Source organism: Mirounga leonina, unplaced genomic scaffold (assembly GCF_011800145.1).
Source record: "Mirounga leonina isolate KUSES-001 unplaced genomic scaffold, KU_Mleo_1.0 Mir_94, whole genome shotgun sequence".
Taxonomy (NCBI): domain Eukaryota; kingdom Metazoa; phylum Chordata; class Mammalia; order Carnivora; family Phocidae; genus Mirounga; species Mirounga leonina.
The window spans coordinates 53,173,115-53,231,442 of NW_023270855.1; the positions used below are offsets into that span (position 1 = coordinate 53,173,115).

General features: G+C 55.3%; 2 protein-coding genes across 6 annotated transcripts; one reads left to right on the forward strand and one right to left on the reverse strand.

Annotated features, from left to right (window-relative positions):
- The first annotated feature begins 19,488 nt into the window (after positions 1-19,488).
- On the forward strand, positions 19,489-48,289 carry EVI5L (ecotropic viral integration site 5 like). Of its 5 annotated transcripts, none has more exons than XM_034996693.1 (20): positions 19,489-19,605; positions 31,269-31,452; positions 32,669-32,858; positions 33,265-33,489; positions 33,599-33,673; positions 34,269-34,394; positions 35,722-35,865; positions 36,036-36,125; positions 37,220-37,317; positions 37,400-37,460; positions 40,420-40,473; positions 41,422-41,454; positions 42,535-42,687; positions 43,972-44,100; positions 45,637-45,777; positions 45,861-46,016; positions 46,104-46,250; positions 46,330-46,425; positions 46,506-46,601; positions 46,785-48,289. In XM_034996693.1, exons 2-20 carry the CDS (start codon positions 31,316-31,318, stop codon positions 47,061-47,063), a joined length of 2,430 nt encoding a protein of 809 aa, XP_034852584.1. In that variant the 5' UTR covers positions 19,489-19,605; positions 31,269-31,315; the 3' UTR covers positions 47,064-48,289. The 5 variants fall into 5 exon arrangements, with proteins under 5 accessions (XP_034852584.1, XP_034852586.1, XP_034852585.1 ...); XM_034996695.1 differs by having other exon boundaries at positions 42,535-42,675; XM_034996694.1 differs by having other exon boundaries at positions 31,273-31,452.
- A 1,358-nt stretch (positions 48,290-49,647) lies between these two features.
- On the reverse strand, positions 49,648-55,366 carry PRR36 (proline rich 36). Its single transcript, XM_034997576.1, has 5 exons — positions 54,971-55,366; positions 54,755-54,854; positions 54,429-54,541; positions 52,145-54,334; positions 49,648-51,946 (listed from the first exon to the last, which is right to left on the reverse strand). The coding sequence occupies exons 1-5, from the start codon at positions 55,236-55,238 to the stop codon at positions 51,432-51,434; spliced, it is 3,186 nt and encodes a 1,061-aa protein (XP_034853467.1). The 5' UTR covers positions 55,239-55,366; the 3' UTR covers positions 49,648-51,431.
- Positions 55,367-58,328: the final 2,962 nt, after the last annotated feature.

Genomic DNA, 58,328 nt, shown 5'->3' on the forward strand with positions numbered 1-58,328 from the left:
GTGTTCCTGCTCTCACTAACTCTCTCTCTGTCAAATAAATAAATAAAATCTTTAAAAAAATAAAAATAATAAACTGTGCAATTCAGGGGCGCCTGGGTGGCTCAGTTGGTTAAGCATCTGCCTTCGGCTCAGGTCATGATCCCAAGGTCCTGGGATCACACCCCACGTCGGGCTCTCTGCTTGGCGGAGAGCCTGCTTTTCCCTCTCCCTCTGCCCTTCCCTCTGCTTATGCTCTCTCTCTCTCTGTCAAATAAATAAATAAAATCTTTTTAAAAAATAAACTGTACAATTCAGTAGCAATTAGTGCTTTCACAGTGTCATGGATGCTGTGCCACCATCACCCCAAAACAAAACCCCATAGTCACCAAGTAGTCACTCCCATTTCCACTTTACTCACACACACCCCAAAACCACTAATTCACTTTCTGTCTCTATGGATTTACCTATGATGCATATTTTGTACAAATGGAATCATACAAAATGTGAGTTTTGTGTCTGGCTTCTTTCACTTAGTATAAGGTTTTCAAGGTCCATCCATGTTGAAGCAGGGATCAGTACTTTTTCTCTACGGCTGAATGATCGTAGTTTTGTTGGATATATAATTCTTGGCTGGCAGGGTTTTCCCCCCTTTTCTTCAGCATTTAGAATATGTCTTCTCACTGCCTTCTAGCCTCCGTGGTTTCTGATGAGAAATAAGCTATTAATCTTACTAAGGACCAATTATACATAATGAGACATTTATCTCTCTCTTTTTTTTTAAAGATTTTATTTATTTATTTGACAGAGAGAGACACAGCGAGAGAGGGAACACAAGCAGGGGGGAGTGGGAGAGGGAGAAGCAGGCTCCCCGCCGAGCAGGGAGCCCGATGCGGGACTCGATCCAGGGACTCCAGGATCATGACCTGAGCCGAAGGCAGTCGCTTAACCAACTGAGCCACCCAGGCGCCCGAGACATTTATCTCTTGCTGCGTTCAAGATTCTTTCTTATCTTTGTCTTTAGACAGTTTGATTAATATGTGTCTAAGTGTGGATCTCTTTGTTTAGCCTACTTGGAGAATGTTGAAGGGTAGCCTAACACTTTCATCAAATTTTGGAAGCTTTCAGCTATTTCTTCAAATATTTCCTGCCCCTTTCCATCTTTCTTCTCCTTTTGACATTCCTATTATGCATATGTTGGTATGTTTGATGGTGTCCCTCAAGTCTCTGAGGCTCTGTTAAATTTTTTTTAAGATTTTATTTATTTATCTATCTATCTATTTATTTATTTAAGAGAGAGAGAGACAGAGATATCGACAGAAAGCACAAGCAGGGAGGAAAGGGAGAAGCAGGCTCCCCACTGAGCAGGGAGCCCGACCCAGGGCCAGATCCCAGGACCCTGGGATCATGACCAGAGCCAAAAGGCAGACGCTTAACAGACTGAGCCACCCAGGTGCCCTAGGTCTGTTAATTTTTCTTCATCCTTTTTTTAAAGATTTTATTTATTTATTTGACAGAGCGAGAGAGGGAACACAAGCAGGGGGAGCGGAAGAGGGAGAAGCAGGCTTCCCGCTGAGCAGGGAGCCTTATGCGGGACTTGATCCCAAGACCCTGGGACCATGACCTGAGCTGAAGGCAGACGCTTAACAACTGAGCCACCCAGGCACCCCTCTTCATCCTCTTTTTCCCCCCTGTTGCTCTGACTGGATAATCTCAATAGATCTATCTTCAGTTTTTTCTGATTCTTTCTTCTGCCTGTTCAAATCTGCTATTGAACCTACTAGTGAAATTCTCATTTCAGTTATTGTACTTTTCAACTTCAGAATTTCTATATGGTTCCTTTTTAGAATTTCTCTTTATTGATATTCTCTATTTGGTGACATATTGTTCTCATACTTTTCTCTTTTTTTAAGATTTTATTTTTAAGTAATCTCTACACCCAATGTGGGGCTTAAGTTCAAAACCCTGAGATCAAGAGTCACAAGCTCCACCAGATGAGCCAGCCAGGCGCCCCTGTTCTCATACTTTTCTTTAGTTCCTTACATATGATATCCTTTAGCTCTTTGAACATATTAAAACAGCTGATTTAGAATATTTGTCTAGTTATAGTTTGTTACTAGAATATTTGTCTAGTAACTCCAACATGTGGGCTTTCTCAGGAAGAATTTTTATTCACTGTTTTTTCCCCGTGTATGGGTAATACCTCCTTGTTTCTTTGTATGTCTCATAATATTTTTGTTGAAAAATGGACACTTCGAATATTATGACAACTACGGAAATCAGATTTTCCCTCCTCCTAAAGATTTGCTGTTCCTGCTGTTTGTTATAGTTGTTGTTTTTTGTTTATTTAATTACTTTTCTGCACTAATTCTGCAAAGACTATATTCTCTGCCATGTATGCCCATTAAAATCTCTAGTCAGTTAGCTTAGAAGTTAGGTGATAGTTGGACAGGCATTTCCCTGAACGCCTCTAAAAGTCTCCCAGTCTCTGCTGAGGGTCTTTGTATGTTCACACACAACTTCAACGTGCAGCCAGAAAGTTTGAAGCTCTGCCTTAGCCTTCACTTCCTGCTTTCATAGAGCCTCAAAGTCAGCCAGAAGTGAGAGCTTAGGGCTTTCTCAGGTCTTTCCTGAGCACGCACAAAGCTGTGCACACAGGTGACCTTTCAGATCCCAAGATATATCAGAACTTTTCAAAGCCCCTAAGGACATTTCATTCCTTAAATTTTCCTTATGAGACTTGTGATTAGGTTATTATTTGCCCCTTCACCCCATGCACCTGTCATGTTAAAATATTTGACAAATGTCCACTGAGGAGAGGCTTTTAGCACTGGGCAAGTTCAAACAAGGTCAACTAAAGACTAACCTTTCAAGTGTGGTCTTCTGGGGAACCAGAAGACAGATCAAATAATGACTTTTGTTTGGCAATGAGGATTTTCAAGAGCTCCAGCTATGTTCTTCTCCCTCCAGTACCAGCAATATGGGCTGTTATTTTTCAAGTCTACTTCTGAGTTGGAGAGTGGGGAATAGAACTAGAGTGAGTTAAAATTTCACTGAGCTCACTGTTGTTTAGTGAGATCCAGCTGTTCTTCTTTTCTAAAGAAACTCAGGGAGTATTTCTAAATACTCCCTGAATTGTTGTAAGATTTTGACTGATTTCCAGAGTTCTAAAAATGCTGATTCTGACAAAGTTTGCAGTTTATTACATTGCTTTTATAGAAGGGCAAAATTTACTCTGCCATTTTTGCTGATGTTATTTTCCTCCCTCCCCGCATATTTTTGATGCTTAAATTGTCTTTGATTTGGCCAGTGGAAGCCTATCATACTGACTTCTGTCCTTTTGACATCTGCCTATCCATTTTTTGCTAATCAGTTTTCCTTCCTGTTGGTTTGCAACCTCAGGAATTTCCCTGGGTGAAATCTGAAACTGGTCCCCATATACATAGGGCAGGGAGAAAAAGAAGAAAGAAGCAGGCCACTCCAGAATGGTAGGTGGCAGTTTTAATAAGCAAAGGAATTACATATGAGGCTTGTCTTGGGTGTTTGCAAGACAAGTAGATCTCCACACATGCCTACCAGAATCTTAAAAGTTCATACAGAGGCCTTAACAGGATTCATTCACATATATCATTCAGATGGCCTCATTGCCACATCACTATCTCAAGGCTATGTCCTTGCCGCATCCTTTGGGAATGGGAAAGGCAAGTGGAACCCACATTCCAAGGACTGGGGAGGGAGTGAGGAGCCTCTGAATGCCCAGGTCCAGCTCACAGGTCAACCATTGAACTTCTCCAACCAGTGACCTTCTCCAACACTTCCTTTCTGGTCTAACTAGATGTTTCAGGCTTTCCCTGTCCCAACTCTGGAATCAGCCATTTTTCCAAAGAGCCCTGGTTGCTTTTAAGTGGAGAATGGCATTCAGAAACCAAGACCTGGGTGTGCTCACTGTTATTGAAGTATCACTAGTTCTAGGACCTCCCAGTAGACAAATGGGAACACACCACACACGCACACACACACACACACTTCTCCAAATATTTTGAAAACCATGATTTCACACCACTACCTCCAATTAAATACAATAGGGTTCATTCTAGTTTTCTTTCCACTCAACTTTGTAATACCCTTCTCTGATGTTGGGAAATCTGGTTCCCATCATCCTGAATTAATTAATTAATTAATTAATTAAATCAATTCCCCCATATATAATCAATCTCCCTTTTCCACCACCATCCTCTACTCTGTATGGATGTCTCCCTTACTGTGCTTGGACACTGACTTCTTGCACCAGGCAGACAAACTGTCGTGTGGTTCTTCTTACCTCACTTGGGCTCCGACACCACATACCAGTTCATCCCTCTGCACAGATGCCCTCCTCACAAGGTTTGGACTCCAACACTCTAGTGGCCACCACTTTGAACATTTGCTCTTTTCATCTAAAAACTGGCTGATTTCCTCTGTCTCCCAAACATCTCTCTGTGCCTGCAAGCCCTCCCATACCCAGAGCTGGTGTCTGCCTGCCCCCTGGTATGGAAGCTGCCACTGCTCTTGACTCACCTATGAAGGGCTCATTTTTTTTTTAAAGATTTTATTTATTTATTTGAGAGAGAGAGAATGAGAGACAGAGAGCACGAGAGGGAAGAGGGCAGAGGGAGAAGCAGACTCCCCGCTGAGCAGGGAGCCCGATGTGGGACTCGATCCCGGGACTCCAGGATCATGACCTGAGCGGAAGGCAGTCGCTTAACCAACTGAGCCGTCCAGGCACCCTGAAGGGCTCATTTTATCCCTGAAAACCAGCTCATCAAAACCTCTTTGCAATCACCACCCTTAACTAGCTCTATTGAAAAGAATGGGTTTTTATCTGGGTTTTTTTCTAGTTGTCACCACAAAAGTGAGGGTCTTTTGGGTCCTTCTACATTTTAACCAGAAGTAAAAATCTGACCAGCATTCCCTGAGCACTCATTTTGTGCTAAATGCTTTTTGGACATGATCTCAGTTAATTCCCATAACCCAGGTAGTATTTTTCCACTTTACCTAAGAGCAAAAAGAGGTTCGGAGATTATGTCCCCTGCCCGTGAATGCTGGAGCTGGGGGACAGAGCAAGAAAGCACATCAACTTCATTTATCTCTGTGCCTCAAACTCCAACCAGCTCAAAAAATGGGAAGGGGGATTGATAATGCAGTCTCTCAGATTTAGATTTAGGGAGTCCAAGGGAGGGAGGAGGGGGGCCAGGCTCAGGCTCAAAATTTGTTTCTCTGTCCACTATCTGTCTCCCCCAGAATGTCACTTTCTAGACCAAGAGTTGGCAAACATGTTCAAAAAAAGGGCCACACAGCAAATATTTTTTGGCTTTGTAAGTCATACGGTCTCTGTCACAATGACTCAACTCCGCCACCATAATGTGAAGGCACTACAGACAGTATGTCAGCGAATGGAGGGGGGCTGGCTGTGCAGAGGGAGGAGACTGAGTCTGTCTCCTTCACCGCTGTATCCCCAATATCAAGCACTGGCGCTCCATCAGTGTTTGCTAAATGAATGAACTAATGAATGAAATAAATGAATACCTAAATGGGTTATCATTGCTTGTATGTTCTTGGTGGAGATGTGGTGACACCCATTTCACCCATGGGGACCACTGAGGCTTGGAGAATTGAGGAGACCTGCCCATGGCTGCACAGCACGAGGCAGAGCTGGGGTCCAAGGCCAATTCTGCCCCATCCGTGCCCAGCTGGGTCTCCTGAGGAGGTGGTGGTTTTCCTATCTGCAGACACATCAGCAGAGCTGTAACATCAGCCCCTCGGGACACCAAACAAGATACTCTCTCCGGTATGGGCTATTCCTACCACATTCGTTATTAACCGTTTCACCTGGGGTTGAGCACCGTGTGATTGATCCCAGACCAGCCATCCAGTTTTCCCTGCTGGGGCTAGGGAGTCCTGCTGAAAGACTTTCAGTTCCTCTGGGAAGTCACATTCTGTCTCACTTCCTGATCCTTGCATGTGCGAATCGCTCCAATGGGCGACACTCCTTTTCTCACCACCCTATTCCATCTCTACTCAAACAATTCATCCTTCAGAATGTAACCTTTCCCCCAGAGTGTAATCTCCTTCTGGAAGCTCTTGGAGTGTTTTCCACCATCACCAAACTGTTTTGCAACTTTTGGCCAACACCAACTGGATGTCCTACAAATTTAACTCAGTGTTGATATTATCAACTTGGAGATAGCATCAGATCTGTTAAAAAAAAAAAACAAAGTTCAACTGAATAAGTGTTAAAGATCTTACTGCCTTTATTCAATTATTCATGAATCGAGCAACATCCAATCTAGCCGATAGAAAAGAGTTTTGAGGAGCTGGACAAGGCAAGAGACTTTACAGACAGAAGGAAGCAAGAACAAAGAAATTGTGCTAGGCAAAAAAGTGGGTTGGTTACTGCAAGCTTCCTTGCCTTGCCCCATAGGGGAGGGCAGTGGTCCACAAGGCAGGTCACCTAACTAGTGCTGATCAGGTGATTCCTGACTGGCTGGTTAAGAGTCCACTTCTGAGAGAGCCAAACTGTGATTAAGTTAAACTTCGGTTTCATGACATGGGGTTTAGTGTGTTTGGGGCCTTGTTTTTACAGATCCCACAGGTTAAGAGCTCAGTCCCACCGGACTGTCCTCAACTTCAGACACCAATCACAAGTCCAAGCCACCCATACCTCTCACTGACTGGCTATAAATCAGGGGTTCCCACGACAACCTCCTCAGGTCCCTTCAGATAATTTGTTAGAACTACTCATAAAACTTAGGGGGAACATTTACATACATTTCCTGGTTTCTTTCTTTTTTTCTTTTTTTTTTTTTAAAGATTTTATTTATTTGAGACAGAGAGAATGAGAGAGAGAGCACATGAAAGGGGGGAGAGTCAGAGGGAGAAGCAGGCTCCCTGCCGAGCAGGGAGCCGGATGTGGGACTCGATCCAGGGATTCCAGGATCATGACCTGAGCCGAAGGCAGTCGCTCAACCAACTGAGCCACCCAGGTGCCCCATTTCCTGGTTTCTTATAAAGGATACAGATGAGCAGCCAAATGAGGAGGTGCACAGAATGAGTCCAGAGGGTCCTGCATGCAGGTGGCTCTGTCCCCACAAAACTGGGCTGCATAGGCCTCCCACATGTGGACGCCTCACCGACCAGGAAGCCAACCAAGTCTTGTTGTTGAAGAATTTCTGTAGAGTTTAACCTCCAGCCCCCAGAAGTTGCAACCTTCTAATCATTTGGCCTTCTTGGTGACCAGACCCCCCTGAGGCTGTGGAGGGGCCCTATGCCAAGTCATCTCGTTAACATAAACTCAGGTATGATCCAAAGAGGCTCCTTATAAATAACAAATGACACTCTTATCACTCAGAAAATTACAAGGGTCTTAGAACCTTCGTGCCAGGAACCAGGCACAAAGACCATCAGAGAAGCCATCCTAGATCTCCCCCACCCACCCACCCAGGCTAGGCCAGGTGCCTCCTCCAGGCTCTTCCTGGATCTGTCTTTCAGATCAGTCTCCCCACTGTCGACCAAGTTCCACATACAGAAACCAGCTCAAAATAGGTGTTCAGGAAATGTCTAGGGAACAAATGGAATGAGCAAATGTTGGCTCACTCCACTGCCCAGTTCAACATCAGCACCACACATAGACACACATGGCTACCCAGTCCTACATCCCAACTCATATTCTCCCCTCTCTTCCACTGACAAATCTCATCATCTTTTAACACCACCTCTTCCGAGAAGTCTTTCTTCCCTACCCACTTGTAGCCCGTTCCCAAACTAACTGGGCTCATAGACTCTGCCACACCCTGTAAGCTTTGACCTGATAGGAGGTTTTCCCTATAGGAGGTCAGAACCCACTTAACCTCCCATGGCTCAGACAAGTGACACCAGCAGCTTTAGGGATGTCATTCTCCCCCTTCTTTGAAATGTTGGCCAGGCTCGGCTGGCCTCTCAGAAACTCAACAGAATTCCAGAACCTCGGCTAACATCCACAGACCAGGAGGAGAACACCGAGCGCTGTGGTCAGGAATCAAGGAATGGGCAGCCTGCTGGGTTTCTCGCCAGGCTGGACAGCGCCACCCAGTGCTCAAGGTGGCTTCGACACTAGTTTAGAGAACAGAGACCACGCGTTCCTACCTCCTTGCCTTTGCACTGGCTGGGACCTCTGCCTAGCCTGCCACATCCTTCCTCCATCTCGCCAACATTTTGCATGGTCTTGAGAGTGACCCCACAATCCTCCGGGTTTGCTCATTTTCCTCACCTTGAGCGTTAGCCCTTCCTGGAAGGAAGGGCATGCCCTACCACAGAGTTCTGCCCTGCAGCGAAGTCAGCTCCTGGGTCTGCTCTTGCTTCAGCCCTGGAAGCTCAGTTCCTGGGGATGCAGATGATCTATGCCTCACGTCTTGGAACAGGAAGTCTTCCAGGAACATAGGCATGCTTCTCACATCTTCGGAAGAAAAGAAAAAAAAAAAAACAACTCCTCAGTCCTCTAGGTGTCACCAAACTTCTTGGAAAAGTGTTTTCCTCACTGCTGCCTCCCACCACTCCATGAAAATGACCAAGAGCAGGAACTACCTTCCCCTTGAGAAAACCAACAGACCCATTTTTGTCTTGATCCTACCCATAAGAAGGGTGACTACTCCCTCCTTCCTGCTGGAAACCCCATTCTTCCAGAACTTCCCTCCCTGATGGCCTCATCTCTGGGTTCTCATTAACTCCCCAGGGGCTTTTCCATCCCCTTCCTAGGCCCCTCTTCTGCCTGACCTTGAAATGAGCCTATCACTCATGAAGCTTTGCTATCCAAATCCCCTTCCACTGCTGGGAGGTTGAGGATGAAAGGCAGCTGGGGATAGACTGCTCATCCAATTTCTTCAGGACTGAAGCCAGCCTGGGGCAGCAAAATCAGAAGGAGGCACCAAGGCCAGAACTGCAGGAGAAACCATCCAAGATCCAATAGGGCAAACATGAAAATCCAAACTGGTCATGGGAATGGGGAGACCAGGGTGAGGCTATAGAATCATCTTGGCCTTGTGCTGTTTTAGGTACTAGATCTTTAATTACTTTCCTTTCCAGTGTTTCCTGTAATATTTAGTCTGTTTATGTTTCCAACTTCTTGGATCCTTTGGATAGATTGTATCACTCTGTCATTTATTTCTGAATTGTTCATTTATTTGTTCATTCCAACTCTCTCACATAGAAGCTATCCATTACTGCGTAATAGATTGTTACTAACCGAGTGGATTAAAGCAACACACATTTATTATCCCAGGTTTTTGTGGGTCAGGAATCTAGGCATGACTTAGGAGATCCTCTGCTTAGGTTGTTTCATGAGGCTGCAGTCAAGGGGATGGCCAGGATTAGGATTTTATCTGAAGGCTCAACTGGGGTATGACTTATTTCCAAGCTCACTCACATGGTTTTTAGTTGCATTCATTTCCTGTTGGACTAAGAGCCTCAGTTCCTAGCTGGCTGCTGGTCAAAGGATATCTTCAGGTTTTTGCCACATGAATTATTGCAACACAGCAACTTGCTTCATCAAAGCCAGCAGGGAGAAAGTGTGCCAGAGAAATGGAAGTTAGAATCTTTTGTAACCTAATTACACAAATGACATTTTTTCAGTGATGAGGCATTATATCAGTTAGAAGCAAATTACTCCTTGGAAGAAGATTACACAAGGTCATGAATATCAGGAAGTGGGGACCACTGGGAAGTATTTTAGAAATTTCTTACCATATCCCACCAGAATATAAATTCCATTACAGCAGGAACACTTTTGTTCATGTTAACTATCACTTCTCCAGTGTTTTGAAGAGTGAATGGCATGTAGAACGTGTTCAATTAATATTTGTAAAATGAAAGACTGAATGGAGTAATCTGTATGGTCTAAGAGTAGAATAGCTGGAGATTGTTCAATTCAACATTTCTTTTATTATGTTCAGGGGTTCTATTCACAGGTTGTTGAAACTAATCAAGGAGCAGTGGGATGGGTGGAATTGTCATAGCAGATAAAACCAGGGGTGGCAGACTGTAGGGTGAACACAGACAGGGAGGAGTCACCGGACTATAGAAGTCATGGTCTGCTCACTTGCATCACCTTGTAGGGCTCCAGGAAGTGATTAGGTGATATTATGCTTGGTGAGTGCTACATACCTGCCAAATATATCAATCAGCTATTGCTGCATAACAAACTGCCCCCCCCCCTCAAATTAATGGTTCAAAATAAAATCTATTTAGTTCACAATTGTGTGGTTCAGAAATTTGGGTCAGGCTCAGATGGAAAGCTCTGCTGAGCACAGCTGGGCTTATTCATACATCTGTGGTCAGCTGGCAGGCTAGCTAAGTTTGGTTACTTAGCCAGTGCAGTTTTAAAACATGACTGAAAATGCTTTTTAAAAAAAGATTTATTTACTTATTTTAGAGAGAGACAGAGAGAAAGAGCACAAGCGGGAGGGCCATAGGGAGAGAGAGAGAGAATCTGAAGCGGACTCTGCACTGAGTGCACAGCCCAACACAGGGCTCGATCTCAAGACCCTGCGATCACAACCTGAGCCAAAACCAAGAGTCGGAGGCTTAAGTGACTGCGCCACCCAGGTGTCCCATAAATGAAAACACTTAGACAATGAAAACACTTAGACAATCAAGAGATGAGGTCACCTTGAATCTGGGTGTGCCTAACTGCTTCAACCAATAGAGTATAGCAGAAGCAATATTATATGACCTTCAGTGTTATATCATTAAAGACCATGCAAGCTTCCAACTTGCTTGCTGGAAGACTCACTTCCAGAGTCTTGAGACACCATGTAAGAAGTCCAACTACCCTGAGGCTGCCATGCTGTAGATGTCATGTGGGGGACCACATGGAAATTCCTGAGACTATAGAGAGAGAGAGATCCCCACAATGAGACCCCAACCATTTGAGCATTCCCAGCCCAGGAACCAGACATGTGAGGAAAGATGTCCTCCACATAATTCCAGCCCCCAACCACTAGGCACCCCAGCCCTTCTAGTCTTCCCAGCTTAAGAACTAGATGCCATAGAGCAAAACAAACCATCCCCTCTGTGTCTTGTTCACAGAATCCATGAACATATTAAAAAATGGCTGCTGTTTTATGCCACTGAGTTCTGGGGTGGTGTGTTACCCAGGAATAAGAAATTGGAATAGATGGCCTCACTCATAGCTGGAGGTTGATTGGTTGGTGGTTGAGGCCATAGAGGTGATGAAGTCATATATTTCTCATCACCTGGACTAGCTTGGGCTAAATCAGAGTACACAGCTTTCATCAACCCCCAACAGAAACATCAAAAAACAAAAACAAAAAACCAGCAGAAACTGCCATAACTAAGTTTTCAGAACTCTGGAAAAGAGTCAAAGGTTTATAGCAACCAAGGAAACACTGGTTAATAAAAAAGGCAACTTCAGAATGGTAAAAGTCTTTGCAGCATTTTTATTTGCTCTGTCCCACCTTCTTCCTGGTGTGGCAGTGTCATATAAAGGGAAGTCCATGTTCTCAGCATGAGACCCTGGTCCCTGGATCTGAAGGGATCCCAGCAGACTTGATTCAAAAAATTATAATGTATGTATGCTCTAACCTGTCTGGAAACTACCTGAAAGACTGACACAAAGTACATATCTCTTTTTTGCTTACCTGGCATTCAAGCTAGAGAAGGCCTAGATGCTGCTCAAAAACCCTGCAAGCTGACTTAACAATCCATAGACATCTCGGGCAAAGATTATGGTCGAAACATACAATATACTGCCTGAGACTCAGGATCAAAAGCTGGGGAGAGTGTTTTTGGAAAATTAGGACATTCAGAAATACCTGCGTAGTAATGGGGATGTAGAAAGTCTGGTGCCCAGGTATTTGCCCAGGGCAAAATACATGCTCAGAAAAGACCTGAGAAGACCCCAAGGTTTACTCTAGGCTGATTCTAGGCCCAGTGCAAGCCTGGCTAAGTGTTGAAGGAGTGCTCTGGCACAGAAGTGATTTGCAAAGACAGAAAGGTGGGATTTATGTTTTATTTTATTTGTTTGCTTTCTAAGCTCTTGGATGTTCAAGCAAATCTCTGTAAAAACACCAGCTGAACCACAAACTAAGGAACAGAGACTTCAGTGACCACACACATGAAGGAATACAGTATTTGCAAGAATTGTTTGAGAAAATCACTAATCAAATGCACTACTAGTGCTTTCAGCAATCAAAAACCAAAAACGATAACATCAAACATCAAACTCTGGTGCAAGGGGAGAATCTGATATCCAAAGTTACCACATTATGAATATTCAAATTTCCAGTTTTCAACAAGAAAAATCAGACATACAAAGAAACACAAAAATATGGCCTGTTTAAAGGAAAAAGCAAATTGACAGAAACTATCCCTGAAAAAGTCCAAATATTAGACATACTAGAAAAAGATTTCTAAGCAACTGTCTTAAATATATTTAACAATCTCTCATTCTTTCTCTCTCTGTCAAATAAATAAATAAAAATCTTTAAAAAAAAAAAAAAGGCACCTGGGTGGCTCAGTTGGTTAAGCGACTGCCTTCAGCTCAGGTCATGATCCTGGAGTCCCGGGATTGAGTCCCACATCGGGCTCCCTGCTCAGTGGGGAGTCTGCTTCTCCCTCTGACCCTACCCCCTCTCATGCTCTCTCTCTCTCTCATTCTCTCTCTCTCTCTCTCTCAAATAAATAAATAAAAATCTTTAAATAAAAAAATATATTTAACAAGCTAAAAGAAAATATGGACAAAGATTTGAAAGAAACTAGGAAAACAATGTATGAATAAAATGACAACATCAATAAAAAGATAAGAATTATTAAAAAGGAACCAAACAGAAATCATTGAATTGAAACGTACAAAACTGAAATTCGAAATCACTAGCAGTGTTCAATAGCATATTTGAGCAGGCAAAAGAAAGAATCAGAAAGCTTGAAGACAGGACCATTGAGATTATTGAACCCGAGGAGCAGAAAGAGAAAAAGAATGAAGAAGAATAAACAGAGCCTAAGGGACCTTTGGGATACAATCAAGTGGACCAATATACACATTATGGGATTCCCAGGAGGAGAAGAGAGAGTGGCAGAAAGACCATTTGAAAAAAAAAAAATGGTTGAAAACGACCCACATTTGGTGAAATACATGAATCTACAAATCCAAGAAATTCAGTGAGCTCCAAATAAGATAAACCCAGAGACTAAGATACACTAATATCAAACCATCAAAAGACAAAGTGAAAATCTTGAGAGCAACAAAAGAAGTGATTCATCATTTCCAAGGGATCCTCAATAATATTAATAGCTGACTTCTCATCAAAAACCATGGAGGCTAGAAGAGATGGTGGTGACGTATTTAAAGTGCTGAAAGAAAAAAAAAACTGTCAATCACGAATTCTGTATCTGGCAAAATTGTCCTTCAAAGATAAGAAAGAAATGAAAATATTCTCAGACAAACAAAAGCTGAGAGAGTTCATGACCACTAGACTTGCCCTGCAAGAAATAATAAAGGAAGTCCCTAGGGACTGAATCTACCAGCACTTTGATCTTGGACTTTCCAGCCCAGAACAAAAGAGAAATACATTTCTGTTATTTATAAACCACCCATTCTATATAGCATTTTGTTATAAAAGCCCAAACGGACTAAGACAATACTCAATGGTGTGAGACTGAAAGCTTTCCCCTAAGATCAAGAAAAAGGAAAATACCCACTTTTGCCATTGCTATTTAACATTGTACTGGAAGTTCTTCTTTTTTTTTTTTAAAGATTTTTTTTATTTATTTATTTGAGAGAGAATGAGAGACAGAGAGCATGAGAGGGGGGAGGGTCAGAGGGAGAAGCAGACTCCCTGCCTAGCAGGAAGCCAGATGCGGAACTCGATCCCGGGACTCCAGGATCATGACCTGAGCTGAAGGCAGTCGCTTAACCAACTGAGCCACCCAGGCACCCTGTACTGGAAGCTCTAACCAGAGCAATTAGACAAGAAAAAGAAATAAATGGCATCAAAACTGGAAAGGAAAAAGTAAAACTACCTCTGTTCACCAGTGGGTGACATAATCCTATATTTAGAAAATCCTTAAAAATCCACAAGAAAGCTACTAAAACTAATAAACTAATTCAACAAAATTGCAGGATACAAAATCAATACAACAAATTCAACTGCACTTCTATATACCTGCAATAAGCAGTCAAAAAAGATAAGTAAAGCAATTCCACTTACAGTAGCATCTAAAAGTAAAATACCTGGAAATAAATTAAACCATGGAGGTGGAATGCTTGTATATTGAAAACTATAAAATGTTGTTGAAAGAAATTAAAGAATATATAATAGGTAGAAAGATACCCTGTGTTCATGGATAGGCAAACTTAATATTCCTAAGATGTCAATACTTCCAAAACTATCAATGGATTCAGTACAATCCCTGCCAAAATTCCAACAGTCTTTTTAGCAGACGTGGAGATGCCAGTCCTCAAATTCATATGAAATTGCAAGGGGCCCCAAAAAGCCAAAACAATTTCAAAAATGAAAATCAAAGTCAGGGACGCGTGGGTGGCTCACTCGGTTAAGCAGCTGCCTTCAGTTCAGGTCATGATCCCAGAGTCCTGGGATCGAGTCCTGCATGGGGCTCCCTGCTCAGCGGGGAGCCTGCTTCTCCCTCTCCCTCTGCTGCTCCCCCTGCTTGTGCTCTTTCTGTCAAATAAATAAAATCTTAAAAAAAAGAAAGAAAGAAAATCAAAGTCAGAGGACTCACACTTTCAGATTTTAAAACTTAATACAAAGCTATCCTGACATAAGGATAGACATATAACCAATGGAACAGAATTAGGAGTCCAGAAATAAACGCATACATCTATAGCCAGTTAATTTGTTACAATGGTACCAAGTCTATTCAATAGGGAAAACAATAGTGTCCTCAACAAGGGTGTGGGACAACTGGATCTCCACATGCAAAAGAATGAAATTGGACCCCTACTTCACCCCAGATATAAAAATTAACTGAAAATAGGGGCGCCTGGGTTGCTCAGTTGGTTAAGCGACTGCCTGCCTTCGGCTCAGGTCATGATCCTGGAGTCCCGGGATCGAGTCCCGCATCGGGCTCCCTGCTCAGCGGGGAGCCTGTTTCTCCCTCTGTCTGCTGCTCCCCCTGCCTGTGATCTCTCTCTCTCTGTTGAATCAATAAATAAAATCTTAAAAAAAAAAAAAGTTAAAATCTTCATGGGGCGCCTGGGTGGCTCAGTCGGTTATGCGACTGACTCTTGATTTCGGGTCAGGTCATGATCTCAGGGTCCTGGGATCGAGCCCCAAGTCAGGCTCCGCACTCAGTGTGGAGTCAGCTTGGTATTCTCTTGCTTCCTCTACCCCTCCCCCACTCGTGCACATGCACCTTCTCTCTCTCTCTCTTACTCTCAAATAAATAAATAAAATCTTTTTTTAAAAGATTTTATTTATTTATTTATTTGTGAGAGAGAATGAGAGAGAGAGAGTCAGAGGGAGAAGCAGACTCCCCGCTGAGCGGGGAGCCCGATGCGGGACTCAATCCCCGGACTCCAGGATCATGACCTGAGCTGAAAGCAGTCGCTTAACCAACTGAGCCACCCAGGCGCCCAATAAAATCTTTTAAAAACCAAATAGTTATAATTTTTTAAATGAAAAATAACAAGTACTGGCAAGGACGTGGAGAAACAGGAACCCTCATGCATTGCTGGTGGGAATGTAATCTGATGCAGCCACTGTGGAAAACTCTTCTGGGTCCTCAAAGAGCCAAACACAGAATTACTCTATGGTCCGGCAATTCTTACTCCTAGGTAGATAGCAAAAGAATTGAAAGCAGGAACTCAACTAGATATCAGCACATCCACATTCGTAGAAAAATTATTCACAAAAACCTGAAGATAGGAACCACCTGAATGTCCATCAACAGAGGAGTGAATAAACAACATGTGGTTCACACATCCAATGGAATATTATTCAGCCGTAAAAAGGAATAAAGTTCTACATGATAGGTGAACCTAAGTTCATCATGCTAAGTGAAAGAAGCCAGACACAAAAGGACTGATATTGTATGATTCCACTTATATGAGGTCCCTAGAATAGGCAAACTCATAGAGACAGGAAGTAGAATAGAGGGGTGGGGGACAAGGGGACTGGGGAGTTAGTGTTTAATGGGGACAGTTTCTGTTTGGGATGATGAAAACTTTTTGGAAATAGATAGCAGTGCTGATTGCACAACACTGTGAATGCACTTAATGCCACTGAATTTTAGTCTTAAAAACGGCAAGAGTTATATGTATTTTATCACAATTAAAATTTTTCCAGAAAAGAGGGACTCCTGGCTGGCTCAGTCGGTAGAGCATGTGACTCTCGATCTCAGGGTCAAGAATTTGAGCCCCATGTTGGGCATGGAGGCTACTTAAAAAAAAAAAAAAATAGATTTTTTTTTTTTTTCAAAAAAGAGAAAGAAGTCACAATGCCTCCTAGGATCTAGGCTTAAAACTAGCCCAGCATCACTTCTGATGTAGTCTGTTGGTTAGAACAGGTGACAAGACAGCTCAGATTCAAGTGACAAGAAAACAGACTCCACTTCCTCATATAAAGAGCTACAGATACTGTGGCTTTTCTCTCTCTCTCTCTCTCTTTCTCTCTCTATGAGACAAATGAGGTCTAGGCTCACCCTAGTCAATATTCATAACAAATGAATTTCGAGTCCAAAGTTTAACCCAGAAAAAATTTTTGATTGTGCTAAAATTTGTTATCAGCAAAATACTGAGAGAAGAGTCTTTTAATAAATTCAAATGTGCAAAATTCGACTCTGGAGAAATGACAACCACATACCAAAAAAATCACAGTGGTAGAATTAGCAGTTGGTAAAAATTGGACAAAATGAGCCTGATTAATGAATCGAATGTTTCAAAAAATCACATGGAAAAAAATGTTCCCGATAAAGATGATTTCAATCAAGTAAAACTGAGCATAGAAGAAAAAGTTGGGAATGGTTTAGCTGCACCAAACAGAAAAGTGATCCAGGAATCTAATTGGCTAAATGCAGTTTGTGATTCAAAAGTATTTTCCAACAGAAATGTGTTGGATTTTTTTTCCACTGTGCTTATAAAAATGGAATCAAAGTGTCCCCAGAATAAAACCATCCTTTGTGTGAAAATGGCAACGTGAAGACAAGAGGGTCAAATGTCCTGTGCATCTTTTCTTGTGTTTGATTTTATTCACCAGACACCAGATGCTGCTAATCTCCCAGGCAAGGCCCCAGAAATGAACTGGTCATGACCCTTTTCTGGGGTGCCCTGGACCCCACCCAGACATGTGCTTCTATAGACCCCTTTGTCTCTCACATCCCTGCTGCCAGTCTGGGTTTTTCTGTTCCTTGGAAGGTGTGACTCACACCAAACTGTTCTTTCCTGAGGGGAACACTAGTGGGGAAAACCTCTGGAAACCCAGGTAAACCCCAAGACTTTGGCCCTTATGATGGCTACTCAGTCCCCCACACTGAGGGATCACGGGCAGCCAACATAAAGATTGTCCCTTGCTGGTCACCGGATCCTTACCATGTCCTGGCATTATTCTTACCCTCCTGACTTAACGCCCACCCTGCATCGCATTTCTAACCACGTCCATGCAGGTCTACGGAACCCCCTCAAGCCCACCCAGAAATTGAGGGACAATGTCAATGAGATTCATTTCAGCTTCATACTCTGCAAATCCAAAGTCACATTATAACTTTGTCAGGACTATGAAATGCCCAGCGGAGAAGCTGACTTTAAAAGAAGTGAGGTAAAGATGTTCTTTAAAAAAAAAAAAAAAAAAAAAGGGAGAGGGTATACAGGCATGTGGGGAGAAGGAATGCATTACATTTATTTTTACCACCCGAGTTTTTAGAAATATGTTTTGGGGCTTTTCTTACAGTTCCAGAATTTTAATAGATGCAATGTAGATAGTAAAAGATAGAGAGGCAAAGAGGGTGTGGACAGTATTCAGAGAGTTAGGCAGGGGCAGAGAGGATACAGACAGAAGCAAAATGCAGATGGGACAGAGTGTAGACAGAGGCAAAGAGAACGGCCAGGGGCAGGCAGCGAACAGATGTCAGTCATTGCTCCCAAAACCAGATAGAAGCCCCTAGTATTTAGAAGGTTGAGATCTCAGACCTTAGAAGGCCCTGACAGCCCCACTCTCTATCCCAGCCCTCGCACACCCATTTCTGCCTCCCCATTTTCAGCCCCCATCCTGAACTTACACTGTTACCTTCTCTTCTGTGTCCTTCCCTGCCGCATCCCCTCCAGGGCCCATCCCTTGGGATGGAATCGTGTCCTTTTTGCTAAATCTTGCTTGCTGTCAATGACTGTCCCTACATGCTCCTCCCCAGCCTGAGTGACACTCCCCCACCCTTTTCTTCCCTGTTGAGTCTTGGGCCTACCATTCATTTATTCATTCATTCATCAAGCATTTATACTTGGTTCCCACGAGCCTGGCCCCTGCTCAGCAACGCTGGGGACGCGGGGGAGACCTGACCTAGGCCCTGCATCACCCACCCGCCCCCACCCTCCAGGTGGGGGATGGGAGGGCCGTGTAAGCAGTGATGACACAGCCTGATCAGAGTTTTGATGGGGGAACTTAAGGCACTGTGAGCCCCAGGGAAGATACTTAACCAAGCCTAGACTAGGTTAGGGGACGGGCCTGGGCCTTGGACGAGACCCCACCCTCAGCAGCCCCGCCCCCAGCACAGAGCTGGGCGCAAAAATGCGGTCCCATCACCGCCCCCTCAGCCTGCCAACGCCCCTGCTCAGACCCAACCCGTTAGCCTCTCCCTTACTTGCCCCGCCCCATTATTGGTCTAGGTCACGCCCCCCTCAGCCCCTCCCCCATTTCATTCAATCCGGCCTCAAGCCCCACCGCCAGGGAGGCTAACCCCAAACCAATCTCACGACCCCATTGGCCAGGCAGTGTTACTGCACCGCCTTCCTTCAGTGTTATTGGGTCCTCAGGTGTCAATCTTCTTTATAGAGTCCCAGCAGTTGCCATGGCCGAGATTTGAGGGGCAGATAATAATGGACGGCTCAGGACGGCTCGTTATTGGGCAGAGAGCCCGGCTCTGGGCGGGGCTTAGGGCCAAACGCTTGGCTGCCTCCGTCTGGGGTTCTTCAGGGCCGCAGCCTTCCCTCAGAGACACACCCCTCTCTCCTTGTCATTGGTGCCCCCAGGTGTTGCTCAACAGGATGCCACATTTCGATAGGCAAAACCACCCGTCCTTCACTGCTTTCCTAATTTCAATTTGCTTCTCTCCTTAGAGGCGGCAACCTTCTGGCCGTAGCCAGGGCCCCCCTCACGGAATGGCTACGGATTGGCCCGGCAACCCGTCACTCCTGGATGGTGGGCGGAGCCAGGGTGCCTGGGGGCGGTGAATTGGCTGACTGGGCCTCGGGGGCGGGGCAGCCGCTCCTGTCAGCGGGTGAAATGGCAGCGGCAGAACCGGCGGCGGCCGCGGTCCCGGGGGGCGGCTGAGGGGGCCGGGCCGGGGCTGCGGGGCGAGCAGCGCAGCGGGGATCCAGCGGCGCGGCCCGGGACAGTGAGGCTTGGCACGGCGATGGCAGCGCGTTCGGCGCAGGTAGGCAGGCGGCGCGGGCCGGGCCTCCCGGGCGCCTTCTCAGGCCGGCGGCTCCGCGCTGCGGCCCGCTGGGGCCCGGCAAGACCGGGACTCGGGCTGCCTCGCCACGGAACCCGCGCTGGGAGCCCTCGGCACTCCCGGAACGGACCCTAGCCGTCAGCCTTGGGCCGAGGCCCCCGCCCACCCTCGTCCCGGATGCCTCCGGACCCCTCGGGGCCCCTCCCCCGACCCTTCCGGGCGCCCCCCTCCCCCATCCCGCCCCCTCGGCAGGGGCCTCCCCCCACTCCCCGGCCGTGACCCCCGCCCACGCTTTCCATAGACCCTCAGGACTCCTCCCGGACCCTTCAGGTCTCCCCCAACCCCCACCCCGCAGACCCGCCCCCCAAGGCGCCCCCCCCTCAGGGCCAGGACCCCCGCCTCCCGCTATCCGGATCCCTCAGGACCCCTCCCATCTGCAGACCCCTTGCCACCCCATCCCTCCCCTCACTTCGCATCCTATCTCTGGGCCCAGACCTGCCCCCAGCCCCAAGGCTAGGAGCCTCAGAGCCCTATCCCTCCCTTTCAACCCACAGGACCCTTCCCCTAGCCTCTGTAAATCAGGATTCCTACCACAGGCCTCCGCTCAGCCTGCTGGCCCATCTCCCACCCCCAGCAACCCCATGCCCAAGGGCACCGGGAAAAATCACTCCTCAGGCTCCTCCCAGGACACTCCAGCAGCTGCACACACACCCCTGAGCCTGACTCGTCCTGAAAATCCACCCTCACCTCCTGCTCAGGACCTCCCAACAGATAGTCTGAACCTCCCTCAGGTTCAGAGGCACACATCTTTCTGAAAGCCCCACGCTCACCCGTGCGTGCCCCCCGCCCCCACATACACATCTGGGAGCCAACAGTTCTCACAGAGATGACCATGAACCCTCGACAACTCATACTGACAGACACCCTGGCCCCTAACACACAAACAGCCAGGAGCCCCCTGATCTGCAGGTGGGCGTACACACACACACACACACACACACAGAGCTGGACACTTGGATCCCTAGCATGCACAGAGGAACGCAGACCTCCAACATAGACCCAGACAACTGGGCCCTCCCCACACACACACAACACAAACACACACTCTCACACGCAGGACTCCTTTGCACTTTCACACACCATGGATCCCACCTGCCCAGGTCCTCCTGTGGTGCCCAGAGCTCCCAGCTCAGGCCAACTTGGAGACCTGAGCTGCCTACCCTGCCCCAGGCAGCCAGCCTGCCCAGCCACACCAGCCTTCCTGACCTGGTGAGGGTGGCAGGGTGACCCAGAATCTCCCAGCACCCCTGTGGACACCTGCCCCAGGCCTCTTCCCCTTTATCCATCTCCGCCTGCTTTGCCCTTCTTCAAAGGGAAGGGCACTCACTCTCCCTCCTACACTGAAGTCTTCCAAAAGGAAGCACTGCCTGCCCCCTGATTTATGCCACCCCCTGGTGGGGAGGGGTTCAGGCTGCTCCTGGCCTAGTCCTGAAGTCTGACCAGACTGGGAGGACCAGCCTCCTGACCCCATCTCGCCTGCTGGCCTCAAATGGCAGGGCCAGCACTGTTGCCAGGGGCAGCCCCTGATAGCCCGCGTGAGTTCCTTCACCCACGACCAGTGTATCATGCCAAAATGAAACGGCTTCCTTCTCTCCTGGCATTTGGGACCCAGTGGGGCTGGGTTTGGGCCTGCCAGAAGCAGACAGCTCTTTGTTAAGGAATATTTTCAGAAGGGAAGAATGTGCTGAAGAGGCTCGGGTGGAATACGAGTGAGTAGTCAGCTTGGTTTTCCCCTTGGCCAGGCTTTGATCAAGCCAGAGGACCATGTCCACCCATCTTTCCCGGTTGTGTTGGTTCTCTCCTTTCGTCCTGCCACCCACAGCTCTCACCCTCAGGTCCAACCTGTGGGTTTCCCTGGGCTTTTGTGGTTGGCTGCGGGAGGTTTGGAAGGAGCTGCAGGTGGCTTGGCCCTGGCAAAGGGATGAGGAAAGAAGATCACAGAACTGGCGAGATGGTGTGGCCAGGACTGCAGGGAGTGAGGAGGAGCCTGGGTCCTGCCCGTGCAGAATCCAGATCAGTCCAGCCCCAGCACTGCCTGTCTGGGCTCCTTTGAGCCACATGAGCATGCCTGGAAAGCCCCAGAGATGCAGGCCCAGGCTTCTTTGCAGATATTCACCAGTGGATTTTGGACGGCCCTGGGAAGAAGCACCTATTGGCTCAGGGCCTCAACTTCTCCATCTGGAAAATGGGGGGATAAATCCTTAGACCCTTGCTTTGTACTGCAGGGGAGCCAGTGAGGTTAGGATGTGGTCCTGAATGTCCCCTGGGCACCGTGTGGGAGGGGTCAGTGGGGTCCAGCAGGGCAGTCACCTATCTATGGGTGATAGCAGAATCATTGGCTGCCCTGGTCCCCTGGTTGTCATTAGTTGACGCCTCACTGGATAATGGCCATCTCTCTGTGGCCAAACTGCATCTCAGGAAGCCGGCTCAGTTGGGGGTTGAGAGATGTTCTGTTGTGGGATTCGTGGCCGCACAGAAGCCTCCTGTGGGGACGGAGGGTAGGAGGGGGCCTACTTGCTGGCAATGCCCTCGCCTCGCGTACACCTCTGACGCACAGACCCGGGTAGGGAGAGGCTCATTCTGCCCACTTGCTGAAGGGAGGAGTGGATGAAGACTCCTGAAGGTCACGAGGCACACAGGAAACAGTCTCCACAGCCTCCCCAGGGTGGGCCCTTGTGCAGATGCAGTGGGGCCAGAAGGCTCTTCAGAATAGACTATGAACTCCTTAGGAAAACACGAGAAAGCTTCCAGGGAGGGCTTGTGAACAGTATCATGCACTTTCACCCGAGGCTGGGGGTACAGGCCTGTGTCTTTGGATATGCGCTTTGATGGGTGCGGGGGGCGGGGGGGCGGCGAGGCGGAGAGTGATCTCAGTTTCTTCTGGCAGAATACAGATGCTGATTGTTCCAGGTGAATCCCCACCACGTGCTAGGAACTGAGTCAGGTGCTGGGGTATGAAGGAAGGTCACACGTGGTCCCTGCCCTGCCTCTAAAGACCCTCTTGGCGCACCCTGATCGGGCCCATCCCACATGCCAGGCCTGGTGCCAAGCACCATTTATGTATTATCTCATTTAATCCTCCAAACCATGGGGAGGAACCAAGATTCCAGTGTGCACCCTCACCATCACGTCCTGCTGCTTGTCATGTGGAAGCATGAGACAGAATTATGCCCAGCATGCTGTGGGAGTACAGAAAAGGGTCCAGTGCATCCCTGAGCCGTCAGGGAAGGCGGAACAGGGATGACATGTAGGCCCAGAGAGGAGCTCTCTGGGCAGGCGTGGTAGGGAAGGGCATTCCAGGCAGGCAGAGTGTTTGGACAGAGGCTCACAAAGCAGGAGCAAGTGTGGTGCATTCAGGGAGCCATGCCTTGTTCGGTGGGCCTCATCCTGTACTCCCGGTATCCCAGATGCAATCCACAGGGCACATACTGCGCACCCCTCCCTGGGAAAAGGGACCCGTAGTTGGAAGAACTCAAGAGAGGGAGCAAGCCCCACCCTGCCCAGCAGGAGTCTGTAGCACACCTGTTCCAGAAGTCAAACGGGAGTGACAACGGACTCACCGGAACCAGGGGAGAGATTTATCTTCGAAGGCCCTGTCCGCACAGCTCACTTGTACTTTTCTTGCCTCACTCAGTGTGCTGTGCTGTGTTGTGAGATGGTTTCATTGAGGTGCGTCTCCCACACCGGCCCACTAGTCCCACAAGGGCAGGGAGCCTGTCCATTTGTTCACGGCTGAATCTCAGACAAGTGTAGGACACATAGCAGATGCTTAGTAAATACTTGCTTCGTTTTAGGATCTGACGGTCTTCCCTACCACCCACTTAGGGAAGACGGCCTGGATCTCTTCCACAGAAAGAGGTTGACCCATCTGCCTCGGAGAGCTCCCAAAGGCAGGGTGTACCCACCTCGCCTCCTGCCCCCTGGCCCTGCAAGACTTTGCCACTGACACAGGCAGCAGGAAAGATACCATCTTGGCTTTGAAGAGCCAAGAGCCTTTGCAGGATGCCCCTTCTCTTATTCACCTGTCCCTGGAAGGCTTATAAGGGCTTTTAATTTTCTCCCTTGTCATTCTCAAGGACCTAAAATATAGAGAAATGAGGGATTTGCCAGGAATGAGCCTGTTTCCATGGCAGAAAGGAAGTTGGTGATGATATAGGGTAGTAAACATTTTTTTTTTTTTAGGCCAGAAGGGATTCCACAGGTCATAATGGTCCACCTCTCAGATTTTAGTCTGAAGGTATTTGCCGCAGCTGTTACTTCCAATAATGATAATTATAGTTTCACTGCTTTAATTTAATTTAATAATTATGCTTTCTCTTTAAAGGGGGTCTGCTGCAGAGGAGAGGTTTGTTTTTTCATTCCACGAATATTGGATGCCTGATGGTGTGCTAGACTCTGGGGATCCAGTGGTGGCTAGATAGCCCCTGTCCACATGGAACGTTCCATCTAGCAGGGAATACCACGGACCAGCTCCTGTCCTAAGCACTTGACGAGTTTAGCTCAGGTATTCCTCCCAACGAAACCTGGGAGGCAGGTACTATCATTAGCCCTGTTTTCAGATGAAGAAACTGAGGCAAAGTGTATCACAAAGATATACAATGGTATAGGAGGGATTTGAACCCAGGTTACTGGTTCTGGAGTTCTCACAGAAGGCCAAGAGATCTAAGAGCAGTTCTACACACACACAGCCATGTGAAGAAGGGACACGGCTATGGAAACATCCACAGCATAGAGGAGCAGCTAGAACTGGGGAAAAGAGGAGGGCAGACAGTAAGCCCTGAATTCCAGTTGCTGTCCTTGTTATTCAAGCTTACCCATTGGCTGCCCATCCCTCGGCAAGGAAAAGGACCCAGACACGAGGCCATTTCCCTAGGAGTTGGAGCCAGCCAGGACCATGGTGGTCTGCTGGCCCACACTGACAGTCCTGGCAGGCTGGGCATATGGGGTCACGTGGCATCTCCCGAGGCATCCGGTTCAGAAATGAGTCTGTGTCCCCCGTAATCATTAGAGGTGGAGGATCAGAAGCTGGGCGGGGCGGAGGTAGGGAGCCAAACTGAAAGGAAACCTGGGGTCTTTATTCCTTCCTCTGAAATTGCCAAGCTCTCTGCAAGATGGCGTGCACACGCATACTCACTCCCTCTCCCAGTTGAAAAGTAATGATTGTGCTTTACTGAGTGCCCAGTAAATTGGGCATTCGTGCTTTAATGTATATTGTTTCTAAAGTAAAAGAATGCAGAGAGCGGCAACGCAGAGGATCAATTTAGGGCAGAGGCTCTGGAGTCAGAAATCCAAGTGCAAATCCTTCCTCCCCTGCGGCCTAGTCAAGGGTGTCCCCTTGACTGTGAGTGTCCCACTTGCTATGGGACATGCATTACAGCTGGCCTTTACTTTTCTGTCTACACTGATACAGAATCTTTGTTTTAAATTATTTTTAAAATAGAGTTTATTTTTTAGAACAGTTTCAGATTTGCAGAAAAATTGAGAAGACAGTAGAGGGTGCCTGCAGACCCCACACCCAGTTTCCCTGATTAGGAACATCTTCAGTAGGTCTGGTGCATTTGTTATAATTAACAATGTTGATACATTAACTACAGTCCACACTTTATTCAGATTTCCTTAGTTTTGCCCTAATTTCATTCTTCTCTTCCAGGAGCCCATCCTGGATCCCACATGACATTTTGTCATCAAGCCTTCTTAGGCTTTCATGGCTGGGGCAGTCTCTTAGACTTTCCCTATTTCTGATGAGCTTGACAGAGGAGGAGGACTGGTCAGGCATTTTCTAGAATGTCCCCTGATCTGGATTTGTCACATGTTTTTCTTGTAGTTAAACTGGGATGATGTGTTCTGGGGAGAAAGATACAGAGGTGACTGCCCTTGTTAGCTCATCATGGGCCCATGCTCTCAATGTGACTTATCACTGTTGATGTTGACCTTGATCACTTGGCTGAGCAGCACAGACATTTTTGTCTTCATTCATTCAGGAAATGTTTATTGAGCTCCTACTAAATTCCAGATGTGTTAGGAGCTAGGAGTAGAAAATTAAGAAGATAGGCCCTTGCCCTCAATGTTCATGACCGGGGTGCCTGGGTGGCTCAGTTGGTTGGGCGTCTGCCTTTGGCTTGGGTCATGATCCCAGGACCCTGGGATCGAGCCCCACGTCAGGCTCCCTGCTCAGCGGGGAGCCTGCTTCTCTCTCCCTCTGCCTGCCTCTCTGCCTACCTGTGCTCTCTATCTCTCTGTCAAAGAAATAAATAAAAAATCTTTTAGGAAAATTATAAAAAAATTTAAAAATAAGAAAAAAGAATGTCCGTGACCCAGTAGGGCAGGCAGGCGTATATAAAAGTAATTGCCATGGACTGTGACTTGGGCTGAGGTGTAAGGGGCAAGTATTTTCAGAGAGAGAAGTGAGCCAGCATGCTGGAGGTCGGGGTTGACAGGAACGATTTCACCAAAAAAGATATTCAAACCAGGTGTTGGAAGATGCCTTTCCAGCAAGAGGGAACAGCATATGCAAAGACACAGGCATGAAGAAGCGGTGGTCCTGGAGGGCTGAGCATCGTGGGGCTAGGATGAGGGAGGAAGCAAGGCTGGCAGGGCTGTGTGCACCAAGCAGAAACATCTGGACTCCATCTCCAAGTAGGGAGTGGCTGAAGGGTTTGGGCAAGCAGCAGGAGGGTAGTGCCAGGCTTGGCCTGAGCAGGTGGGTGGAGGGCAGCGCCATGGACCCAGCTAGTCCCGCTTGCAGCAGGAGGAGGCACTGGCTTTAGTCAGGAGAGTGTTGAGTTTGAGGAGCATCTATCTCCACACCAGGGACCAGGAGGGTCTCAATAAAATGCAAGCCCAGCCAGGCTCCTGCCTGAGCCCACTTGGCCCTGTGGGGGCCTGGCCCCTGCAGAACTCTCTAGTCTTTTCTGGAGTGGCATGCCTCCCTCCTGCTTCTGCACCACCCTTCCTCTGCCAGACCAGCCCATCCCTTATCTTTTTCTCTCAGCTATCATTCACATAACATAAAATTCACCCCTTTAAAGCGAACAGATCAGTGGGTTTCAATATATTCACAACGTGGTACAACTGTCATCACTGTCTAGTCCCAGAACATCTCATCACTCCAAAAAAGAAATCCTGGATGCAGGTCCCCCATTCCCCCCACCGCCCAGGCCCCAGCCCCTGGCAACCACCAGCCAACTTCCTGTCCCTATAGATGTACCTATTCTGGACATTTCCTATCAGTGCAGTCATGTCACTTGTGATCATTTGTGTCTGGCTTCATTCACTGAGCATAATGTCTTTAAGGTTCATCTGTACGGCAGTGTATGTCAGAGCTTCCTTCCTTTTTTATGGCTGAATCATATTCCAGTGCATGGATGGACCACACTGTGTTTATCCGGTCATCCATCAGTGGACATTGGATTGTTTCCACTGTTGGGTATGAATGACGCTGCTGTGAGGAGTCACATATAAGTTTTCATGTGGATGTATGTTTCTCATTCTTTTGGGTAGATAGCTAGGAGCAGAATTGCTGGGTCATATGGGAACTCCATATTTAACTCTTTAAGGAGCTGCCAGATGGTGTTCCACTCTATCTGTTCTTTGAAGCGTGTCTCTCAATCTGTAAGAGAAAGCTTGGATGATGGTTTCTTACTCTCGATGCCCCGTGTGCTCAGGAGGGCAGCGGCTCCGTCAGTCTTTGCTTGGTGCATTGCCCACAAACATCGGTGGGTGGGCAGGTGGGTGCAGTTCCTCAGATATTTCTCAAGTCCTATGTTGTAGGCCCAGTGCAGGGCACTGCAGTAGTGGGGACCCAGACAGGGGTGGTTCTTGCCCTGGTGGGGGATCTGATGGAGATGTTCGGGAGCCAGTTGGCAATCTTAGATGGTGCTCAGGAGAAAGGACAAGCTGGGAAAAGGAGGCATATATGTGGTCATTTAAGCCTCGAGAGGGAGACTGCCAAGGGCATGAAGGGACAGGGGCCAAGGCAGGGCCCGTGAGGGAGGGGGTGCCATGCAGGAGACTGAGAGGCCCTAGCAGAAAAGTAGGAGAGCAGCCAGGAGCCCAGCCTCTCTGAAGCTAGCTGGAAAAGGATTGCAAGAAGGAGGAAGCATGACTGGCAGTGTGCAAACACCCCTGAGAAGGAAAGAGAAAGGGTGGTGGAGAACACCCAGCAGCTGAGCCTTTCTGCCCCTGTGCGCCCGGCCCCAGCTCACTGGCAGTCTCTTCCCACCCCTCTGCGTTGGTTCAGCCTCATAAGCCATGGGCCACCCTACGGGGGGCAGGGGTGTGTGTGTGGAGGGTGGTAGTGCCGGCAGACACAGGGGTAGGTGGCCCACTGCCCACTCTGCAGGACCCAGGACCCCCTTTAAGTGGCTGAGATGGAGCAGAGGCAAAGGGGACTGACGTTGAGGATGCTGAGAGGCTGGGACCTCAGACTTAGTGGGCCTGTGCATGGATCCCAAAGGCCTGTGGCCCCTCCGCACTCAAGGGCACCTGCCTTGTCTCTGGGTCTCTGTACCCATCCAGCAAGGACGGGATGGCTGTGGGGGCGGTGTCTCATCTGCCTCTTTCTCCTCCATATCGCTGGGCCTACAACAGTGCCTGGGCTTCAGATGGCCCTCAGGGAGCATCAGGGAAGGAACAGTTGAGCCAGTAAGAGTTGTAGTGCTCTGGAAGGGAGGCCAGGCCACCCACAGAGCTAGGAGGGCAGCAAGCCAGTGTCCATCCCAATCTACTCAGTCCCAAGGGTGGCAAGATCTGGTCAGTGCAGGAAGTGTGCGTGTGTGCGTGTGCGCGTGTGTGTGCATGCGAGAATGTGGGTGTGAATGAGATGGTGTGGATGTGTATGAGTGTGCGTGTATTTGAGTGTGTCTGTGTGTGTATCCATGTGTGTAGGTGCGAGATTGTGTGTGTCCGTGTGTGCGTGCACACACAAGGGAGTGGGTAGAAGAGTGCATGAGTGTGTGGGGTGTGAAATAGTGTGTGAGTGTAGGTAAGTATGTGTGGGTGTCAATTACATGAGTGTGTTAGTGTGTACAAGGTGTGAGTGTGTGTCTGTGTGTCTGTGTGCATCAGGAGGATGGCTTCCAGGGCCAGGCCGTGTTTAGTCTGGCGATGAGTCAAGAGAAAGTTCCTGAGGGATCAGAAGATTCTGCCTCTCAGACTGCAAATTTCAGCCTTATGTATTGAATCAATTTTATTTCCTGTATGAAATTCACATTAATATGTGATAAATAGCTGAACAAACTGCGCTAGTGGCTGGCCCCGGTTGTGTTTTTAAATCGGAAACCCGGAGTTGAACCATTCCCTTGGGCCCTTTGGGGGCAGCACTGGGGGTGCTAATACACTCCCAGGCTTGGATCTCCTGGGCTCAGCAAGGAGACAGTGGGCCCTGACCACTACACTGGCCACATGTAGTCTCTTTCTCTAGAGCCCCCATTGCTCCCCCAACCCAGCCATGCTTAGGAGGCTGCAGTCCTCACCTCCAACACGTCTTCCCCACCTCCCAAATCTGACGTTGGGAAACCCACACTGCCTTCCCAGCCCCTTCCTGCCCAGAGAGATCCTTCTAGTTCAGCACTTCTTGTCCACAGCCCATCTCTGCCCTGGCTGGTCACAGACTTTGACCCTGTGGTAAACCCCAGAATGGCCCCCCCGTCCCTCTCTCAGGAGAGATTAACTCCTGGCTAGACGGTGCACAGTGGCTTGGTCTTTGGGCCAGTCATCCCCGGCCAGCTAGGCGATGGGAAGAAAAAGTCTTCCAGTTCCACCAGCATGTGCCACCTAGAGTTTGTACCGCCCTCAGCACCCAACAGAACTGGAGAGCCTTTGGGAGCCAGAGGCAGAACCAGTGGCCCCGAGGAGACACAGAGACCAGGGAAGGGAGGGTTCTGGGCCCCCTACAAGGTGGAAGAAGAATGATGCCCACCTCTCCCATCCCCCATGACAGGGCAGCACAAGGGAAGGAAGCTAGAATCAAGTGCATGGTCAGGGTCAAGCCCAGGGTCAACCCCAGGGGACCTCAGGTGCTGGTTGGGGTCTGAGTTTGGATTGTGAATAGGTGTCCAGTGACCTGATGGCAGGTATGAAATGGTCTACTGTTATCCTGTCATCGTCCTTCTGCTGCCCAGGGTACCGGATGCCCCCTCTCCACGGACTAGACAAGGACCCCTCTGTGGGCTGAGCTGTCAGAGCCAGGTCAAGTGGGGTCCAAGGGCAATAGTGGATTCCTGGTTCAGAGTATGTGGGGGAGTAGGTGGGCATGAAGGAGCCATCCAAAGTGACAGTGAGGGGAGCAGCATTTCCTTCCTGCCTCCATGGCCCTGGAGATCCCCATCTTCTTCGACCCCTGATGCTAGCCTGGGCTTACCAGAAGCATGACTGAGTAGAAGGAACACCACCCCCGGCCCCTGCCTCCGCTCCCCTAGCCATTCCAACCCCTAAACCCTCCCACCAGGGTGCTGCCTGCTTCTGCCCACAGCCCCCACACCTGGCGTAGCAGAACCCTGGAGCCCAGCTAGACCGTGGCCTTGGCCCTTGCCCTGGAATGAATAAGAATGGCCAGCAGCGAGGGAGGGAGCAGTCATTAAGTATCAGGCACTGTTGTCCCATGTTACATGCAGTGGCTTGCTCAGTTCTCACGGCCGCCCTCTGAAGTTGGTCCCATGTGATCCTCAGTCTTTGGAGACTCAGAGAAGCCAAGTGACTGGCCCAAGGCCACACAGCTGGTTGAGGGAGAGCAGCGGTTCAGACCCAGGTTCGTTGGAGTCCAGAGCCTTGGCTTTCGGCCTGCTGCTGGGCTGCCTCTCCTGAAGCCGGCAGAAAGCAAGAGGCTGGTGTTCTTGAAGGCCCCGGGAGGGTGGGGCCGGACCATCCCCAAGAAGAACGGGACAGATGGGCCTGGCGCGCACCCGGCACGCAGCAGCAGGCCGCGGTCAGGGTACTGATGAGAGCCTGTGGCTCTCGCTCTGCAGCCACTGGGGCGGCTCCCCAGCACTTTGACGCATCCATCCCTGGCTTTCCAGCCCAAGGCGAGTGGACTCTTCCGGCTGTTGGCAGCAACGGACAATTAACAGTAGAGAATAATTGCTTCTGGCTGTGCCAGCAACCCACTTTGGTGGATGAGACGGGGAAGGTCAGATGCTGAGGCAGGGCTTCCAGGACCGGCCACAGCCAGAGACAGGGACCGAGGCTGTCAGGAAGGGCCACTGAAGCGGGGGCTTCTGCACCCCCAAGGTCTGAGTGACAGGGACCCTTGCCCCTGGCCCTGCTGAAGACTCAGGAGGGTCAAGCTGAGACTTGGCCTTCATGCCCAGGGACAGCAGGACAGCTCGGGCCCTGGCTGTGGTCCTTCTGTCTCTGTCCACGCATCTGGACACAGGCAGGGCTCCTGGTAGCTAGCATCTGGAGTAGAAGGAGCCAGCACGGCCATCCACTAGGCTGGAGTGCGTGGGGATGAGGGGTGCACCAAGTGGACAGACCAGCCCTGGGTGAGGAAACGTACCCAGGTGAGCAGCAGGCTCAGCTGCCCAGAGCCTGCAGGACAGGGTAAGGCACCCCACCCGGTGCTGACCACACGTGTCTCCGGTCCCCAGACAGAGCTGTGACCTGGCCCTGCTCGCAGCTGTTGAGCCTGCCCACCATGGCGAGCCCCACTCTGAGCCCTGACTCCTCATCCCAGGAGGCCCTGTCGGCCCCCACCTGCTCCCCCACCTCTGACTCCGAGAACCTCAGCCCTGATGAGCTGGAGCTGCTGGCCAAGCTTGAAGAGCAGAACCGGTGAGTTGGGGCCTGGGGGATGGGGAGCGGCCTCGCGGGGGTGGGTGCAGCCTGGGCCCCAAACAGAAGTTCCTGGTGGCCCTCTCACACTCAGAGCTGGGCCTGGCCCTGGGCAAAGGAACAGCTCCCACCAGAGACTTGACAGGGGCTGTGTCCTTGTTGTTCTCTCATCCCTGGATGAACAGACAGTTTCCCCATTCAGATGAAACCTAGGTTTCAAGAGGCCGTGTGAACCTGGCCTTCACCGACTGAGCCTCTGTTGGAGGGAAGAGCAAAGCCTCTGACTCAGCCAGGCCTTCCCACCTTTCTCCTCTGGCCCTCCCCCTGTTTTAAAATGTAGGTGTTGTTATTATAAATCAGATATGGCGAGGACAACAGGTCCAGAGTTTGTTACTCACGGTCCCTAAGAGGTGGCGGGGAGAGGGGCGCCACACCATGTGGGGCTAAACAAGAAAGCACCAGGTCAGTCAGGGGGCAGAGGGAGTGAGGGAAAATGTGAGCAAGAGCCTTTGTTGTGGTTTCTGCGAGGACCAGCAAGGACCAGCAAGGACCATCAAGGCCGTGTGAGCAGGGATAAAACTGGCTCATTTAAATAATCTCAGCGGGCTCTGGGGTGGGGGCTAGCCCTAGTTGTCTGGCACCTGGCCCTGGGGGGGATCGGAGAAGGGGAGGTAGTTGGTTTGTGGGTTCTAGATTGGCTGGTTTGCATAGGAAAGGGGCACTGGCAGGCAGGTCCTTAACTATCTCTAGGAATCTGCTAGGCCTGCGTGGGCAGTCCCTCCAAGGTCAGCGAGGCCCCAGATGCCAGAGCTGCAGAAACGCGTGGTAATAGAGCCGCTTGCCAGCTGGCTGCCCCCCGGCCAGTGGCTCGCCCTGTCTACACCTGGCCTGTAAAGCACAGATCTTAACGAAACCTGCCCTGCTGGCTTGATACAAGACTAAGTCAGCTCCTATACATGCTTCTCAGCCTAGTGCTAGACACAGAATGGAACACTCGGAAGGCAGACTCTCCAGGGGCCCAGGAATAAGGACGCCGCTTAGAGAGTTTAGGGCACCGGCCAAGGTCACTGGCAAGAACAATTTAGACCCAATCCCTGGCTGCCTCCGGGCCCCCTGAGAGGAGCAGCCGGGCTCCCCAGGGCGTCTCTAGAGACCAGGGGCTGGGCCAGGAGGTGCCCACAGGCTGGGCCCGCCTCCACCAGCCCTCCCTGCCCAGGCTCCTGGAAGCCGACTCCAAGTCCATGCGCTCCATGAACGGCTCCCGGCGGAACAGCGGCTCCTCGCTGGTGTCCAGTTCCTCGGCCTCCTCCAACCTGAGCCACCTGGAGGAGGACACGTGGATCCTGTGGGGCCGCATCGCCAACGAGTGGGAGGAGTGGCGGCGCAGGAAAGAGAAGCTGCTGAAGGTGGGCGGGGCCTGTGGGGCTGGGCGGGGCCGGCCGGGCCACTGGGCCTCCCGCCCCGGCACCGGGGTCTTCCAGGGCCTGAGGGTAGAGGGCAGAAGTGGAGATGAGCCTTGCCGGGACACGGGAGGGGCGAGGAGCCGGGTGGGGATGGCGAGGCAAGTAGCTGTCACCTGGCGTCTCAGGTGCCCGTCTGTCTCCTGCCCTGCTCTGTCCCGTGACGGACGGGGGACAGCGCGTTAAGCAGAGCGCATTCTGTTTGCCGCACGGTGGCTCAGCCAGCTCTGGGCTGCGGGCGAGGCAGAGGCCAGCGCCGTCCCGGGGGCTGGCCTGGGTGGCTGTGGGGGAGGCTGCCCTGGGACAGGGTCCAGCCCAGCCTCCTGCTCCCCCTGCCCCACCCCGCTGTCAGGAGCTGATCCGCAAGGGCATCCCACACCACTTCCGGGCCATCGTGTGGCAGCTCCTGTGCAGTGCCACAGACATGCCAGTCAAGAACCAGTACTCGGAGCTCCTCAAGATGTCCTCGCCGTGTGAGAAGCTGATCCGCAGGGACATTGCCCGCACCTACCCAGAGCACGAGTTCTTCAAGGGCCAGGACAGCCTGGGCCAGGAGGTCCTCTTCAACGTCATGAAGGTGAGGCCCGGGGCCTTTGGGGCCTCCCCTACCCGGGCCCCTGCCGGGGTTGGCCTGCTGGGGTGGGGGGTGGGGGGCGCTGCTGTGACGCACGTGTGTTCCCTTGCAGGCTTACTCCCTGGTGGACAGGGAGGTGGGCTACTGCCAGGGGAGCGCCTTCATCGTGGGCCTGCTCCTCATGCAGGTAGGTGGCTGGGGCCAGCCAGCCTTGGGTTCTGCCCCCAGGAGGTGGGCAAAAGCAGTGTTCCCTCCATCCACGGTCCTCCTAGGGCCGGAGCTTCTCTCTCCATCCGCCTACGACTTCTGCCAGTCTCCAGGCCAAGCCCCCAGGGGGTGGGCACAGGGGGGCTGGCCACCGGCACTGTCCAGGGGCCAGAACTCAGGCAGGGGGCTTAGGTCAGCCAGTATTAGTTGCGTTGAGGATTTCTTCCAGAGAACCCAGCAGACTCAGGAGGCGAGAATGGAGACAGCTGGGGGCGGGGGGACCAGAGGGTGTCTCACCTTGAGCTCTGGAGGTGGGCAGACCTGGATGGCAAGTCCCAGCGCCACTGTTTTCTACCGGGCGGCCTGTGGCAGGTGACCTCAGCCTCAGGAGGTTTCCCATCAGTAAAACCCAGGTGACGCTACTGACCAGAGGCTTGTTATGAGGGTCCAGGCCGCCCACACAGTCCATGTCCCGTAAATCTAAATGGAACAGAAGCAGGCGAAGCCCTGCACACCAGGGCCATAAGAAGAGCAGCGAGCACCCCCTCCCACCCTGCCTGCCCCCCCCACCGCAGATGCCTGAGGAGGAAGCCTTCTGTGTATTCGTGCGGCTGATGCAGGAGTACCGACTGAGGGAGCTCTTCAAGCCCAGCATGGCGGAGCTGGGGCTCTGCATCTACCAGTTCGAGTACATGCTACAGGTGAGCGGCAGCCAGGGGTGGTCTGCACCCACCCACTCCTGTCAGCCTACACCCATGGGCGCTAACCTAGGGCATCCCCATTTCTGTCTCTTTGAGAATCCGGGGGCCAAGAAGTCGCATGCATGTTCCAGCTAAGAAAGGGGTCCTGTGCTGGCGAGGCTGGGGGTACTGTCCCGAAGGGTGCCTCCAAGGACAGGGCGAGGACCAGCCATTGATGGTGGGGGCTCCTGAGAGCATGGGGCTCCCAGAGCTGCTAGGACAAGAGTGGTCAGGCTGGCTCTTCTCAGATACACCATCGGCCCCCTCCCTGTCTGCTCCCCAGTGGCAGAAGGAGGGAAAGTGTTGTCTGCCTGCGTTTGCTGATACCGGAGAGCAGCCGACTCTGTTTATAAATAGCAGCCCCTACAGGGCCTGCCCCTGGCTGGCAGACGGAGACTGGGCGTGCGTGCGTGCGTGCACACAGGGCCTGCTTCAGAAGCTGTCGCAGGTGGGGCTGTGTAGCTCGACGTAGCAGCGGGCAGGGAGGTACTGTCGCTTGAGGGGACCTGGTAGTGTTGACAAGCAAGTGGCCCAGGCCACAGAGAAGAAGCCACCTGCCCCAGGCCGGGTAGGCAAGGCCATCCACAGCAGAGTACGGGGACAGGACCAGAGAACTCCTGGCTGTGGGATGAAGCCCCAGGGCAGGTGGGGAGACAGCCCCAGAGTCCACTCTCTCTTGGTGAAGGACATCCAGGGGCTCCTGACACCTTGTCCAGCCCCAGTTTCCCCAATTTCTGTCCCTTTTCAGCAGTCTGAAGTTCAGGCCCATCAGACAGGCATCCTCTGAGAACTGCTGGGAGCCAAGCATGATGGGGCGGGGGAGGGGGGCGCTGTGGGTGGACACAGCAACTGGCAGGTCACAAAATATGAGGTGAGCTGCAGTGGGCTCACTACCCCACCCCCCCGCTCGCTCTCTGGGTGAACTTGGGGAGTTACATAACCACATAACCATCCTCCCCACCACCACCCCGAGCCCTGGAAGCTCCCCCTTGAGGCAGTGGTGAGGATCCCATAAGCGTTATGCTAGTGCCTGCCAGTATACCCGGCCCCCCCCAGCTGCAGCTACTCCTGCCACCCCTGCCTATGTCCCCACCTCGTGCCACTCAGAACTCTCGGGTGCTTCAGCCTCACCCAAACACAGTGCCAAGGGCACATAGAGGAAGGGAGCCACAGGCTGCCCAGGGCGGGCCAGGAAGTCTCCCTGGAAGCCGGGGCACCGAGGCCCCGCACTTGTGCCCAGCAGTCTCTTCATGGTGCCTGGCCTCCTCCTCCCACCCCCTCACTCCAGGAGCAGCTCCCGGATCTGAACACCCACTTCCGCTCCCAGAGCTTCCACACGTCCATGTACGCCTCGTCCTGGTTTCTCACGCTCTTCCTGACCACTTTCCCGCTACCTGTTGCCACCCGTGTCTTCGACATCTTCATGTACGAGGTGAGGACCCCAAACACCCCTTTGTCTCCCAGATACCTGACATGGGAAACAAATCCCAGTCAGGCCCAGGCTAAGGAAGGGCCAGGGCTTGGAGGGATGGGGGGTGTCAGACAGCCCCCCCGCCCCGGGAGAGCAGGATTGGAGACTCACTGCCATCATCCCCTTTGCAGGGCCTGGAGATTGTGTTCCGGGTGGGCCTCGCCCTGCTGCAGGTGAACCAGACAGAGCTGATGCAGCTGGACATGGAGGGGATGTCCCAGGTGGGCCAGGAGGCCGGGGTGGGTGGGATTCCCTTACACCAGCCGCACCCCCCCCAGCCCAGGCAGGTGAAGTCCTCCTGAGAGATGAGGAAGGGCCTGGCTGCAAGGGCAGAAGGTGCTCCTGAGCATCCTGCTCCTTTCCCATGCTTCCCTGAGGCCTTCCTGGAGGACAAGGCAGGCTCTGAGGAGCAGCCTGGCTACTTGGGGGTCGGGGGGGAAATGGTGGAAGGCCTAGGCTTAGGCCAAGCCCTAGGAGGTCCCACCCCCCTCTCCTGCTCCCAGCTCTGGGTCCTCCAGTCTAATGGGGCAAATAGTGATAGCAGCCGAACCACCAGGCCTTGGCTGTGGTTTGGGCCCCGGCAGCTGGGCCAGGCGAGGGCACGGGCGGGAGTGAGGGGGCTGGGGCAGCTGCAGAGGAGGCAGCCGGCTTTCCCGCCACGTCCGCGTCATGCAGGCCCCTCCCCCTGCCAGCATCTTCCAGCTGGTGCTTCGGGGAAGAATGCACAAAGGCCACGGCTGTGTCCATGAACACGGGCATCCATTGTGTGCCCCTGCCAGAGGGGGCCAGCTGGGCTGAGGAGGGAGAGCCAGCCTGGCCCCGAACCGCCGCAAGCTGTGTCCTCCGTTGGGGCCGGTGCTTATTAACCCTTTGCCGGGGCTCCTGGGGCCACAGGCGTGCAGGCTGACCACCAAGGGGTCTTCCCTCCAGGCTGCTCCCACTGCCCTGACTCCTCACACTCTTGAGCCTCTCACTGCCCTAGGGCAGTGACACGCCTCCCCCCCCATCCCTGCGCTCAGATCCCACCACCACCCGGCCTCTGCCCGCGGGAGCTGCCGAAGCCCTGCTTTTCCCCTGCAGATGGCAGTCCTGGCTGCAGGTGCTGCTTCCCCTCAACGCACGCCCAGCCCCGCTTCTCGCACTTACTCGCTCCACACGCACTGACAGAGCGCCCATGGCAGGCTGGGCCCTGAGCTGGGACGTGGTGACGCCCCTGGCAGACCAGCTCCTCCTGCAGGGAAGCGGGGTACAGCAGGGCTCTGGCGGCCCCCCGAGTCAGGGCCTGTGTGTCAGGGACGGCCTGTGCCCCCCACAGTACTTCCAGAGGGTGATCCCCCACCAGTTTGACAGCTGCCCGGACAAGCTGATCCTCAAGGCTTACCAGGTCAAGTACAACCCCAAGAAGATGAAGAGGTCAGTACCAGGCGGCCGGGGTGCTGGCAGAAAGGGGTCCCCTAGAGTGGGACGGCGACCACATCGGCTTTCCCCTCTGCAGGCTGGAGAAGGAGTATGCAGCCATGAAGAGCAAGGAGATGGAGGAGCAGATTGAGATCAAAGTGAGTCCCCAGGGAGGTGTGGGGGACAGGGACGGGATGCCCTTGGGAGTGCAGCCTGGCCCAAGCCACGTACCAGCCTGTCCTCAGAATTGGAGGCGTCGTCCCTCCACCCACCTGCCCCTTCGTTCACCAGCCGGCCGGCGTGTGAGCAAGGGCCTACCCCAGGGCTGGAGACCCGTCCCAGTGCTGGAGTGGCAAATAAGGTGGATAGGTCCCTGCCCTCATGGGACCCCCCAGTTATAGTGGGGAGATGGTTGGGGAACCCATAGATACAGAGTATGGACTCCAGAAAGTATTCTGGATAAAAACGTGCAGGAGAGAGGTGGAGCTGACCCCGGGGAAGATTGCTCCAGGCCCACGGAGCCCGTGCAAAAGGCTATGCAGCAACAGGCCTGATGGACTAAAGGAACATCAGGACTAGAGGAGTAGCAGGAAGGCTGCCTCAGTGGGTACAACCCGGAGGTCAGGGCCAGGCAGGAGCCAGGCATGTCGGACAGAGTCCCAGACTCTCCTTCCTCTCCTTCTTTCTGCTTTCATCCTTCCGCACGTGATTTTAGTTAGTCACGCAATAAGCATTTATTGAGCACCTACTGTGTGCCAGAGTCACAGCAGAGACTGAGCCCCCCCCCCCCCCAATCCAGCGAGAGGGACAGACACAAACACATACCCCTGGCTTTGTCCTCTTCAGGGACAGAGTTCCACAGACCAGGATTCAAATCCCAGCTCTACCATGGACCAGCCATGTGACCCAGGAAGATTCACCTTTTTGAGCTTCAGTGTCCCCTTCTGCAAAATGGGGATAACATTTGCTCTGCTGTTCAAATTATTATAATTTATTAATTTTTATTTTTACTACCATCACCACTATCAACATCTCCACCTCCTTTAGAAAGGCAGAGGCAGAATCTAGATTAGAATCCGGGTAACCTGCCACCCATACCTGAAAGGGAAAGAGGACATCAGCGTCCTGACCCTGTTTGTAGGTTTTCCAGAAGTAGTTTTGTGTCCTGAGTTTGCAAGCGTCCCCCTTTCTCAGGAATGGTAACTTGACTGATGCACCAGTCCAAACGTGGGTACCTGTCTTGCTCATGCACAGTCATGGGCCTGCCCCCATTGGTGACCATGAGGGCCCAGCAGTAGGTAGGGACACAGCAGACACTGAGACAACACGCCCCCCCTGGAAACTTCCCCTCAGAGGAGCCTGAGAGCCCATAGGCCTTAAAGGATCCAGGCAGATGCCTTCACCCATGGCCCTGCCCTTTGCTCTTTCCCTTTTAGCCTGTTTCAAAACGTACCTGGAATTTGCTTTAATCAGGTGTGGTATGGTGACAGACACGGAGACAACACACAGACTGCCTTTGAAAGAAGGGTTTATTACTCACAGTTCCGGAAAGGAGGGGGCACGCCCCACCGTGCTTGGCCACATGGGGAAGCACGGGAAGCAGAGGGCAAGAGGGGCAAAGCATGGGCCAGTGCCTTTACTGTGGTCTCCACAGGAAGGAACGGGCAAGGCAGGGCAGTCAAGTTGGGGTCGAGGGTTGGTTCCTTTGAATAATTTCAGGAAGCTGCGGGCTACAGTGGGGTCCCGCGTTGTCCTGGGGCAATTTAGGGCAGGGAGAACATTGGGCTTGGTGTGTGAGTGAGACAGGCAAGGTGGGTGGGTGTGGGCTCTGGGTTGGCTGGTTTGCATCTGAAAGGCGCACTAGCCTGCAGGTGGTTTGCTGTCTCTAGGAATTAGCTAGTCCTGGGCAGGGCAGTCTCTCCAAGACTGGCCAGGTAGCTGGATATCAAAGCATCAAAAATACAGGAAAAAAAAAAAAAGCCTGATGTATACCTAGACCCCGGAGTTCTTGCTCACTCCTTGTCTCGTTTTCCCTTTGGAGTAAGCAGGAGAGAGGAGAGTTGTTGCTTGGGCACATCAAACTCCTCAAGGATCTCTGCGGTTATGCAGTGGTGGGCCAAGGCCAGAGATGGGGCAGAGTGATCCAAGGGTCAGGGGTGAGGATCTGGACTCCACATTCCGGATGTGGGGCAGAGACCTGTGCCTGAAACAGCTCTAATCCAGGCAAGCTGGGGGGCTCAGACAAGACAATGCCCCCCTCTGGTTCAGTTTCCCCATGCATGACATCACTGAATGACTATCAATCACGTCTGCGATTTTCTCTGACTGCAGATGCTTCCCAGGAGTGTTCTGGGTGTTTCCATCACCTTCTTCCCGGAGAAAAACCAGAAAATGTTCTTTGTAATCCACAGGGAGGCAGGGCCCTCATTAATAATGGATGAATGTGGGGTCTCAGGGCTTCAGGAAGATGCCGGATCTGGTTGGTGCTCATTCAGCACACACTTAGGATCCAACTATCTGTACCTGCTCCTTAAAGGGTACATAGGTAGAGACTAAGATGCAAGGCGTATATAAACCTCACTTTGCTTAAAACCAAATCCATCAGTGTAGGGGAGAAGGTGAAAAGCAAAGCAAGCTGCTTCCAGAACCCCAGTCGGGGGCTGACTTTTGGTGGGTCACAGAAACATAGCCATCCAGCTGAAGGAGGGCTGTGTGTTCCGCAAGACCCCCTCCCCTGGACCCTAACTCTGAGAACAGTTCATTCTGGTGCTGGAAGTGAAGCAGTGAGGGGAGGGAACGGAGAGGCGTAGAGGAAGGCCTGCCCTTGTGGGAGGTACCACACGTCTCCCCAGGAGACTCCCCAGGAAGGCGAGGGTGCTGACTACTGACCCCTGATACACAGTGCATACCCATGAAAGCAATCACTTTATGAACTAAGGTTTGTTTAAAAAAAAAAAAAATCTAATGGGCCATGCTGTATGGGAATTGGCCCTGTTTCCTGGGATCACTGACCCAGAGCATCTGATGATGGCTCTATCTGGCCTGGAGGCAGCCTGGCCCTTCAGGTATGGCAGTGGGAGTGCGGTTCTGACACACTTCCCCCCTCTCCCCACATAGAGGCTTCGGACGGAGAACCGGCTCCTAAAACAACGGATTGAGACCCTGGAGAAGGTGAGGAGCGTGGCCACCAGCCTATGGCTCCAACCCCTCCAGGCCCCAAGCAGGACCCAGCAGCCAGAGGGCCGGCCAGCCCCCTGCCCGGGCCTGGGCCCCACCTTGAACCAGCGGCCCCGAGGAGCATGGTGCACATCCCATGGCCCCCCGCCCCACAAGCCCCACTGAGATTTGGGCTGCCATAGAACCAGGGGGCATAGGGCAGCTTTGCCTGGGATTGGGTGTGAAGTTATAACCCAGTTAACTGCAAACACGGGTCCCTCCTGGGCTGTCTGCGTGGGGGGAAGGAGGCAGACTGCTGCTTTGACTGAGGTGCCCTGAATTAGGCCACAGGCTCCCAACCCTGTAATTTGGAGGCCTCACCCTCGAAAGAAAGGACGTAGAGTAGAGGAGGGGCGGCCTTACCACAGGCGCCGTGGTGGGGTGCCACAACCTTGACCCTGGCCCCCAACCTGTTTTTAAAGATGGGAGTAAAGGCGGGGGGGGGGCCCTCTCCAACTCTCACTTGGCCCCCGCTGCCCACAGGGAGTAGTCATCCACCGGTGGGTACCGCCCTGGCGCCAAAGCCTCGATTCTTACTCCGACTCCAAGTTAAAACACTTCCCCGTGGCCCGCCGCTGCCGCCCCATCCCTCAGCCTCCAGGGATGCGCCTCCTCCCGCGCGGAGTTTGCCGGGCCCTGGAGGGGGCAGCTGTGGGCACCCCCACCTGCCCACCCACACACAGATCCCTCTCCAGGACGGAGCTAGCCTTGGCTTTGCTCTTCCTCCGGGTCCTCTCCTGCTGGTTCTTTGGTTCTCTGGTCTCACTCCTCTTTCCCCTGCTTCTAGAGATAGTCCACTGCGTTAGTGACAAGTGGTTCTTGTCTGTCTCTCCCCCTCTCCTGTCCCTGCGCCTTCCGCTCTGCCTCCTCCCCCTGTCGCTCGGAACCCCCTCCGCCGGGTAGGAGAGCGCTGCTCTGGCTGATAGGTTAATCCAGGTACTGTAGCTTTTCATGCCCCTCTCCCATGTCCGTCCTGGTCCCTGCACACGACAGCCAGGAACCGCCTCTTCCTTGGCCGCTGCCAACCCGGGGGCAGAAGGGGGCAGGCCTGGCACCATGCATGGGGGTGGCTGGGGACTGCTTCTCAGGGGAGACAGAGGTTTCCCTAGGGGGGGAAGAGGGGTGTGTGTGTGAAAGCATGGTGTGTGGGGTAAGTGTGAGTCTGTGAATGTCTGTACATGCACGTGGACAGAAAGCTTCCTCCCTCCAGGGGACACAGGTGGGGATCCTGAGGCTGTATCAGCCACAGGCCCTGGTGTGTGCACTGCGCTGAGCCTCCCTACCCCCCCCCCACACGCACCACCCCTTCTGGCCCCTCACGCTCCTCTCCGCTCCTACCTGCAAAGCCTGCCATCTTCCCTCACCTGCTTCTGCTGCTGCCTCATCTCGAATGGCTTTATCTGGAAGCTTCTGCCTGCCACCTGGTGGCTCCGAGCCTGGAATGGGGGGACCCGAATTGGGTGGGTTGAGGGAATGAGGCGGGGGGAGGGGTCTTAGCCCTGGGTAGATGGAGGCCCCAGGATTCAGGACTGGAGAAGGTTCCAGAAGAGCTGTACTCCACCTGCCAACCCTGCTCTGAGGGCCGGTCCTGAGTCCCCGGGGCCTCTGCTGCCTCCAGACCCCACCCTCGCCAGTGGAGCCCCGCAGCTGCTGTGCCTCAGTCCCGAATAAGGATGGGTTCGCCTCACCTGGGACAGAGGCTGGGAGCCAGGAGCCGGCAGGGGAAGGAGCTGGCCTCGGCCCCACCTTGGGGCCCCCGTTCTCCATTTAAGCCCCACAAAGCCTGGGCCTGGGGTGGGTCTGTGCTTTCAGGCTCGTCCCCGTGTCCTCTTCCTGCCTGCCCCCACCCACAGGCCCAGACCCGGTGGGGCGCCCCATCCCAGGCTCTGAGTGCGGGAGGCCTTGCCCCTCTCCCACCCCATGGCCGCCCTCTAGGGGCCTCCCCCTGCGGTGGGCCAGAGGCAGGGCCTGGAGTGTGAGCAGAGGGTCACGGCCTCCCGTCCTCACTGTGCTCAGGGGCAGGTGACACGGGCGCAGGAGGCCGAGGAGAACTACGTCATCAAGCGGGAGTTGGCCGTCGTGAGGCAGCAATGCAGCTCAGCGGCCGAGGACCTGCAGAAGGCCCAGAGCACCATCCGGCAGCTTCAGGAGCAGCAGGTACCAGGCCAGGTGGGCAGGGCTGCGCGCCACACCATGGCTCCCCCCTTCTGGATCTGCCCCCGTACATCCTGGGTGGGGTGCGGGGTAGGGGAGGAGAAACCTAGAGGGAGTGCAGATTCTCCCCCAGCCCTGCCCCCAGGTTGGGGAATCCTGGGGTCTCCATTCCGCCCCCAGCCAGGGAGGTGTCTGACCAGCCACACTGAGAACGAGACAGCATCAGCACAAGGGCCCCTGGGACCCAGGCTCTACCTGCAGGGCCCCCTCCCTCAGCTGATGTGGCTGTGACTCCTTAGGGGAGCCCTGGTGTGTCCCCAAGGTTGGAAGGGCTGTCAGGCTTCCCCAGGGCCAGCCATGCAGGGTGGGAGCTAGCATGAGAGACAGGAGGGGGTTCCCTGCTCCAGAGCCCAGCACTTTGCCCCCATAAGAGGGTCTGGTCTGTGCCCACCACTCTGAGCTGGCAGAGTGGGGGTGAGGGGCCGGCCCAAGTTGTGCTGTGGAGTCAGGAACTCGGAATCACGGTGGGAGGGCCCTCACAGGCCAGAGCATGGTGAAGAGTCCACTTCTCCAGCACGTGGCTTTTGGGATTTTCCTTCAGCTGTACCCAAGCCACCTTCTTATTTGATGACCTGCCAGTGGCAGCGTGGCCAATGGGGAAACCAAGGCTGGGCTCATCCCAACCTTGGCACGATGCCCCCTTTGAGGCCAGGGAGACATTCCCCTGGCACCCCCAAGCTCCGCCTTTAGGGGCATCCCTCACCTACCAGCCAGGTCTTCACTGTCGAGCTGTTTTGAAGTGGGGGTGTAATGAGAGGAGGGAGGTGGGGAAAGAGGGGCAGGAGCACCATAGCCCTGAGCCCCACCCTGCTCCCACCCCCACCGTGTGGTTAGGCACTGACCACACAGCAGGGAGGGGGCCCAATCCTGGGAACCAGCCCCTGGCATCCCTCCGGGGGGCAGCCTGAGGCCATGGAAGGATCCCTTCAGAAGGTCCCCTCATTGTGGCTTTCCCAGGAAAGAGGCTAAGCCAGGATGGCGACACCCCTGGGCACAGAGCATCAGAACCCCCACGATGGGGCTCAGCTCTCTCCCCACGAGGTCAGAAGGCACAGGAAGGGGATCCAGGGTTTCTCCTCACCCCCCACCCTGCCTCTACTGGCAGCCTGAGCCCCTCTGCCAGCCCGGGGGCTTTGAGGAGGGGGGGGCCAAGGCCTGGGCCCACAGCCGGTTGGCAGGAAGGCTGCATACCCTCCAGCTGCCGCCTGGGGCCCGACACAGCCCTCTGCCCGCCTCCAGGACAACCCGCGCCTCACCGAGGACTTTGTGGCCCACCTGGAGACTGAGCTGGAGCAGTCAAGGCTACGGGAGACCGAGACGCTGGGGGCTCTGCGGGAGATGCAGGACAAGGTTCTAGACATGGAGAAGGTGCGACCGGGTGGGCAAGGGGGCAGGCACTCGGGGAACGGTGGAAAAGGGGAAGTGGAGGTACTGGGTGCACTTTGGGAGGTACATGACCAGGCCCTAGTCAAGAAGGGGTGACCAGGCAGACCCGCAGGGCACATCAGACCCCCCTTGCTCTGCGGGTCCCCCAAGAACCTAGGGAACCTCCCTGACACATTGGTGCCCCGCTTCCTCCCACATGGTCACCACCCAAGGTTCTGGGCCTACGGGAAGTTGGGCCCCTCACCACAGACCCTCCTGAGCCCCGGAGGTATACACACGTGTCAGGGCACACACAAAGCAGAATGACTCTTCAAGGGGCATATCTGCCCTTGTGCCCCAGGCACAGGGCCAGCAGTGTGGTGGCTTTCATGGGCTTCTGGGCAGACAGTCCCACCCGTGTGTGTCTCCCTCCCCGGGCTCCAGGATGGAGGTGGGAGGGAAGGCCAAGGCCCATCAGCGTTGCTCTCCCCTTCCCCACCCCTATGGAGATACCACCCAGGGGGTGCACTGGGACCACCCTCTCCCACCTGCTACCCTAAAGGGGGGCCGCAAACCTCCTGGGCCCTCCTCAACTGTTGTCACCTTCACTCCATATTGACTCAGCTCCCACAAAGCCACCGGAAGAGAGGTGCCCCGGCCAGCAGAGGGCAGCAGGACCCACTCACACAAGGCAGGAGCCATGCCCCACCTCCCTCAAGCCTGCACTATGTGGGGTGCCCTGCCAGGTGGGGTGACTGCCCCATCCATGGGCTTCTCAGTCCCCATCAGCCGGCCCAGAGCTGGGCTTTCCTCCCACCTCCCTCCACATCAAAGGGAAATGTGCACCAGGAGATCCTGCCACCACCCCCCCCCCCAACTCCCAGGCTCAAACAAGGGTCAGTGAGGACCTCCAGCAGCAAGCCAAATTTTGATCCAAGAGGCTGGAGCACAAGTCCCTCATCACTAAGCCCTTGGAATGCTGGGCCCGGGCCTATACTGGCCCTCAGCCCATTCCAGGGAAAGGGGCTGCCTAGCCTGGTCTGGGGCGCGGGGGGGGGGGGGGGGGGGTATAGGGGCAAGGAGCAGGGACAGGTTGCTGCAACTCATAGTCTTCTCAGCTGGTGCTGAGGCAGGTCCCAAGTGTGATCATGGGCCCCAGGGGGCGGATCTCAGATTCCCAGGTGGGGAGGCCCCTGCCCTTGCCCAGCCTGCCTGGTGTTATTAGCAGTAACATGTGTGGAGAACGCTGGCGTTAGGGGGTCACCCTGAGACAGTCCAGTGAGAGCAGGTGCTGTTCTTGACATCCCCTTTGCAGGCAGAATTTCTGAGGATCTATCCCCGGGGCCACATGGGTGGGGTCTGCTCCGCATAGGCCTGGGCCGCCCGTCCGGTGTATCCTGGGCTCCGGGGCGCACCCTGTCCCCGCGGGGCTGGCGGAGGTGGAGCTCAGAGGAGACGTGGCGGAGGGGTCTTGGTCCCGCGGTCAGGGCCGCCTGGCCGCGCAGCTGCCCTGGGCTCTGACCGCCTTTCGCCCGGCAGAGGAACAACTCGCTGCCCGACGAGAACAACGTGGCGCGGCTGCAGGAGGAGCTGAAGGCGCTCAAGGTGCGGGAGGGCGAGGCGGTGGCCTCGGCGCGGGAGCTGCAGCTGCAGCTGCAGGAGCTCTCGGACACCTGGCAGGTGAGGGCCCTAGCCCGACGCACACGCGAAGTGGCCCGTGCGACCCTCGGGGCCGGAGACGGACCGCGCACCTCTCCCCCCAGGCCCACCTGTCCCGCGGCGGCCGCTGGAAGGAGTCCCCGCGGAAGCTGGTCCTGGGCGAGCTGCAGGACGAGCTGATGAGCGTGCGTCTGCGCGAGGCCCAGGCTCTGGCCGAGGGTCGCGAGCTGCGGCAGCGCGTGGTGGAACTCGAGACGCAGGTGGGCCCGAGCGCCCGCGCCCCGGGGGGGGGGGGGGGGAGGGGTCGGTGCCGGCGGCCAGGCCGTGACCCCCGCCGCCGCCCCCAGGACCACATTCACCGCAACCTGCTGAACCGCGTGGAGGCGGAGCGCGCGGCGCTGCAGGAGAAGCTGCAGTACCTGGCGGCGCAGAACAAGGGGCTGCAGACGCAGCTCAGCGAAAGCCGCCGCAAGCAGGCCGAGGCCGAGTGCAAGGTGCGCCCCCGCCCGCCCTCCCCCCCCGGCCCCCGCCCCGCCGCGCCCCTTGACCCGCCCTCGCCCCCTCTGCCCCCAGAGCAAGGAGGAGGTGATGGCCGTGCGCCTGCGGGAGGCGGACAGCATGGCGGCGGTGGCCGAGATGCGGCAGCGCATCGCCGAGCTGGAGATCCAGGTGAGCGGCGGGGGCCGGGGCGGGGGCCGGGGCGGGGGCGGGCCCTGCCCTGACCGCCCGTGACCTGGCCCGCCCCGCAGAGGGAGGAGGGCCGCATCCAGGGCCAACTGAACCACTCGGACTCGTCGCAGTACATCCGCGAACTCAAGGACCAGATCGAGGAGCTGAAGGCCGAGGTGAGCGCAGGCTGGCGCGGGAGGGGCGGGAGCCCTGCGTGTCCCCCCGCGGGTGAGGCGCGGGCGGCGGCGCCGGGGAGAGCGGGGGCGGGGGTAGTGGGGGCGGGAGGAGCGGCCCGGTGGCCCGGTTCCGCCCGCGGGGGCGGCCGTGCCCGCCTTCAGCGCGCCGGTTCCCCGCCCCAGGTGCGGCTGCTGAAGGGCCCGCCGCCCTTCGAGGACCCGCTGGCCTTCGACGGGCTGGGCCTGGCGCGGCACCTGGATGAGGACTCGCTGCCGTCGTCCGACGAGGAGCTGCTCGGCGTGGGCGTGGGCGCGGCGCTGCAGGACGCGCTCTACCCGCTGTCCCCGCGCGACGCGCGCTTCTTCCGCCGTCTGGAGCGGCCGGCCAAGGACAGCGAGGGCAGCTCAGACAGCGACGCCGACGAGCTGGCCGCGCCCTATAGCCAGGGCCTGGACAACTGAGGCCGTGCCCTGCGTGCGGGAGCCAGGGGGCCAGCGCCCGCTCCTCCGCAGGTGGCCGCACCTGATAAACTCCACGCGCTCCGCGGTCCCGCCCACCGGAGGGCCAGGCCCACAGCGGCGGGGCGCAGAGGGTCGGGCCGCGCTGCGGTCTGAGGATCCTCAGGGTCCCCCCGGCAGGCCCACTCTCCCCAGCAGTGTTTATCCATCTTGGTCTGTATCGCTCCGGGCCCGGTTCCCTGGAGGGTCTGCCCCTCTTAACAGCCAGGGCAGGGGATGACCCAGAGGTCCCAGGACTGGATGAGCAGGAAGCTCCCTCCTCCCAGCAGTCCCCCTTCTGGGACACGGGTGGCCTTGCTGGGAAGGGCCCAGGAGCTAAAGGAGGCCTAAGGAAGAAGGGGCAGCTCTGGGCTGGAAGTTACCGCCCCATGATGCCCCTGGGGACCGTTGGCGGCTGGGCACAGATGGCCAGGCTGGGCTTTCCTGCCTGGTGCAGGCATCATGGCCCCTGAAGCAGAAACCAAAGTCCCCCCTACTGTATGCAGGGCCACCTGGGGTGTGAGTGGACAGTGGGAACCAGCCCAGGCCCGGGCAGTGTCTGCCCCTGCTTCTTGGGGGCCAGAGCAGCTGCAAGGAAGTGAAGAGACCCCCTCTCCCCAGCGCCCCACATCTTCCTCTTGAGACACTCCCATCACCTTGTCTTGGCCAATGATGGAGGGGCTCCCCCACCCAAGCTAGCCTGCTCTCCAAGGAGTCCCCAGCCTCCACATCCCTTCCTTCCCTGTGTCCTCAGCCCCATCCTCTGGCCAAGGCCAGGCCCCAGGGGAGGAGCCTTCCCAGTGGGGTTACCTCCCCTTGGCTGCTCACGGTGGTCCCGTGGTCTCTGCAGAGTCAGAGCTGAGAACGGTGCCAAAGTCCAACAATGCCCCCAGCCCCTTGCCCCCAGGGCCTTGTGACCCTCGGGCCTGACCCTGTCAGGTGCTCCTGGAGCCTGGAGCAGCGTCAAAAGCAATCTCCCTGGCACTTCCTGGGGTGGGGATCATGCTCAGTTACCCCTTTCCGGTCGCCCACTCCTCAGTGTTAACAGAGCCTGGGGACCAGGGTGGGCATCCGAGGGGCTCTCCCATGTGCCCCCCACACTGCCCACCACCATTTTGCACACTGCCTGTTCACACTCCACATGTCGCCCAGGCGGGAAAGATGGAAAATAAAGTGTATTTACACAGTCACAGACAAGGGTACAACACGCCTGGAGGGGACTGCAAGCAGCTAAGAGTCTCCAGCTCCTTGTCCTGAAAAGCAGTGAGAAGGGGAGCAGACTGTCCTTGCCTGTGGGAACCTCCCACAGTCTAAGGGAATCAGGGGTAGGGGGCCCAGCAGGCCAGCAGGGATGCCAAAGAGACTGCCCAGGTTGGGGGGCAGCATGGGAGAGAAAAGGGCACACGCTGGTTCAGTGTGAACAAAAGGTTGGAGGTTGGGGGGAATAGGATGGCGGGACAGGTCGCAAAGGACTTCAGATGTCAGGCTGACACATGGACCCTTATGGCGTGCCAATTTTCGAAAGGGCAGCTCTGGAGATGGTGACAGTGGGGAGGTATTGGGTGGGGGGCATGATTTTCCACCTGGGTGATTTAGCTTGTGTCTCCCCTGACAGACATGGAGGAAGGTGGGGGCCCAGGGCTTCAGGACGATCCGGGATCTGATTGGTGTTCATTCAGCCCACACTTCCTGAAGCCCTTCGGGCGCTCTGCCCTGCACCAGGCTCTAAGGAGTCCCCAGTGTAGTGGAGACAGACAACGGGGTGGGGCTGGGGGCTAAGCCTGCGGACTAGTGGGTTAACTGCCCAAAAGAATCAAAGAAGGCTTCCCAGAAGGTGGGGGTGGGAGGTGGAGTCATCTCCAAAGGCAAAAGCAGAAAGCAAGACTTGGCAGGGTCAGCAGGAGGCGCATGATGCCACTGAAGAAGGAAAAGGAGAGAGTGGGCCTGGCCAGACTGCAAATTCGCTTCTCAGGAGCCAGAATTTGTGCTTTGAACTGAGGGCACTGGGGAGCCATGGAGGGCTTCGGTGGGGGAGGGGGCACCATCAGATGGACCAGTGTTGGGGGTCAGTCAGGAGGCCAGGGCAGAACCCAAACAGCTGGGCAGTAGGGACAAGGAGTAGGGGCTCCCCTGAGGGAAGGAGGCCCAGAAAGGCAGAGCCCTTGGGGGCAGGGAGGTTGGGGAGCAGCAGAGCCAGGGATGGCAAAGGAAGGCTTCCCAGGGGGAGAATCTTAGTTGGGTCCAGGCAGATGCCAACCAGGCCCTACCCTCTGCACCCGAAGTGCCCCCACCCACAGTGGCCTGATACTTGCCAGGCAGCAAGGCGTGACACTGGTTGTGCACCAGGACAGCCAAGTCCCACGCATTGACCCATCACCCAACAATGGTGTGTGTCCCCACACCATTCCCATCATACAGATTTAACGTTGAGACCCCCAACAGTTGCTGTCTCTCCTGCTCCCACAGGGTAATTCTACCCCAGCTGGCTCCCCAGGATAGGGCAGGGCCCCAGGGGAAATGTCCGAGGTTCTGCCCTGCTCCATCTTAGCGGCTGGTCTTGATGCCCTGGCTGTCCAGCATGTCAGGATTAACCCCCAGCATCTGGAAACAAGGACACCTGGGTCCTTGCGGGGCCCAGCTAAAAAGGGAATCTGTGATTTGCCATTGAACTCAGAGCTTGAGTGAGGGAGCATGCTTGTCCACCCCACCCCCCCATATACATTGGCCCCCAGGAGTGGAGGTGCACTGTCCCACTGGGAGAAGGTTGATTTTCTCCTAGGACTCCAGGCTGACATCAGGGGTGAGGACAGGCAGGACTTGGTGATCTGTGTCTGACAGGAGTGTGGCTACAGGGTGGACTACAGGGACTGGGTCTAGGGGCAGAGACTGGGCTGAGGGTCCAACACGGTCCCGCTCTGTCCTTCTACCTGCCCTGTTTGTGATCCCCACAAGGCCTCCGTCATACTTGCTATAAAGCAAGAGACCCTCAGGGAGAAAAGGCCCAGGGGCTGCATTTTTGGCAGTGATACTTGGGAAGAAGGGCCTGGGTGTGGCTAGAGGGGTCCAGGGTCAGGGTGACTCAGCTGAGAGAGGAAGGACAAGGAATTCTGAAGAGAGACTGGCTTTGTTGAGGACACTTGCTGTGGGCACAGGCAAGGATGCCTGGCTCGAGGGGCTTGAGGAGGGCATCCTGAGATGGACAGAAAGGTGAGGCCCATGGGTTGGGAGGCACAACCTTGGGGAGAGGCTGCTCCTTCCCCCGCAGAACCCTCTCGGCACAGTCGGCTCCCCGGGACAAGGAATCCTTAGGCGGGGCCTGACCCAGGAGGGCCCTGTACACCACACCAGGTCTTCCTGAGGAGCCCTGGGCCCAGCTGCAGACCCACCTTCTGCATTGGAGCCTCCTCAGTGAGCGCAGTGCGCCCTGGGTTGGGTCGGGTTCAGTTGGGAGGACGCAGGAGAGAGCCAAGATCGCCCTCAGGTCTAGGCGACGCTTCCCTCCCTTTGGCACTCCCGGGGCGTGCCAGGAAAGGGGGACGTGCACTGTGAGAAGGGGGCCTCAGGAAGGGACGCCCTGCCCTCGCCCGGACCTGAAAGAGCCCTTCCCACACGTCTTTCCCCCTCCCTGCAAGAGATGCCGGCTCCCTTAGGGGAGTGTAGGAAGAGTTTCGGTCGTTCAACCACGCCAGGCACGCATCAGCTCATCCACTCGATCGTGCAAAATCACTGGGCCGCTCCTCCGCCTAGCATTTCCACCATAAGTCACACAGGGAAAAGCCCAGGTTCACGCACGTGCGTGGGGGGGCGCCGCGCTGGACCGCGGGGACCCAGAAGCCCCAGGTCCCACCCCAGCCCCGCCTCATGCGCCCGTTATCCTTAGTAGAGAAAAGGCACCGCTGCGTTGTGTGCGAGAGGCCTTCATCCAGAGCTACTACCCGCTCGTGCACAGCCGCCAGCACCCGCTGGCCCAACCCCTCTCGCCGCCCCGCGGTGGACCCCCGCGGTGGACCCCCTCGGCGACCGCGAAGGCGCACAGGCTGCAGTGTCCCCGGCTTTATTGCAAACTCGGGCAGCACATGGTAGACAATACTCACACATGGGGTGGGGCCTAGGCCAGGGAGGGGGCGGGGCTCGAGGGGAAAGACCTTGGCCAGAGGCGTGGGGGGGTCGCGAGCCTGGCCCCAAATCTAGGCCTCCGGGGGCTATGTCCAATCCACCGGGAGCCAGGCTCCCGGAGGAGGGCAGGCGGGCAGTCTAAGACCGAGAGGCGTAACCGGAGGGGCGGGTCCTAAAGCAGGGAAGGGGCGTCGTGGGCGGGGCTAAGGGTCTGGCTCAGTGGAAGGTCTCCACCTCCACCACTGTCCAGTCACCCTGCGGGGAAGCCACGTCGTCCGGGGAGAAGCTGGTGACCGAGGTGATGCTGGCGCGCGACTCGTCGAGGGGAGACAACAGTTCAGCCCAGCGGCCCAGTTCGGCGTCGCTGAGCGCAGTCCGGGCGCCCCCCGCGACGCCACCAGCTCCCGCGCCCCCTGGGCCGCCGCCGCCGCCGCCCGCAGCGCCCTCAGCCGCAGCGAGCAGCAGCGTCCGGCTCAGCAGGTGCTGCACGACGCTCGCCTGCAGCGCCCCCAGCGGCAGCTCGCCCAGGCGCGCCGGCTTCGCGCCACGCGAGGCCGCCGCCGCCGCCCCTGCTCCAGCTACCACCTTCCCACTACCCGCGCCGGGGCCGGGGCCCGGATCCAGCGCGCCTGGGGCGGGGCTCGACGACTCGGGCCCCTCAGCCTCGTAGATGGTGCATAGGCCGTCAGCCGAGCCCGACCCGGCCGCAGGAGGCCAAGGCAGGGACGCTCCTGCGGGGTGGGACGCCAGGCCGGGCCTAAGGAGCGGGAAGCGCGGCTCCCGCCACAAGGCCCCGCCCCTTCCCTCCGTCCCGCCCCAGACCCAACGGCCCCGTCCGCGAGCTGGGAAGCCTCGCCTCCCACCCCGCCCCCCTACCACCTCCCGACCTCGCCCCTCCCACAGCTCGGCGGGGTCCAGGGGCCGCTCACCTGCGGTGCTGCGTACCGCCAGCGGCGGGGCGGGACCTCGGCTCCAGGAGGCCGGGTGGCAGGCGGCGAGCTCCGCGTCGGCGGGCGGGGAGGTCGCGGCGCCGCCCTCGGGCCCACTGTCGTAGCCGCGCAGCTCTTCCGGCGTGCTGGTGGCGCTGCTGCTGTGGCCCGCCAGGTCCGGGCCGCTCAGCGTACTGGACGGGCTGCGCGAGGGCGGTGGCGGCGGAGCCGGGGCCAGCGCTAGGGTCAGCCGTGGGCCCGGGATCGGGGCATCCGGACCTGGGGTCGGGGGGCGGCGTGGGGCCTGCAGAGGGGGTGAGTCCGGGGGAGAGGGAGGGACTTGCAGAGGGGGCAAGGTCAGGGAAGGTGGAGCCTGAGGAGGGGGCGTGGCCAGAGGAGAGGGAGGGGCCCGCAAAGGGAGAGCGGAGGCCTGCAGAGGAGGCAGCGCCAGGGAAGGTGGAGCCTGAGGAGGCGTGGCCAGGGGAGAGGGCGGGGCCTGCAAAGGGAGAGTAGAAGTCTGCAGAGGAGGCAAGGCCAGGGAAGGTGGAGCCTGCGGAGAGGAGGTGGCCGGCGGAGAGGGAGGGGCCCGCGGAGAGGGTGGGGCCAGGGGAGAGGGTGGGGCCAGGGGAGAGGGAGGGGCCTGCGGAGGGGGTGAGGCAGGGGGAGAGGGAGGAGCCTGAAGAGGAGGCAAAGCTAGGGAAGGTGGAGCCTGGGGAGGGGGCATGGCCAAGGGAGAGCAAGAGTCATGCAGAGGGGGTGAAACCGGAGGAGAGAGTGGGGCTTGCAGAGGTGGTGGGGCCTGAACAGGGAGCACGCTCTGAGAGGGAATGGCCTGTGGAGGGGGTGTGGCCAGATACACTGGAGTTTGTTGAGGAGGCATGGTTAGGGGAGAGGGTGGGGCCTGCAGAGGCGGTGAGGCCAGAGAAGGTGGGGCCTGTATAGGGAGCCGGGTCGGAGAGGGCGTGGCCTGTGGAGGGGGTGTGGCCAGAGGAGGTGGGGTCTGTGGAGGGGGCCTGGCCAGGAGAGAGGGTGCAGCCTGCAGAGATGGTGAGGCCAAGGGATATGGAGAGCACAGAGGAGGACCCTGCAGAGAGAGGGTGGTCAGAGGACAGGGAGAAACTTGCGGAGGGTATGTGGCCAGAGATGAGTCCTGCGTGGGAGGCGTGGTCACTGTATAGGGCGTGGCCTGAAGAGGGGGAGGAGATAGGGAAGCACTGGCCAGTGGAGGGGTAGTAGTCAAAGTGGAAAGGCCCTGCAGAGGGGGTGTGGCTTGGGGAGAGGGCGGGTTCAGCAGAGATGTGGCTTGAGTAAAAGAGGCTTGTAGAGGGGCCGTGGCTGGTAGAGGGGCCGTGGCTGGTGGTCCAGGAGCCGACAGAGGAGGTGTGGCCAAGGGAGAGTGGGGAGTCAGAAGAGGGGGCAAAGCTGGAGAAGCCTGGGTTGGGGGCATAATCTGCAGAGGGGGTGACAATGATGGAGAGAATGAAGCCAGAAAAGTGGTTGTGGGAGAAGTGGATGCCTCCAAGAAGGAGGTACCCGGGGGTGTGGGTGGGGCTTGCAAAGGGGGAGTAGCCGGCGGAGAGGGGAGGGTCTGCTGAGGGAGTGGAGCAGAGGGAGGAGGGGCTAGTGGAAGGGGTGTGGCCAAAGGGCCGGTTGCGGACTGGGAAGGGGGCGTGGTCGGTGGAGAGGGAGGGAGCGTGTCAGGCAGAGGAGTGCCTGTGATATGCGGAGGCGGTGCCAGCTGTGCCGTCGAACCCGGCTGAGAGGGCGTGGCTAAAGGAGGAGAAAGACCCAGCACGGGGGTTGCGCCCTTCCTTGCGGGTGTGGACTGGGGGGTGCGCAGAGCCTGCAGCCCTTTCGACTTGGGCTGCGAGGGATGCCCCAGAGCCCGAGGTGTTCCACCCGGCGAGGCCCCGGGGCGGGAGGGGGAGGACAGAGGAGTGGCGCTGGAGCCCAAGGGGCGCGAGGCTGGCTTCTGGAGGCCTCCACCAGCGCTGGGTCGCCTCCTGGCGGCGGGGCTCGGCTCTGCGGGACCATGCTGCGGGGCACTGCTCACGGATTTCCTGGGGGCCTCGGTCGGAGGCCGCGGCCGGGCACTCGGAGCTGCCCGAGGGAGACCGACTTCAGCGCCTGCAGCCCGGGACCGACGGGAGGTGGCTGGGGAAGGGGCGCCTGGGGAGGGCCCGGAAGAGTCTGGGGACAAAGCAGAAGGCCGGAGGGTTAGAGATACTTCAGGGCTGGTCCCCTTCACTAGCCCAGGAATCCCGCTCCTCCCCAGGTCACGTACCTCTCCGTGCCCCGGCGCTCAGCGCGCTCCTTCTGGGGGTTTCTGGGGCTTTTCCTCTGGTCACGGGTTCCTCAGCTGGGGGCCGAAGCCCCTTCTGCGCAAGAGAGCCTAACCTAGGAACAGGAGTGGCCGCCCTCAGTACAGAGCTCCTTGTTTCTCCCAAGTCTACATTTTCCCATTTATGCCCTCTCTGCGGACCAATAATGGCTTGCACTCAACATGCGCCCAGTGACCTGCAAATGCTTCCACTCCCCAGTTCATGTGTAAAATTAAGTTTACAGATAGTGACACTAACCCTTGCCAAAGGGACTGGGGAGGTATTTTACCTGGTGGTCCCGCTGGCACGTCCCGGGCTAGTGATAGAGCCTGGGCTTGGGGTCTTGGCAGGGGCCCGCTCCCCTCTCCCAGCAGCTGGGGGCCTGGAGGCTGCGGGGAGAAGGCCAAGTCAAGGCGGTGCCCCAGGAAGGAAGGGGAGGTTGGAGCCTCAGAAGGAAAGGGGGACAGGAAGATGGGGTCTGAATGGGGGAAAGAGGGTGGGGTACCTGGACTCCGGGGGCCTGTCCCAGCGCTCTGCGTTGGTCCCACCCGGGGACCAGCCTCCGGGAGAGCGGCTGCCCGGCTACCCCCAGCTCGCTCGGCCAGGGGCCCCCGCCCAGCAGCTCCCGCTGCTCCCAGGACGCGGAGGGCCGCGCTGGTTACTGGGGGAGGGGGTCGAGGAGACCCTGGGGGCCTGGGGGTAGGAAGGCCGGGAGGGCGAGAAGCCGTCGTCCGCGTGGCGGCCCCTGCCCTGCCCTTGTCTCTCTTGTCCATCCCGCACCTGATGAGGAGACAGACGGATCAGCATCCCATCTCCTGCACGGCAACGCTGTCCTGGCACCTCGCTGCCCCTTCCCCAGCGTTGCCACCCATAGGCACCCAAACCTCGGCCTCGATCCACTTCCCTCCCACCCATTCACCCACCCACCCACCCGCCCAGCTGCTCAGGGTTGTCCCCTAATCCCACCCCCACCGCCTTCCTCCAAAGCTGAAAGGCCCTGCCAGCCCCAGCCCACCCGCCTCTGCTCCCTTTCAGGACCCGAGACCCACACCCCTACCCCTCGCCCCTTCAGGGACCCTGACCACCAGCCTCGAGGACGGGGGGGGGGCCGCCCCAGGCTCCAGATGAGGGGGACGGGAGCGCATGCCCGGGTCCCCTCGCCAGCCCCCCCTCCCCACCCCCCCTCCCAGCGCCCTCCCCGAGGATGCGGGCACCTGCCGGGAGGAGGAGCGGCCCCGGCGGCCGGCGATGGGGCTCGGGGAGACAAAGAGCCGCGTCCGGAGCCCGTCCCCCTCCCCCAGCCGGGCCCCGGTCCGCGCCGCCCGCTCCACCTGCTCGCGCCGCGCTCACCTCGGGCTCCGGCCGCCCGCCTCTCCACGCTGGGTTGCCTGGGGTGGGGTCGGGCGGGAGCGCCGGGGCTGCGGCGCGCGGCGGGTCGGCGAGGGGAGGGGGCTGCGGGCGGTGGCGCGGGGAGCCGGGCCCGCCCCTCGGCCGCGGACGGGGAGACGGGGGCGCGCGCGCTCGATCCAGACCCGGGAGGCGGCGGGCGGGAGCGCGCCGGGGGCGGCGGGGAGAGGCGCGGTGGAAGGAGGCGCAGCTTCTCCGCGGCTGAGCCAGAGGGCCCCAGACTCCCAGCCGCAGGGGCCTCGGGGGGAATCCCTTGGGGGTCCCGACAGGGCCTAGCCCCTTCCTCCCAACGCACACACCTGCCCCGGCCCCCAGCCCAACCACCTGGCGACCGAGGCCCGCCTGGACGCGGATAGGCTGGGCCCTGGCAACCAGGGGGCGGGACCATCGGGCCTCGTGCCCATTCAACCAATCCGGCCCTCAGGATCCCTGGTCCCTGTCCTCGCCTTCGCGACCGCGGAGGCCGCGCCCCCCAGAATCCTCGGGAGCCTCCGCCCCTCTCATATCCAAGACTTTTCCCAGACCCCAGAAAACCCCTACTTGTTTTGGGGGGGCGGACTACGGAGAGAATGCAGCCCTGGAAATTTAGGGGTAGACTCGGATTTAGGGAACAGAAGAAGAAAGGAAGGATGGGGAGGGGGAGATAGGACTGTGAGAGGTGACCCAGCCTTTTGCAGGGCAGAGCACCCCCCACTTTCCACACCTTCCTGTGTCACATGAAAAAGCGAAGTCAAGTCAGCAGAGCCCAGCTTGGGAGCGGGGGGGGATGTGGATACAATATTGGGCATGGGGTGGAAGGCGTCGAAACTGGTGCATAAAGGAGCAGAGCCAATCCTGTCTGAAGCTGCCCAGCACAGCCGGCGGGAGTGGAGGTGTCATTTTGGTGACTTTACCAACTCCTGCAGGGGGTCTCAGGGGAGAGCCTTGACCAGGGACAGTGGCATGAAGGAGGCAGAAGTGTGAAGAAGGAGATGGCCATCCTCAGCTGCCCTGCACTGGCCCACTGATGCCAAGCGCCCTCCTGCACCTCTACTTATTGCTAGGCAACCTACCCCCTCTGCCGCCCCCCCCCACACACACACACAGTGCTTTCTGCCTCGGATACCTCCTCTCTCAGACTTAGCCACTCCCTACCCCATCCCAAAGAACCAGCGCCCTCTGCCCCAACCCTTTCCCCATCACATGTCTGCATGTCCACACATGGGCTGTTCATTCCTTGTCTGGAACCGGGGGACTTCCATGCACAGGACAAGAAGGGGTGGCATTTGGCACCTGGCTGAACCTGTCCTGGAGGGAAGGGGGTGGGGGGATAGACTTAACTAGGGTGTGGCTGGAAGCAGGACTTTGGGTCTTCTCACCTCAGGAGTTATGCCCACAACTGAGGGTCAGGGAATGGAAGAAAGAAAGCAAGGTCAGAACTCTTCAGTAGCCATCCTTTGAATGAACCCCCCCCCCCCCCCAGCCTGGGAGAGGTGTTCCCTCACTGTTCCTCAGGACACTGCCCTCCAGATTGGATCATTCTAGGCCTCACCTCCCCCCAAGTCTTCCCGAGTGTCACCTGTGTGAGCCCCTTCTGACACAACAGCAGCCTGGTCCCCCCACCTGCCCACGCGCCCACTCATCAGCAGGGCCCTTCTGAGTGAGTCACAGCCACCCACCCAGATGCCCCCCCTCCTACCTTCTCTAGGGCTAGGTCCCTCCAAGGCTACTCTGAACCCATCCTGCACTGTATTGGGATCTGGACTCTGCCCTCTTTTAAGAATATTCCAACAACAGGGATTATACAAAACAAAGTATACCCTACGGTGGAATATTCCTCAGCAATAAAAAGCAACAAACTACCAAGACACTCAAAACAGGGACACATCTCAAAAACATTCTCCTGAATAAAAGAAGCCATGCACACACACACACACACACACACACCATGCACTGCCTGATTCCATTTATATAACATTCCAGAAAATGCAAGCTAATCTATAGTGACAAAAAGCAAAGCCGTGGTAGCCAGGGCTGGTGGGGAGGGAGACTGTTGAACCACCCATTGTAGCCACTCTCAGATTCCTGACCCTCCGAAATCGTGGGAGACAATAAATGCGAGTGGTTTTAAGCTGCTAGGATTGGCAGTAATTACACAGCAATAGATAACTACATCACATTCACAAAACCTAAAAAGCTGGGTATTAAATAACAAGTGTTGGTGAGGATGTGAAGAAATTGGAACCCAGGTGCACTGTTGGTAGGAATACAAAATGGGATGTGGAAAACAGTATGGTGGTTCCTCGAAAATTAAACAATTAAAGAAGTATCATATGATCCAACAATCCCACCCAAAAGAATTGAAGGCAGAAAGGAAGGAAGGAAAGAAGGAAGGGAGGGAGGGAGGGAGGGAGGGAGGGAGGGAGGGAGGAAGGAAGGAAGGAAGGAAGGAAGGAAGGAAGGAAGGAAGGAAGGAA

What these genes read in the sequence shown, in the direction of transcription:
- PRR36 (XM_034997576.1), bottom strand. Translation starts at nt 55,238, where the DNA reads ATGGACAAGAGAGACAAGGGCAGGGCAGGGGCCGCCACGCGGACGACG. An exon ending in GACAGGCCCCCGGAGTCCAG is followed by an intron (nt 54,855 to 54,970) that starts GTACCCCACCCT and finishes TTCTCCCCGCAG; the next exon opens with CCTCCAGGCCCCCAGCTGCT. An exon ending in GAGCGCCGGGGCACGGAGAG is followed by an intron (nt 54,335 to 54,428) that starts GTACGTGACCTG and finishes CTTTGTCCCCAG; the next exon opens with ACTCTTCCGGGCCCTCCCCA.
- EVI5L (XM_034996693.1), top strand. Translation starts at nt 31,316, where the DNA reads ATGGCGAGCCCCACTCTGAGCCCTGACTCCTCATCCCAGGAGGCCCTG. An exon ending in GGAAAGAGAAGCTGCTGAAG is followed by an intron (nt 32,859 to 33,264) that starts GTGGGCGGGGCC and finishes CCCCGCTGTCAG; the next exon opens with GAGCTGATCCGCAAGGGCAT. An exon ending in AGTTCGAGTACATGCTACAG is followed by an intron (nt 34,395 to 35,721) that starts GTGAGCGGCAGC and finishes CCCTCACTCCAG; the next exon opens with GAGCAGCTCCCGGATCTGAA.